Below are 57,028 nucleotides of genomic sequence, written 5' to 3'. Positions count from 1 at the left end.
GACGTCGGCTGGACCTCGGCTGGACGTCGGTACATGCGGGCATATCCGACATCCAGCCGACGTCGTGCCGAGGTTGGACCGACGTCGGGCCGACGTCGGCATGCCGATACCGAGTTGCCGACGTCACCCCGACGTCGGCCGACGTCGAGCCGACATCGGCATGTGTACTGGGCGTACATTACGACATAATGACCTCTAGGCTCTAACTGACCTCAGGTCAGTGACATCGAAAAAGCGAACTATATGTTATACAACTCGGTGAACTTAGCACATCCTGAAAGTTTGAAAGAAATCAGTCCAAAACTGTGAGTTTGACAGGGGCATAAAGAAAATTGACATTTGACCATGACCTTGTTCCGGTTTTTCTGGCCTGTGGAGTGTTGACCTGACCCAAGGTCACCCGGACCTGAAATTTTCAGATCATATGTGAAAAGGTTGCCCCATGGGCTGTGCTAAATTTGGCGGTGCTGCGTGCCGCCGTTTTTACGCTAGCTTTGAAAAACCTGAGGGGGTCGCATCGACCCCCCCCCCCTGCCAGGGCGAGGGATAAGGGCCTACATCAGCAGCTCTGAGAGTTCCCATATCGGCGCCTCTGAGGGACACGTACTAGTGACTCTGAGGGCCTCTTACCAGCCTCTGAGTGTCCTTGCCAGCCTACGAAGGGCCACTTTCCACTTTCAGGCCACTTTGCAGGGCTACAAAGTTGTTGTTCACAAAGTTTGTTCACAATTTAGGCTCTGACCACTGGCTGACAAGTCCGATCAGGCTCATTTTTGGTTAACGCTCTCCTCGATTTATGCCTTAGGTATTCTGAGGGTACCGAACTTTTACTTCGAATTTTTTTTCAGGTCAAGGCCAGGTCAGCCTAGGTCACGAGAATTTTATATCATGTAGGTATCGGTCACGTGACGCATGTTTTATGGTCCATTTTCCTCGTAGATTTCGAAAACAATGTCGTCAGTGTCATTTGAGGTCATTTTCAGCTAAGTTTACCGTAGGTCAGGTCACTTTCAAGTTTCAGGCTAGATCAAAAGGCAAATTTTGAAAATGAAATTTTTGAACAAAAAAGGTGTCTATCAGGTGCAGTTTGAGCTCAGGAACACGATGGAACTACTTATATTGCTTTACGATGTCAAAAACGTACTGAAAAATTGTTTAAAAAATATATAATTGTAAATTTTGACAATAATGCAAATAACTTGGCTATTTTTGAAAATATTGGGCTAAAACTTACTAGAGTAGTTTATCAGTGTGTGTTCTATCACATACCTACCCATATTCGGTTTTAGCGAAAAATTGAAAAGAATATTTTTTTTTTAATCAAAAAATATATTTTAGTGTAATTGTAAATGCATGTTTAAAAAGATCAAAAATTCGAAGATTCGGGATAGCAGTTTGATAGCTACGTGTATTTGTAGTCTACTCATGCAAAGAAATTGGATCTAGCCTTAAAACTGAGATCTTGAGAGCGTTTGCCGTAATTCAATATTTTGCATCAAAATCGGCCGACATGACATCACTCTGACGTCATTTTCGGCGAAACTATGGTAGCTAGAAAATTGAAATTTGAACACAAGGTGTCAAATTGATGCCGTTGAAGATACCGCAAGTGTCGTGTTGATCCGTCGAATGGTTTAGAAGATGCCGAAAAACGGGAGGGGGGCTCTGTAGAGCCCCCCAGTCATGCACCAGTCATGCGCGGGTTAAGCAGATAACAGAACAGCAGCGGTTCAGCCGGGAAGGCTGGTGGTCCGCTTTGCCCCGCTAGGCCGTCTTACCCCATGCCTTCCCCTACGTGAATAATCATTGACCTTTTCCTCGAACAAGTAAAATCAAAGCCATAAGCTATATTCAATGTGAACTTTCGGCTACAAGCCTTCGTAAAACCAGCAAGATACGCGATACAACTTTCGACATGGTTTTAGCGAAATTGTTACATTTGTGCCTCCAAAATCCCCCTACATATTGACCTAGTCACCAAATTTTTACGGGGCGAGATCTCCTATGGACCCACCTACCATGTAGGTAAATTTGGCGGTTCTAAGTGCCATAGGAGCCAATCGCGAGAGGATCGTACCAACCCCCCTCGCCGTCCGCGTTATGAAAAAGGCTGTCGCCTGGCGAGGGTTAGCACTTAGCAGGTGTGCTAAAAACTGCTGCGCCGCGTGCCCCAGTTTTTTTTTTTAGATATTCGCGAAAACCCGGAGGGGCGTTTACGCCCCGCCCCCCTCCCATCACGGCGCGGGCTAACGGAAACGCGTCACGATATTCGGCGCCACCAGCAACAGACAATCTTAGGAGACTCGCCGGCTAGGGTTTGATACGCTGAAGGGGTTTGAGACCGTTTCACGGCACTCCACCACCCGCGCTGCTACCAGGTGTTGGCGGTTTGGTTTCCACGGTAACGGCTACCTTGAACAAAATTACCAATAAGTAGCTTGCCGTTAACCCGCGCCCCAGTGGCGGTCTCAGCCAACTTCGCCCTAGTGGGGGGGGGGGGGGCATATCACATATGTTACCACCCACCTCTAACTCAAAAACTAAGAGGGCTATCTTCATGGGCGTCGCCACCACTACGGACACTACGGACAGTGTCCGTACAAGTTTTGGAAGGCCCGAAAACTTGTACGGAATGTCCGTACAAGTTTCGACGACTGCAAAAGTCTTTGCACATGTTTTGAAGTAGCTTAACGCTTATCAGTCCCCTATTTGTGGGTAAAGTTACGATCCAAGGCAGCCCCAAAGTCAATGTCAAGCAAGAGTATTTACTGCTAGCATTTAGGGTGTAAAGAAATTATCCGGACTTATATTCGTTCGTCATATCTGTTCGCACAGTTTCTTTTCTGATGTTAGAAGCGGGAATACTGGCTGTATAAGTGCCTCCTGTATCGGCTCTCAACTCAGCAAAGACCTACCTTTGCCAGATGACTCTTGCTCTGAGTAATTAGTCGAGTCACCGACGGGTTCATTTGATAACTAGTTTTCGTCAAAGGCAATGGACAGCAAGGAGCACACTCTCTCCTTTTGTGTTAGGAAGCATGTTTGTGGCATTGCGGCAATGAGCCTGAAGCTGGTCTGCCAGCAGCTCCATGGACATCAGCAGAAGCCAACTGCACATCAGCCTGAGGCGTAATAAGCTGGGACTTGATTGGTGAACTCAGCCCGGCTGCGACCGCAAAAGCCACCCTTTGCCAACGCAGATTGACTTGAATTCAAGACCGATGATAAGAGGGCCCACATCATGACCCACCGCTATCCGCCCCTTACCTTGGTTCTTCTGCTCATTATACTGAAAAAGACAACAAAATTGACGGGAAAATAGCCGGTGCACCACCTTTAGCCTCACGCCAAGACGCATCCACTGGTCGAAGGAACACAAGCAAAGCATGGTGTGGTGAAATGGACAGCTATTCGCGCTGTATTGTCCTTTGAACCGTCAAAGCGTCCTTCTGTTGGCTGCCAGTAACTTAAACGTCCCGGCCGTCGCCCGTCACCGGCGTTAAGCATGCGGCCGAGATCCAGATCTGGAGCGTATTTAGCTTTCAGCTGCTGTGCGATGTTCCAGCTGTGCATTGACCAACCCATTGACAGAAGAGTCCACCATCAGTGACGACTGACGAGTATTACCGGAGCGACATCCTGTCAGACAAATTAGTCCGTAGGAGAATGAGAAGTGACGCCGGGAGAAGCTCTTATCCTTCTGGACTAACGGACTACGGCTTGGAAATAGTTTTCATCCTAATTCCATCGAGATCTTATGGACTTTTGTCCAGCAAGAGGTTAATAAGGGGACACCCGGCACCAGGACAGAGCAACTGTATGTAGGCAGTAGGCACATGCTAATACGGCGTTGGTCCACATCAAACCCACTGTGCTTAAAAACCCAGTAGCTGGAATGTTCTAGGCATTTCTAAAAATGATCTTATGAAAGGTGGCTATATCATCATCAAAGGGAAACAACCTCAGGTTGTTTGTTTCTTAACCCGCGCCCTGCTGGGGGGGGGTGTTTGAACACCCCCCCCCCTTGTGTTTTTTCGCGAATATCTCAAAAACGGCGGCGCGGAGCGCCGCCGTTTTTGGTACACCTTATCATACATCAATTCTACACATGTTGTGAAAATTTCAGACCAAGGTCATTCAAGGTCAGGTCAGCAGGTCACTTGAAGTGACCTCACCTCATAAAAACTTTCAATGTCTGTCATAGCTACACCGAGTGACCGATCGCTTTGAAACTTTCAGCGATTGCTAAGAGCAATAGCGTGTACAAAATATGTATATCTCAGAATTTTGATATCGATGACCTAAGGTCAGGTCAATTTTGCGACCTCCCCATTAATAAGTCAATGGGAGAAAATTGAAATGCGCCTCTTTTGGATGAAAGACATTATAAACACTCCCAAACACCGAATTACAAGTGGTTTAGCAGGGACCGCGGATTCCGGGGGGCAGGGTGTGCAATTGCACACCCTGAAAATCCTGAGGGTGTGCAAACACCTATTTTTGCACACCCACAGTTCGTTGTGGGGGCCCATGCGGCCCTGGCGCTTGAGTGTCCCAAGCCGATTCTCGAGGGCCCCAGCGCGAGCCTGATGGTCCCGCACCGGTGCCTGAAGGCGTGAACAGGCTCTAGTGTTATCTCAGGGGTTATCTCAGAACCCCACCCACGCCATTTTTAGTGCTCCCACCGGCTCTTGAGGGCCCAGGCCGATGCCCGAGGGCCCCAAGTCGATGTCTAAAGGTCCCACGCCGGTGTCTGAGTACCTACATGGCTAGCTCAGGGATCCACGCCAGTTTCTGAGGGCCCTAACCGGCTCTTGAGGGCCCCTGCCCCCTGCCCTCCTTAACCTCCTCTTGGGGCCGATGCCTAAGGGTCCCGTATCAGCACCTGAAAGCCCCCACAGTTATCTCAGGGCCCCACCCCAGTTTCTGAAGGCCCTCACCGGCTCTTGAGGGGCCCTAGACCGATATCCAAGGACCTCTGGCCAATGCCCGGGGCGCAGGCCGATGCCCGAGGGCTCCAAGCCGTTACCCGAGGGCCTTACACAGCTATCTCAGGGTATAATGCCACTTTCCGAGGGCCCTAACTGGCTCTTGAAGGCCCCAGGCCGATTCCTGAGATACCTGAGATCCTGAACCTGTTTGTCAGTGAGTGAGTATGTGAGTTTGTCCAAGCTTTTTTGGTCCTGGAGTCAAAATGGGTGGACCGATCGGGACGAAAGTGGGACCGTTTGATTCGTCTCCGGCGAGGTAAACTTTTGGTGCTGGCCTCGGTTCGCTCGGTGCTTCGTGGCACATGCTATTCCGCTTCAAAGTTTCGGTGACACGAAATTTTTTGTCAAGGCTACAGGTCAACCAGAGGTCACGGGCAAAGCCATACTGGCGGGACACATCGTTAACACCTTGAACCAGTTTCCAGTGGGGTCACCGTCTGCTAGGGGTGCAGGCTGCACGTGCTGGGGGCGGAAAACCGTTTTGACGTGAGGTCCTCTGGCTCAAAGAAATTTTAAGCTATCAACCTCAAAATCGGTTCAATGGTAGTCCCAGGCAAGGCCTCCAAAATAATGCACATTTGGTTGAGCTAAACTCTGTGGTGCATGAGCTATGCACGTGCAAGCCGATTGCACCCCTTCGTACGTTGCCACGCCTGCAGGGTAAACGGCAGCTCTAACTGGTTCAAAACTTGCAGGTCATAAGAAGAATACATTTGATCACGACATTCCGGCGAGATAATATCCGAGGGGTGCAAGCTGCGCGTGCGGGGGGCGGTTAACGGTTTTGACGAGGGATCCTCTGATCCCGGGAAACGTAGATCTAGCGACACAAAAGTCGGTACACTGATAGAACTAGACACACGCTACATGATGTCATGAAAATGACTGCACTGGGGTGCCTGGGGCATGAACTATGCACGTGCAGTTAATTCATATCTTACTGTAGGTAGATATCCACACCAATCTCGCGTGCTTTCAAGCATTTTTGGGATGTTTCGGTTGGTTTCAGGTTCCTGGTTCAGTCCAAGCTCAGTCTGGGTTTCGGTGGTTTTGCCCGGTGTGTGCCCTCAGCACCGTTCCTCCAATTCTGGCCCAAGGCAACGCAAGAGCGCTGCCGGCATCTAGTTCTATGTACATGAGGTATTCCAGAGGCCGTTATGGGACCTTCAAAGACCGTGTGCGGTGCGCCGGTGACCCTTAGAATTGCCGGCGTTGGGTCTCAGGAGCTGGCGTGCGGCCTTTATGGGGCCCCAAAGCCAGCGTGTGGACCGTAGAGCAATGGGGAAGCTAAGGGGGGCCGGAGGCCAGACCCCCATAGGTCATAGGGGCCAAATCGATGGGCCCAAACATCCCGCCGGCCGTGTTTTATTTTTAAACTAATTCATGTAATCCATGATAAAAAGAAGTGTGCCAACATCAACTGTGCAAAAGGTCTCTCTGAGGCCCGTAGGGGCCCTTGAAGGTCACTGTAAGCCTTTAGGGGCCTGCTTGGTAAAATCGGAGATCGATTTGGATCACGTTGCATGCATGCATGTGCATTTACTCTGCTCATGCATCTCCTGACCGTAAGATAAGATAAGACCGCACGTCAGCGATCATGACCTGATCGCGGTAGAAGCACCGCTACCACGGATAAAGAAGAAGCCGCGGACGGTCACCACTCGGTCAGTTGGACAGACAGACTTCAACCATCTGTGTCTGGACCTGCTGATGTCAGACTGGTCTCCACTCTACACCGCGGAAAGTGTTGATCAGGCATACTCAGCGTTCCTTCACATCTGGAATGCAGCCATCGACACACACTGCCCTCTGAAACAAGTCCGTCTCAAACACCCGGAATGTCCATGGCTGACGCTCAACGAAGACCTTCAAGAGCTGCAGGCGAGACGAGACCTGGCGCGGAGACAGAGGGACTCGCTGCGCACCGAGAGCGCTCAGCGGACCTACTCTCGCCTCCGCCGTGAGTTCCGATCTCGCCTCGCCAGGGCGCGCGCTGAGTTCTTCTCGACACCAACATCGTCAACACAGATGTGGAAGACGCTGCGCTCGTTCGCCCTGAGCTCATCCAAGAACAAAGCTGACGTCGGTCTGGACGAAGCAACTGCCACATCCTTCAACAGGTACTTCGCCGGCGTCGGAAGCCGCATAGCGGAGGAGCTAGCTGCCCAGCCGGGCCCTCCGCTGCCGCCCCGACCGCCGGTGGTGACCAGTGCTGCATATCGCGTCCGGGTGGCGACTCTTACCGAGCTCGGAGACGCTCTGAGACGTATGTCGAACTCGAGTGCTGTGGGCAGTGACGGCGTGTCTCTGCAGCTCGTGAGGAAGTGTTTCCCTGTGATAGGACCACATATTTTGTATGTCATCAACAAGTCATTCGTCTCTGGGCAAGTCCCAGCTATCTGGAAACGCGCGGTTATAGTACCGATTCATAAGTCAGGAGACAGGACGCTGCCATCTAACTTCAGGCCCATCAGTGTTCTCAGTGTGATAGCAAAGCTCGCAGAGAAGGTCGTAAGTTTGCAGCTTGTCGAGTTCATGGCTGAAACTCAGTTTCTAACACCAACGCAATATGCCTACCGCCCAAAGCACTCGACTGAGGACGCTGTGGTAGACGTAGTGAGCGCCATAGCTGCCAACAGAGACAAGGGCCAAGTGACATGTCTGACATCTTGTGACCTCTCCAAGGCTTTTGACACTGTTGATCGTGAAAGACTGCTGCAAAAACTCAACTGGTACGGAATATCAGACCACTGGCTCCGAGATTATTTTAAGGACAGAACACAGGGTGTGCGGGGTAGCACCGAGCTGGCAACGGTCGATTTTGGCGTGATACAGGGTAGCACTCTGGGGCCCTGGCTCTTCAACACCCTCACGAATGACATGCCATGTCATCTGTCCGCCAACTGCAAGGTAGTATCGTATGCTGATGACACCGTCCTTATGCACAGCACGCTCCCCACCGCGGACGGTCTTGCTGAGCTTCAGCGGAACGTAGAGGCTGATCTGGGAGCGGTGGCTGCATGGTTCCGGTGCAACGGACTGAAAGTCAACCCTGACAAAACAGAGATGACACTGGTGGGAACTACCTCGTCTGTCAAAAAAGTAACCAACTTCAACATCACCTTCGACGGCATCAGGTTGGAACGCACTGAACACATGAAGTTTCTCGGCGTCTCACTTGATCAGACTCTGTCGATGGAACGACAGACAGCCCGTGTCGTGCAGCGCGGGTATGGCACCCTCGTCACGCTCAGGAAGCTGAGAGGCACGCTGCCTCCCTCCACCATGACAACGCTCATCCAAACCCTGGTCATGCCTCACGTCACCTACTGCCTGCCTGCATGGGCTCCGCCCACGCATCAGCTACAACATCGCATCGAGAAGATGCTGAACTTCGCCATCCGCATAATCACCGGTAAAAAGAAAACCGATCACGTTTCAGCCGCTCGCAGACAACTGGGCTGGTTGAAATTTGCCGAAATAATCGAGCTCAGAGACTGTGCTTTAGTGCACAGACTTGTGCACTGCACCGACACTCCACAAGCCCTGAGATCGCTTGTGTGTGCCCGAGCGGATGTGTCCGAGCGGACCACTCGTTCGGCCACCGACGGTGTCCTACACGCACCGCGATGCAGGATGGAGGTCACACACAAGACCGTGCCAGTTCGTGCTTTACGGACATGGAACCGTCTGCCCAACGAGCAGCGACAAAACATCAACCCGACCACTTTCCGAGCCAGCGTAAGAGCAGCATACGCGAGCCAGTCATAGATGCGCCATCTATCATCCGCTTTTTTTTGTCTGTGATTTTTAGCCAAGCTGTGCCATGTGCGTACTTTTATATAATTTTATACGTTTTATCACACTCGCGTGGGCATACCTATTTTTATCTCATGTTCTCTGAAATCTGCTTCAACGACTGTGTGATATACGTGTCCTTTATGTACTTTGACACTGTGGCGGTAAAAGCCAACATTGTTGGATCCCACTAAGACATGCAATAAATAAATAAATAAATAAATAAGATGCTCGCTCAGTCATCTTACGACCGTCAATTTTGAAGGTTTTCCCGCCCCGCTTCCTTAGAACCGGCTTATTCCGGAGCAGTGGCGGCGCGGACTTTTTGGAAGGGGCCCGGCGTGAGGTGGGGGGCCCAGTCGCCACATCTTGCACACCCTACGAGAATTTGAATCCGCGGTCCCTGTGGTTTAGACACACTGAGCTTGAAAATGGTGTCCGTGACCCTTGTTTATGCCCTGAGGTCATCTTAGGTCACGAATGGTATCTAACAGTTTTTCGCAAATAACTTTTGATAGAGGCATGCTAGAGCGATGAAAACGCCTTAGATGTGTTCAGCTCGACGATACGGATCGACTGATATGCAACATGACCCTTTCCGGTCAGGTCATGACCTTGACCTGAGGTCAAATTTTCAAGTTGACCTTTCAAGGTCAAGTCATAGTTCATTCGATGCGTCTTGACGAGAGGAACACGATGCCGGTAAAAGTAAGCTCGTACAAGGCTTGGGTCAAAAATTATTGCAGAAAAACTTTTCGAAAAAATCGGCTATTTTGGCAGTTTTTGCCCCCTGCAGGCAAAACCGTTGACGTTAGGTCAAATCTGAGGGAATTACTCAGAAAGAGCGTTAATAGGGCTATCGAATGCGCTTTTCCGCGGCGCTGTAGCTCTATTGGTTCCCGAGTTATGCGTTGGCTTCTTGGAAATTTTCGACATTCGGCCTGGAAATCGGCGAAATTTTGCATTCAATGACCTCTGGTGACCTGACCTTTGACCTGACCAAAAAATTGACCGAAGTGATTTCGTCATTATTTTTTACGCTCTTTCGAACGCCGCCTTCCGCGTATCGCTACGTGGCCCAGGAGCCGAGTTACAAGGGGGGTGTTCAAACACCCCCCCCCCCCAGCAGGGCGTGGAAATCCAGGACCCCCAGCAGGGCGCGGGTTAATTACAGCGGAAAGAAAGGTGTGCGGATAATTTCGTTACACTCTGTGTCATTCTATAGACTAATTCACTAATACGTCAGCCATAATAATTCTGTGACTTTTGTCATCCTGAGACTCTAACTAAACTAAATGAATGCTTAGAGCAAAAGAAAATGACAAAATCGTGACCAGCGACTTCAAATACAGCAAATGAGACTGATCATGTGCAAAAGTCAACCAAAGGCCATTCGAGGTCACATGAGGTCAACATAAGACTTACCGTTTCAAACAACCTAACTATATGTCATTCGACGCATCTTGATATGACTAATGCGTTGGCACCACCTTCTTTGCTGAAGAACTTCGCAAAAAAGCCGCAGCTCGGGGTCGCTGACCTGCCATCTACCCTAATGTAGGTATCAAAAATGTGCTTGTATTTTTCCGAAGCCCCTAGGCATTCGGGGCTATCGCAACTATTCGTCCGGGGTGGGGGAAGGAGGACGAAAAATGCCCTCCACGGGCCCGCGTGGGTTTACACCTCTGACGAGTGTTACGGCTGACAGAATGTGTCCGTACAAGTTGGGAAGCCGTGGCGACGCCCCTGGCTATCTTAACTATCGACTGCGGTAAAAAGCAGTCGATAGCTGGGGCATTCCACGATAGATCGTACCAGGCCCGTCACCCTCATCTCTCAGATTTGAATGAAAATTGGTACAAGGGGTAATCATAGGCTCCAAAAACACCTGTCAAAATATCAGACTTCTCAGATCAAAACTTTTTGAGTTACATTGCATAATATTTTCTAAACTTCAGATTGTAAGGGTGAGTTTGATGAGCTATAACTCAAAAACGAGCTAAGCAAGCAACAAACGGTAAACAGCTTTGAACTAACGATGAATCAAAGATTAATAGGGTGAATAGGTCAAAAACGCCCCCCTTAAGCGCGAAACCTTCTGACACTCAACCCAACACAGATTACTTAAACCTTTGGGCACCATCATGTAGCTCATTCTTTTTACTACGTTTTGAGACCGAGAAAAGACACCTGCGTGTGGTATTTAACCACCCAAAAAGGTTTTCGCATACCCTTGCAAAAGGGCGTTTTGCCCCATACCCTGGGTAATACGCCCACACCCATGTGCAAAGCGCCCCCACCCCATCTATCAACAGAAAATGATGAACATGGCAGAACTTGACGTCGTTCTGACGTCATTTGTGGTCAACCTATCATAGCCTTTGGAATAAAATTTTGTTGCAATGTGTAAAATGGATGCCCGGAGGAGTCCTGAAACTTTGGTGACGATATCTGCAGTCGTTTAGGATATATCAGCAAAAAAGGACAGGGAGAGGCCTTTTCGGCCCCGACCTACAGGGCGCTACCCTGCACTCTCACCACCGTGCAAAACGCCCCCCTTTCAGAAAACTGGGGGCGTCTTGCCCCATGCATCGAGTAGGCGTCTTGCCCCATCCACTCCATTTCCGGTCAACAAAATATTGACAAAAAACGCGCCACTAACGCCGCAGCATAATATATTCAACAGAATGACAATAAAACGCAGTTTTGAGTGATGTGCACAATAGCAAGGTTTGTGATATAAAGAGGGCATCAAAATATTAGGAATCTTCTGCAAAAACAACAAAAACAACATCCAAAACCAACATCAGCACCTACCCACGCTGCTCCTCAAGACTCAGAACCGGAAATAGAGACCTACGTAAACAAGCAGCTGACTGTTCTGAAAGACAGGATAAAACACCTATCCGTCGATAAGAAATACGATTTTTTTAGGGGAGGCGTTTAACCCAGGGGTGCGTTTTTCCCACAGTTACCCTACAGTATTTTTAAAATTGGAAAGAAAAGCTTAACATATTGAAAAAAGTCGTAGTATTTTTTAAATTGTCTATAATGGCCCTTGGGACCAAAATTTTGCCATTTTTATTTTTTCAAAATAAGCCTCAGGTCCTTTAAAATCGACATGCAAAAAATTAGAAAGGTGTTCTTTCTATAAGTTCCTCATTTAAATGTATACAAAATGAGTTTCCGGGGGTCGGTACGACACCAGCTCGCCGTTTCGCCTCTAATGGAGCTAGAACCTTGCGGAAAAAAACGAGCATGTGCGCCGTTACAAGATGCATCGAATAATACCACATTTTAAGGTCTCGGGTTCATTGGTGACCCCTGAGGTCATTTCAAGTGACCCAAATTACGGGTCCGGTTTTTGATAGATAACTTCGCAACAAATGGTCGCAGAGCCGCGATTTTAGCATCTTTGTGTTTGCGTAGCTCCGGCGCGTCGAATGGTATACTGTTTGTTCTGGTGAAGTCAGACCTCGGGTCAGCACACTGCCGTGTATTTGGCTCCGCGCCCCGACCGGGCGGCCCAGCCGGCAGCCAGCCCCCGGGCATCACGTGACCGCTCGAGTCCGCGGCAAAGTCAACCAGCGCGGCGCTGGACAAACAGCGCCGCTACAGAGATGGTTAACAGTCGGGTCAGGCCACGAAGCTGAGTGAATGAGATCATATTGCACATCATTCGATTCGCAATGTCTTTCAAAGTCCATTGGTAGCTTTCCCGTCTCTCTAGCTCAATTTGATCGAGAGTTATTGACGAAAAACTCTTATGACCCTAGTGACGTACGAATGACGTCACGAAAGATCAACAATGCAAAAGTGAGGCGAAAATGACTTCAACTGAACTTTCAGTAACCAGTGGGCAGTGATGTCACTAGGCAGCTTTACCACACCACCTGTTGGCTCTTTTCCGAAATCACAATTCGAGACCATTACGGTGACGCAAAATAAGTACATTTATAGAAAGAACACCTTCCTAATTTTTTTGCATACTACTTAAAAATGATCCAAAAATGTTTTTAAGTAGATAAAAATTCAAAAACATTTGGTCCCAAAGGCATAAAAATGCAAATTAAAGGAAACTTGAGGTGTTATATATCAAAAATAGTATATATTTCAAAATTTTGAAAATGCATATTATTCTTTGTTTCAATGCAAGTTTAATGCCGTATAGCATTTGGAATTTGGATTATGCGTCTTAGAGTTACAGCCCGCCAAACTTGGGGCTGCAACGCAAGATCCAAAACATGTTATACACTATAACTCAAAAACCACTCATCTGATAAGCTTGAAATTGTTACAGGAGGATTCAGAGCCCCTGATTACCCCTTAGACCAATTATCGTTAAAATCCGAGAGATGAGGGTGTCAAATTCGAAAAAAGTGGTACGATCTATCGTGGAATGCCCCAGCTCTCAATGCGTACGTTTGAAAGTATTTCGGTCATTTTTCGTCTTGGAGCAATATTGGGGTCACTGGAGGTCATCAAAGGTCAAAATTTGCCAAATATCATTATATTTTTCAGAAAACATGCTTTTATCTCAGGAACTATGATAGCTAGAAAAACGTATGGAAAAGCAATCGATAGCCTTTGAACTCTTCTTTCGATAAGGTCATCATCAAAATTGACCTCAGGTCAACGGTTTAGCCTGCAGAGGGCAAAAACTCTAAAAATAGCTGTTTTGTCGCAAAGTGTTTTTCGGCAATAACTTTTGACTAGAAAAAGCCGCGACATTTTTATTGCCAGAATCGTGTTCCTCTCGACGAGACGCATCGAATGAATTATAATGTGACCTTGAAAGGTCAACTTGAAAATTTGACATCAGGTCAAGGTCATGACCTGACCGGAAAAGGTCATGTTGCATATCATTTGATGCGTCTCAACAAAACAAACACAATGAAACCATCCCCAGCGTTCTATCTCTTTCCAATCGCGAGTTATTGGCAAAAATCTGTTTGTAGCCTCAAATGACCTCGGATGACCTTTCTAGAGGCTATCAGCAAAAATGACACCTTGGTCATCACGGGTGGTCCAAATCATTGTGATTCTGAAATATTTGGACTGTTCCTATGCGTACACACGGATCTAGAGGCATTTTCATTTTTATCCATTGACTTATAATGGTAAGGTCACGCCACTGACCTGACCTTAGGTCACGGATATAAAAAAATCCGAGATAAACAAATTGTAGGGGCCCATAACATCATGCAATCCACCAAGTTTAAAACCTTTCTGACAAACACTGCAGGCTGGACATGATTGCAAACTTTTTTAGGCCTGGTCAGTTAACTTGACCTGGTGACCTGACCTGACATGACCTGGGGTCAAAAATTTCACACATTGTCCAAAATTGATTTACAAAAAGCTATGCCAAGCGGCGCGGCGCTACGCGACGCGGTTTTTTATTTATACGCAAAAAACGCGACAGGGTGGTAACATATGCCCCCCCCCCCACACTGGGGCGAAGGTTAAACAGAGCCAAGGTTCTCACGAAACGCTATAGATACTGACCGCTAGTCGGCCCTTATACCTACGTAGTAGCGTGCCGTGCCGTGCCGTAACACAGAGCCCGGATTACACCGCCGGCGGACAGGCGATTCCCGGCAGCCCCTGCCCGGCCTGGCTTTGGCTCCCATTACGGCGGGCTAAGGCTTGGGGCTCCGGCTACTACGAGCAGCAATTGTAATATAACTAAGTACCTATAACCAGGCACGGCAGGTGACACCTGCCTGCTATGAAAATGTGCGACAATCGATCTGTCGAACAAGCCTCATAGTTGCAGGGCAGTTTTCCGCGTCTCGCGATAGGTACCTATTTGATAAAAAGGGCTAGGCGATTATAGCCTTGCGGCTAAACTGACGTGCTCCGCCCCAACCATCCCACTCCACCTCACCCCATCACCCAACCGGTAGCCCAGGTGCGGCGTCACCTTGGACTCCGATTCCCGAGCGTCGCATTCGGCCTTGTCAGTTTGATGACGTCACCCCTCTGTCAAAATGTACCAATGGCAGAGCAGAAGCCTGCATTATGAGCCTGGCAGTGCAGCAATGTGTTACCGACGAGCGAACGTATCACACCGTGCGAGAAGTGGCTTGATACAGGTCGGTGAAAGGCGCCGGACGCCCAACAGTACGGAATCGTGATCTATCTGCAAGATCCGGTGAACGCTACTGCATTTATCGCCTTGCAGTCAGACCAGACGTGTGTGCTGTGCAGTGTGCATTCCCATGCCGTTGACTCAGGGCTAGCGGCGACAGCGCCGGCGCTTTACCATAACTACCGCACGCAACAAAGCCGAGGAAATGCCCATGAGGGCTGGAGGCGCGCCGGTCAGCAATATGGACGCACAATGGCTGGGCTTATTCAGCTATCACACCGGTCTGATCGCAATCTGCTGGACACTGGTGGTGAGTAATGATTGTCGCTAATGATAACGACGCCATTGTCAAAAGCGTCGCCGAACTGGGTGGATCGGTCGCGCTGCCCCTACTTTAAAAAACCGGGGTGGGAGTTGATCCCTCACTTTTTGCGAATAAAAACTTTGTATGTTATTATGCACGCGTGACATTGTCGTCAACAAGTTGTTCACAATGTCAGATTCACAACTGCTTCAAAACTTCTGCCATGTCGATTAGTGATCGTGGAACACGAATACCTACCTATGGCAATAACTTTCAAGTAACTCCCTCGGCCATTTTTCATCCCTTAGGGCTGAAAAATGGCCCCCGAGAGGGGGAAATGCAACCTCCACTAAAGTTTTCGTAGATAACGTAAAAACGGCGGCGCGTGGCACCGCTAAAGTTAGCTTATTAACCCTCGCCCTGGCAGGGCATTTTTCATAACGCGGCCTGGCAGGGCCCACGGTTCGTCGGAAGGTCATCTCAGGCTCAAAAGAAACGGTATATACCATTCGAAAGCTGACGGTGAGCTGAATCCAAAAATGTATTTTTTATCAAAATCGATCGATGGCCTTTTTTGAAAATTGCGTTTTTGTAAAAACTTAATAATCTTTTATTCAACGGGCTGTCCCGGACATTCTTGAAAACATAAACATGTATTTTTGAGTTCCAGTGAAAGCTGAACGCCAAAAGAACAATATTTAGCGAAGCAATATTTCCAACCATTAATATGCGTCTCCCACAGCCGACAATAAGGCGCAATCACACATCTCAGTGTCACGATGGACCAAAGTCAGCCACACAGAAGCGTGAAATGATCCTTATCGACTCGCAGACCCGGCGCTCTCGGCCCGCCTGACCGGCCACGGAAAGAACGTTCGGCTCTCGTTCTACTAAACAAATGTAATATTTGCCACTTTAACTGTCCACATCGCTATTTAAGTTACTCAGGATACCTGTGAAGAAAATTCATTGTTCTGCTTGATTTACAACATGCTTTAATTTACATTTTTCTTATGCATGTTTTGTTCCATCCAGCTGCGATCAGTGCCCGCGCAGGGGAAGTGAGCGGGGTTTCACTGTCAGAGGCTGTACTGGTGACAGCTGCTCGGCCGTGCGACCGGTCAAAGGTTACCCTGCCCCGCCGGGCGCTACCCCCACTCCACCCGAGCTGAGGCCGGTGCAGCCTCTGACATTTCAGCGCGGCCAATTTTCCTTATATGGGCATGATACCAAGCTCAATTGAGCAAAGTAGACATGAACAGATGCAAATTAATGCATGATGTGAAGATGACAGAACAATGAATTTTCTTCACAGGTATCCTGAATAGCTTTAACCCGCGCCCCACTGGGGGGGGGCTATTTATAGCCCCCCCTCCCGTTTTTCTGCAATAACTTCCAAACCGCTTGACGAATCGACGCCAAACTTTCAGTACCTTCGGCTGCATCAATTTGACACCTTATGTCAAAATTTGAACTTCGTAGCTACCATAGGTCGGCCGGAAATGACGTCAGAGTGACGTCATGTTCGTCCGATTTCGACGCAAAACATTGAACCACGGCAATCGCTCCCAAGAGCTCAGTTTTTAAGCTAGATCCAATTTCTTTGCATGAAAGAACTCAGAATTGACCGCGCTATCAAACTGCTATCTCGGATTTTCAAAATTTTGAAAATTTCGAAAATTTTATATAATAATATTCAAAATTTATATTTTTATATTTTTTTCAAAAAGTTTTTGACTTTTCGAAAAAACCGGAATATATGTGACAGAACGCATGATTATGACTAACTCTAGCAAGTTTTAGCTAAATATCTTCAAAAATGGCCAAGTTATACGCATTATTGCAAAAAATTCACAATTATTAATTTTTCAAATCAATTTTTTCAGTACGTATTTGGCATCGTACACCAATATAAATGGCACCATCGTGTTCCTGAGCTCAAACTGCATCCAATAGACACCTTTTTTGTTGAAAAATTTCAACTTTAAAATTTGACCTTTTTTGACCTGAAAGTGACCTGACCTAAGCTAATTTCGACTCAAAATGACCTTGAATGACACGGACGACATCAAATTCGAAATCTATGGCCTAAATTGACCATAAAACATGTGTCACGTGACCGACGCATGATATAATATTTTCGTGACCTGTGATGACCTGACCCTGACCTGAAAATCAAAGTACAAGTTTGGTACCCTCAAGGTATCTAGAGCATCTGTTCACGAGTGTGGAAACCAAAAATGAGCCTGATCTGACTTGTAAGACGGCGGCCAGAGCCCAAAATGTGAACAAGCCAAAGTGCTAATAATTTTTACTTTGACCTGACCTGTGACGTCATCGGTGACCTCGAGGTCAATGAAATTAGGTTTCGCTCGACAGTTTTTCCGGGGCTATCAGACGCCGTTTGAATTTTGACGATCGGCCCAGTAGTTTCGGAGTTAGGAGGGGGGGCTATGAATAGCCCCCCCCTCCCCCAGTAGGGCGTGTTATACACAGACCCCAGTGGGGCGCGGGTTAATAGCGATGTGGACAGTTAAACTGACAACTTTGACATTTGTTTAGTAGAACGAGAGCCGAACGTTCTTTCCGTGGCCGGTCAGGCGGGCCGAGAGCGCCGGGTCTGCGAGTCGATAAGGGTCATTTCACGCTTCTGTGTGGCTGACTTTGGTCCATCGTGACACTGAGCTGTGTGATTGCGCCTTATTTTCGGCTGTGGGAGACGCATATTAATGTTTGGAAATATTGCTTCGCTAAATATTGTTCTTTTGGCGTTCAGCTTTCACTGAAACTCAAAAATACATGTTTATGTTTTCAAGAATGTCCGGGACAGCCCGTTGAATAAAAGATTATTAAGTTTTTAGAAAAACGCAATTTTCAAAAAAGGCCATCGATCGATTTTGATAAAAAATACATTTTTGGATTCAGCTCACCGTAAGCTTTCGGATGGTATATATCGATTCTTTTGAGCCTGAGATGACCTTCCGACGAACCGTGAGGGGGGGGGAGGTTGATGCGACCCCCCTCGCGATTGGCTCCTATGGCACCTAGAAACACCAAATTTGGTGGGTAGGTGACCTTTCTGGAGTTCCCGCCCATGTGCAAAGTCGGTTGCTTGCTCTAGGTCAATTGTTAGGGGGATTTTGGGCATAGGCGGCGGAACGGGGAGGGCACCGGGGCACCGTGCCCCCCTTTGATTTTGGCATTTTAAAGGTAGTGTGCCACCTTCAAATGATTTCCCACTTTATTTTTCATAGGATAAGAAGCTTCTGTTTTTACCTAATATCGCAAAAAAATGGGCCTAAAATAGTGCTTTTTTCGCCTAAAAGTTTATCGGTTTTTCGATATGTATGACAACTGTAGTGGGCTGACCTGCAAACAGGCGTCGGCAACAATCGCGAATGCGGCGCACATGTGACATTACAATAAGCAAAGGTCATTATAGAGTTACGACGTACGGGAATGAGTTATCAGCTGTCTAATCGTAGACAACACAATGTCGAATTTAAACTGTAAGCCTGTATTGGTATTGTTTCTTTAATTTGGCTGTCGAACATTAATTTATGGTTTGAAATATTATTTTATGTAAAATAATTGATATGAAGCAGCCGTCTCTAAAGTTATGACCCCATCTCACCACATGAAAGTGGCAGACATGACAATGATCAGCTGACGCATTTTTCTTGGCCGAAGTCGGAGCGCTCGGCCCGACGCACCACCACCGCACCACAAAGTATGAGCAAAAGCCGCGCCCAAAGCCAGGGCCCCGGTAACGTGAGGTAGCCGAGTCGGGGCAGCGTGCGCTGACCCAAGCCGGGGCCGCGGCTTTGGGCGCGGTCTACCGTATCCCCGCGGGCAGCCCCGGGCTATCACATGACACCGGGAGGACGCGCGGCCCCGGCTTGGGTCAGCGCACGCTGCCCCGACTCGGCTATCTCACGTTACCGGGGCCCTGGCTTTGGGCGCGGTCTACCGCACCACCTAACAGGCGTGTTCGAAACCGCAGGAGATGATGATGAACGGGTTTATCGAAACTTGATTGGATGAGCCTATCGGTAATAGCGATTTCAGTGTGTGCATTTATTGTTCATAGTGGTGTGAAATGTGGTTGGGGTACGACCGACAACCCGTCGCGTCGGGGCGAATTTCGCACTGGGGTACTCAAAATTTGAAGAATTTAAGACGTTTCCATGAGTTTTGAAGGTATGGATAAGTTCTAAAAATCCGGTTCTCCTTATCTGGGCCATTAACTCCATACGGTCCAGGAAAGCTGGCACACTACCTTTAACATTAGCCCTATGGGCGTTGCATGGAAGGAATGGGACCAAAAGTGAGGTCAAACGTTTTTCGCTTATAGCTTTTGATCTAATTAACATAGAGCAAAAACAGAAGCAGCAGTGAACGCAGCACGTCAAGGCGCGTCGAATGATATACTTTTTTGCCTGTTTAACTGTACCTTAAAAGTTAAGCACTACTTAAGTAAAACGTAGGGAAGAGAGGTCATATTGCGCCATGTTCTTAAATGCGCCACACCTTCCTCCTGCCCAAAATTCGATTCGAACGAATGCTCGAATGTGTGCATTTACTTCACCACCAATAACTCGCTCTTATTCTGGTCCACGGGGGCAGGTGAGGTGTCTCAGCTTTCTCGCACACCATTTTTTGTGATTTCCTCTATTAGGTACAGTCTATTTCGACCTTTGCTAGTGTCATGGTTTATCTAAGAGATAGTGATTCAACTAATAATCTTTGTTAATTGCTCGTTTAACCCGCGCCCGGCTGGGGGTCCTGGATTTCCACGCCCTGCTGGGGGGGGGGGGTGTTTGAACACCCCCCCTTGTAACTCGGCTCCTGGGCCACGTAGCGATACGCGGAAGGCGGCGTTCGAAAGAGCGTCAAAAATAATGACGAAATCACTTCGGTCAATTTTTTGGTCAGGTCAAAGGTCAGGTCACCAGAGGTCATTGAAGGCAAAATTTCGCCGATTTCCAGGTCGAATGGCGAAAATTTCCAAGAAGCCAACGCATAACTCGGGAACCAATAGAGCTACAGCGCCGCGGAAAAGCGCATTCGATAGCCCTATTAACGCCCTTTCTGAGTAATTCTCTCAGATTTGACCTAGCGTCAACGGTTTTGCCTGCAGGGGGCAAAAACTGCAAAAATAGCCGATTTTTTCGGAAACAGTTTTTCTGCAATAACTTTTGACCCAAGCCCTGTACGAGCTTACTTTTACCGGCATCGTGTTCCTCTCGTCAAGACGCATCGAATGAACTATAACTTGACCTTGAAAGGTCAACTTGAAAATTTGACCTCAGGTCAAGGTCATGACCTGACAGGAAAGGGTCATATTGCATATCAGTCGATCCGTATCGTCGAGCTGAACACATCTAAGGCGTTTTCATCGCTCTAGCATGCCTCTATCAAAAGTTATTTGCGAAAAACTGTTAGATACCATTCGTGACCTAAGATGACCTCAGGGCATAAACAAGGGTCACGGACACCATTTTCATGTTCAGTGTGTCTAAACCACTTGTAATTCGGTGTTTGGGAGTGTTTATAATGTCTTTCATCCAAAAGAGGCGCATTTCAATTTTCTCCCATTGACTTATAATGGGGAGGTCGCAAAATTGACCTGACCTTAGGTCATCGATATCAAAATTCTGAGATATACATTTTGTACATGCTATTGCTCTTAGCAATCGCTGAAAGTTTCAAAGCGATCGGTCACTCGGTGTAGCTATGACAGACATTGAAACTTTTTATGAGGTGAGGTCACTTCAAGTGACCTGGTGACCTGACCTTGAATGACCTTGGCCTGAAATTTTCACAACATGTGTAGAATTGATGTATGATAAGGTGTACCAAAAACGGCGGCGCTCCGCGCCGCCGTTTTTGAGATATTCGCGAAAAACCACAAGGGGGGGTGTTCAAACACCCCCCCCCCAGCAGGGCGCGGGTTAATGGTAGTTTTGAAAGTTTATCACCACCGTGGCTTCGCTGTCGTCGCCATATTTGAAGCTCATGAAAAATGTGTTCCATTCGTAGTTGTGCCCACCCTATTTGCGCCCTATTCTTGGGACATTCTTGGTTGGGACACATTTCATTGAACACTTTGATTATTAGAGCGCTCACCTTACCAGTACCTTAGCCTTCACAGCATACATTAATGGTTAATGGGCTGACACGTTCAAATAGGCTACTTAGTTAGGTGGCAAACCGTTGTTTTTAATAGGGCGCTTTTACATGAGAGGCATGGGCGCTTTTTGATGGGGGAGTCCGTAAATGCGCCCTTTGCAGATGTGCCGGAAAGCTTTTCTCTTGTTAATTTTTCTGGGTGTGATACAAATTGGGAGTTGTTAATTGATGCCAAAATAACTGAGGTACCTACAATTTGAGATATCATGCATCAAACATGACAGCTGGTCAACTTTAGCCGCAATAGGCCGATATCCTTAAGGTGGCGCAATATGACCTCTCTCCCCTAAGTCTTAAGAACGGTCGAAATGCTTAATGTTGCATATCATTCGAGTCGGCTCAGTCGGCTGTTCAAGAGGAACAAAATGATACCATATTTTGAAAGCTCTATCTTTATTATGTGACAAGTTATTGGCACAAACGTCATTTCACCTCAGTTGATTTCATTTGACCTGACTCTTGGATAAGTAGGAACAACAAACAAAGAAAAATCAAGTGACACAATGTTAAGTGCTGTGGTAGCAAAGCACAAAGTGATATAACGAAACGTATTTTCCGAATTGGAGTCATTTGAATATTTTCCCATAGGCCGTTCATTACCACGTAAGGACCTCTACCTGACTTAACGTTAGAAGCATAAAAAAGGAACTAGAACTAACTATTATACTAAGTATTATATTAACCCGCGCCCTGCTGGGGGGGGGTTGAACAACCCCCCCCCCTGTGGTTTTTCGCGAATATCGCGCCGCCGTTTTTGGTAGGTACACCTTATTATACATCAATTCTACACATGTTGTGAAAATTGCAGACCAAGGTCATTCAAGGTCAGGTCACCAGGTCACATGAAGTGACCTCACCTCATAGGTAACAAGTTTCAATGTCTGCTATAGCTACACCGAGTGACCGATCGCTTTGAAACGTTCAGTGATTGCTAAGAGCAATAACAGGTACAAAAAAAAAATCTCAGAATTTTGATATATCGATGACCTAAGGTCAGGTCAATTTTGCGACCTCCCCATTATAAGTTAATGGGAGAAAATTGAAATGCGCCTCTTTTGGACGAAAGACATTATGAACACTCCCAAACACTGCATTACAAGTGGTTTCGACACACTGAACATGGAAATGGTGTCCGTGACCCTTGTTTATGCCCTGAGGTCATCTTAGGTCACGAATGGTATCTAACAGTTTTTCGCAAATAACTTTTGATAGAGGCATGCTAGAGCGATGAAAACGCCTTAGGTGTGTTCAGCTCGACGATACGGATCGACTGATATGCAACATGACCCTTTCCGGTCAGGTCATGACCTTGACCTGAGGTCAAATTTTCAAGTTGACCTTCAAAGGTCAAGTTATAGTTCATTCGATGCGTCTTGACGAGAGGAACAGGATGCCGTTAAAAGTAAGCTCGTACAAGGCTTGAGTCAAAAGTTATTGCAGAAAAATTTTTCCCAAAAAAAATCGGCTGTTTTTCAGTTTTTGCCCCCTGCAGGCAAAACCGTTGACGTTAGGTCAAATCTGAGAGGATTACTCAGAAAGGGCGTTAATAGGGCTATCGAATGCGCTTTTCCGCGGCGCTGTAGTTCTATTGGTTCCCGAGTTATGCGTTGGCTTCTTGGAAATTGTCGACATTCGACCTGGAAATCGGCGAAATTTTCGAAATTTTGAAGTGAGCAGCGAACGGAGACAAGTGTAATCGCCCCTTCTCTCGAGTAAGTGCTTTTCGGCACATTCAAATTCAGCCAGTGCAAGTGGCGAGGGGATCACAGGCAGGCTTTACTTGCTCAGCGGGGGACAGCTCTGACGGTCGTCCCGGGCGGGCGTCCAGAGCCGGCGCCTAGGCCCGGAGCCGGAGCCGGAGCCGGAGCCGGAGCCGGAGCGCCCGTCACAGGCCGGCTCTGTCCCCGCCTGACCCGTCCGATCGGCCGTGCGTCGGTCACGTGTCACACCTAACGGATCACTGCAGCTCGCCTCCGGCTCTGTAACCGGTGCAGGTGCACCAGTAGCTACCGTGCGCCGGCTCGGCCCGCGCAGCTCCGCCCGGGCAGCGCGGCGGCGCTGGTCCCGGCGACGCTTCGCTCCCCGCGGGCGGGCCGCCGGACCTCCGCTCCCCGGGGTCCGGATGGGCCGCCGGCGCGGATCAACAACAATCAACAATCAACAACAATCCCCAGCGGTCATGCACAGCGCGCTGTGCATGACCGCTGCACACTGCGCGGATATGCCATTCTAGCGCTACAGGGTCGGGTGCACCCCCCTAGGGTTTTTTCACGATAGCTCCAAACACACTTGCGATAAAGAGCTGAAACTTGGCATACCTGATCTTTGATTCAAACCGCATCTTTTGACACCAACTGCATTTTCGGGACAGGTCAGGTCACTAAACTATTACGTCATAGGTGAACCTCTGCACGGTCTCCAGATGTCGCAACTTTGCAACACCCTCAGTGCCAGAGGAGCTTTCACAGGGAAATAAAACTTACAGGAGCTAGTATCCTCCAGAGGTCTCACAACTTTTATATCTCGGATTTTTCCTAAAGGCCACATGGCACATGAGGTCAGGTCGGTCACGTGAACTCACCACTAAAAGAGAAAAATGAAAATTGCAATTTTGGCGCCGGGAACGATCTTAAACTACCCCAAACACACAGAATCGTGATTTCATGCACTCTTTGCAAGGTTTGATGCGTCACTTTTTGTATTGTTGTGACGTCATTTATGACGTCCCTATAAGCATATTAGTTTTTCGTTAATAACTCTCGATCAGATTGAGCTAGCAAGTTGGGAAAGCCACCAATCGACTCGGGAAGACCTGCCGAATCGAATGATATGTAACATCAAACATGACCTCCTCCGACCAGCTTCGTGACCAGGGGGTGCTGACCTGACCGTGACCCGAGGTCAACACCTTAACTGACCTTACTCAAACAAAAAGTATATCATTCAACGCGCCTGAGCGAGGCGAACACGATGATGCCAAAATCGCGACACTGCTGCCGTTTTTTGCAAAGTTATTTACCAAAAACTGAGCCAATACCTTGGAGCACCTGACCTGACCTTAGAGATCACTGGCTGACCTAAGACCTTAACCCTCGCCGGCACAGGCCATTTTGAAGCCTTCGACGGCACAAGGGGGGGTTGGTGGGACCCCGCCCCCCTCGCGTTTGGCCCCTGATGGAGCTAGAGCTTCGCGAAAAAAAGAGCGTGTTGCCCGTCACGAGAGGAAGCCAATGATACCCAATCTTAAGGTCCTAGGTCATCGGTTGACCTTCCAGGTCAGGTCAATGACCCAAAAATCGGGAATATCGGGACCTGTTAGAAAGTCGTAAAGCGTGGCTGCTGCGGGTTTTCCGGGGTGCTGATCACGAATATCGTGTTAGTTTTGATCACAGATGATGTCGTTAAGCGTTTAGAGCAGGTCGGGTCAGGTCAGGTCAGGTCAGGTCAACCGGTAGGGGTCGTGACGGGTATTCGTAGTACCTGTCATCCGCCTCTGACAGCTTCGTAACATGCTACGAAAGCACCAAAACTACTTCGTAAATGTTCAAATGGTTGCTAAATAACTCAGCTCCAAAAACTAGAAACATGTAATCGTTCAGGGTCTTCTTAGATGACCTTCAGGTGACCTTGACACCCACCCTAATGCATGGGAGTAACATCAAATCACATGTTTGAACGTTTGAAACCACGAAAAGCTTGCAAAAACGCGGCTAATGCGAGCCGACATACGCCGAATCGCGATTTCGGCCAAACGTGGTCACGGAAAAGAGGTCACAGGTCAAGGGTCATTGGGGTCAGAGTCATGAAGTTTTCAGGGTAGGTGTAAAATTGATCAATGCGAGGGTACTGAAAGTTTCGTCGCGATCGGCCGCTTTTTACGCGAGTTATTCGCGAAAAACCTTAGGGGGGTTGCATAACCCCCCCCCCCCTGTGCCGGCGAGGGTTAAAATCGGGTTTCAATCGCTGCGTCTCGTAACAACGCACACGTTAGTTTTTCCTGGGACGCTCTAGGTCCTTCAGGGGAGAGACAGCGAGTTTGTTACCCCTCCCCCGGCCGGCGCGTATGTAGAAAACTAATGGGTCCAGCCAGGGTTAACCCTGGCCGGCACAGGGGGTTGATGCAACCCCCCCCCCCCCCCCTAATGTTTTCGCGAAGATGCGAGAGTTAGATTAGATGCGTTAACCCGAGGGTTAGATGCGTCACTTTTGCCGGGAGAGACGGCGAGTTTGTACCCCTCCCCCGGCCGGCGCGTATGTAGAAAACTAATGGGTTCAGCCAGGGTTAACCCTGGCCGGCACAGGGGGTTGATGCAACCCCCCCCCCCTAATGTTTTTCGCGAAGATGCGAGAGTTAGATTAGATGCGTTAGCCCGAGGGTTAGATGCGTCACTTTTGCAATGTTGGCCTTGCGTGACGTCAGTTGTGACGTCATCAAGGTCATATTAGTTTTTCGTCAATAACTCCCGATCAAATTGAGCTAGCCAGTCGGGAAAGCCACCAATGGACTCAGGAAGACCTGCCAAATCGAATGATATGCGACATGACCTCTTTCGACCAGCGTCGTTACCTGAGATCAACACCCTAAGTTGACCTGACCCAAACAAAAGGTACATCATTCGACGCGCCTGAGCCAGGCAAACACGATGCTGCCAAAATCGCGGCTCTGCGAACGTTTTTTTGCGAAGCTATTTACCAAAAACTGAACCGTACCTTGGGACACTTGACCGGACCTCAGAGGTCACCGGTTGACCTAGGATCTTAAAATCGGGTAGCATTCTCTGCGTCTCGTAACGGCGCACACGCTCGTTTTTTTCCGCGACGCGCTAGCTCCACCAGGGGCGAAACGGCGAGGGGGGGGGTCATACCCGCCCCCCCCCCCCTCGGCCGGCGCTGATGTAGAAAACCAATAGGTCCGGCGAGGGTTAAATCTTTGCGGTGATCATTAAGAAGTGAGCTTTTGTCATTGAATTGTGTTTTGGTGTGTTCTTCAGGCCCGGAGCTATCGTTAAGTATATATGAAGGTGGAATCCCTCCTCAATTTGTGATAGTTTTAGACTTTAGTGGATCAAAGATGCGCTGTCGATGAGTCCGGGAGACGGGTCCGGTCACGGGTTCGGTCACGGGCCCGGTCAAAAACGATTCAAAAGTTCGTGTTTAGGCTGAGTTTCCGCCATGAAATAGCAATTGTGATAGAAAACAAGAAAGAAAGAAAGAAAGAAAGATTGGGCCGAGCGAAATATTTGATCACTTTAAATATAACTTTTTGGCTCCTATTTCTGATTTATAGTATGAGGTTATTGGTTATTTTTATATTATCATTATTCATCATGAGCCTCAGGCAGAGTTTCAGCTTTTTAACCCGGCGGCCGCTGGGCCTCCGCGCCACCCGCCGGCCGCTGGGGGGGGGGGGGGGCATATAGTTGCCCCCTTTACATCTGCGACGATGTCGTCGCAACGCGAAGAGATAGAGAAGCGAAACTTTGCACACACTTTTCTGAATACCGAAGCGAGGTTGTGTCCAAATTTGGTGTCGATCGCATTTGAAATGGCGTCACAGTGACGTCAGAAGTGAAATTATAGATTTGCGACTCTCAGTTTCCTCACGATATAGGTATCCGATACATGAGACCGAACATAAAGGACCGATAATTGGTCAGGAACTAGTTGGAAGTGTACTGAGATGTCTAAGGATGACAGCAGGTGCTGTCTAGCTCATTTACAGTTGAGCTTCATCCTCAGCGACATCAGAAACGGTCCATATCGGAAAACGACAAAACTTTATGACGTCACTGTGAGTCTTAAGTGATCTTAAGTGATATAACCACCAAACTGTCTTCAAACATCGCCTAGGTATTCATTTGAAGCTATGCCAAGTTTCATGCTCGTAGCTCATTAGTTTTCGGAGATATTCCACAAAGGGGGGGGGGCAACTTTATGCCCCCAGCGGCTCGTGGGTTAAAAAGGTCCATTTTCCCGACTTTTGGGTCATTAACCTGACCTGAAAGGTCAACCAATGACCTAGGAACTAAAATTGGGTATCATCGGCTTCCTCTCATCATAAGCGGCGGAACGGGGAGGGCACCGGGGCACCGTGCCCCCTTAGCCCTATGGGTGTTGCATGGAAAGAATTGGACCAAAAGTCGGCAGTGCCCCCCCCCCCCTAATTGAAGGTGTTCCGCCGCTACTGCCTCTCATCACGGGCTACACGCTCGTTTTTTTCCGCGAAGCTCTAGCCCGATCAGGGGCCGAACGACCGGGGGGGGGGTACAACGGACCCCCCCCCCACACACACACACATGCACACACTGCAGTGTGTGCCAGGAAAGCAGCAATACGAGCGAGGGTCAATAATGATCAAGTCATCAAACATGCACAAAGGCGAGCTTTCCCAGGTGAGTTCACCAAAGCTGTGAAGTTGGAGTAAGTGCCAATAGCAGCCAATCGCCCAAAGGGTTGCGCCCTGGAATGGCGACATGGCTAAACCATGTTATAGCGGTGCAGCGCATAGCAAGGAAAATTCTACCCGATGACCGATTTATGGTGGAGGTCGTTACATGTGCCATTCCATCGCCCAACTTAGCCGTCTCCTGACTGTGCCGGTCGCCCTGCCGCTATATGTGTGGTCACGCGGCTGATATTGCGCCGTTCGTTTACTCTGCACAGATAACCCGCGACCGCCTGGGGGGGGGGGTCGGATCCGACCCCCCCCCCCCTCCGTTTTTCTTAAATAACTCATGAACCGCTTGCGCTATCGACTTGAAACTTGGCATACCTTCTCCCCCATCAATTTGACGTCTCTTGTGCAATTTTTAAGAAAAAATTTTAAAAAATTTTGAGATATATCGATTTTAGTGATGTAACTACATGGCGTTTTCAGTCAAAAAATGGTAAATGTTTAAAAATTCGCCAAAAATCGAGGTTTTAAGCAAGTTGCAAATTAAGGACATGAAAAGACGCAGCTCAACGAGTTCTTTAAAATGACTATCTTGGATTTTCCATAGAATGCGTTTTTCACCCCTAAAAATTCAAAAAACTATATTTTTTGGAAAACAGCTAATAAAATCCAAAATTTTGAGAATTTCCAAAAAACCGGAATATATCTTATAGAGCTCTATTAGAACATTAGATGTCCCAAATTTCAACTTTCTATCTTCATGGTGTGTCAAAAGTGGAAATAGCCGGTGCGCCGTCTGGCAACCCGGCAGCGCGCCGCCATAGGGAAATTCATGCTTTTTGTCGCTTTTTCGCTCCTTACGAGTCACTTGATCTAATTAGAGCTTAACTAGGAACGAGGCGGGTCACTTGGACGTATTCGGGAGCCGAATACGGTGTTTTGGAGCCAATACATGGGAAACCCTACCCGCCCAATGCGAGTTTTTAAGAGTCTGCATGCCCAAATTAACGTTGAGCGCGGCCGTTTTCGGTCGGTTTTCCGCGACCTTGTGGCGAAATCGCCTTATTTATTCAACCAGGGTGGGCTAATTCGCTTAACTAGGAATGAGGCGTTGAAGAGAATTATTCAAGGAATGGAGCTGTGCAAAAATATTTTTTGTATTGTTAAAACTGTATCCGCCCTCGAACGATAATTATTGTTGACCCATCAAAAACACATCGCCTGGAATGCGTTTGGACTTGGCTGGATCTAATATTAGCGAGTATCTGCTAATGCAGTTTCTTGGCTTACACAGTACGCACACAAGCTTACATACTTCCTGCCCTTAGTTATTCCTCACTTGAATGAAAATTTTGCTATAATAACTATTCCAAGCAGTTAACAGGTTTTAGTGCAGTGCCAAGTCGGAACCGTTCAGCGCCGCCAGTCTCCCAGGCGGCGCGTAGCGGCCGCCGCCGGCCGCCACGCCGCCGCTCTGGCAGGGTGTTTGACTTCATATCTCTGTTGCTAGAAAAGTTGTGGACCGATTTACTTGATTCTTGCATGAAAAGATTCGCCATTCAATTCTTAGCAGATAACGAAAATTTGACGTCAATTGCACGATCCGCTGCCCATATTGTGGCACTGCCATCTATTGACAAGGCTGGCGAACTAAGGCCGGGCGGCTATTTCCACTTTTGACACACCATGTGATTTTTGACCCCCAAATTGTAAAAAAAAAATAGCTCCAACATGCATAGGGCATGGTGACGTCATAAGCATTTTCGCGAATTAGAGGCACTTCTGAACATCGCATGTGAAAACAAATGGCACCACTAGATTCCTGGGACAAAGCTCGTCTAGAAAAGTGCATTTTTATGTCAAAAATAAAAAGTTGAAAAATTGACCTTTTTTCTCAGCCCTCGTTTAGTTATGTATGGTATAAACGATTTTTTATGCTTTCAATGCACACTTATCACCAGCACAGTGACTTGGGGTCACATATAACCATTATCATCGGATTTGGCGTGAAAAATAAGCCATAAAACATGTGTCGCACGCCCATGTAGCAGAAAGTGAAAACCGTGACCTTTCGCGACCTGACCTGACCTTGACCCGTACTTAGTATGACCCCTATACGCACATGGTACCTTCACTAGGCCTTTGAGGTCATTTGTGGTGAGTTTCGAGCAGCAGCTATCAATTCCGCTGTCCGTAAGCCTAATCATGCAAAACCCCTGAATTTGACCTTTGACCTGACCTTGACCCGAAAGTTGACCTCAATCTTAAAATCTTAAGAGTGCTTTGGGAAGGTCTCGTAGAGACCTTTCGAACGCCGCCTCGCGGGGCTCGATACGACCATTGGTTCTCGAGATAACAGGGGGGGGGGGGGTCGGATCCGACCCCCCAGGCTGTCGTGGGTACGGAAATAGCTCAGGCGGTGCCGGGATAAGATGGCACAGGCACAGCGCCCGAGAGGCCAGAGGGTGACTTATTACGGAGCGAGCGAAGCGAACGGAGTCTTACGTAGAATAACGGAAATTTCTGAGTATGAGCGGCCGGCCGGCCGGCCGTGGTCACGATTTTGCGACGCTTATATCTCAGCACCCACTTGACCGATTTACGTGCGGTAATTTTTGTAGGTTAGCTACTAGCTTCATTCCTTCTACCAAGTATTGGACTATTCCCGATGCATGTGGGTGACCCCTTATGCACGTGCCACCGCACGAGCAAAACGAAGATGAGTCAGTTTTTTAAAAATTGCAATACCTATCTCGGTAACTACTTGGCCGATTGCGCTGAAACTTGGCATGTCAGTAGGCACCCACTAGGCACTCATGCATATCCATGTGCCAGAGTTGGGGTGCTGCTGCACGTGCGCACGTGCAGGGGTCGATTCCAGATTTCGAGAACGGCTTGACCGATTGCGCTCAAATTTGGTACGCGGTTAGGGACCGGTTAGTAGGGCGCCATGCAAAAGTCAGTTGGGATCCATTTAGCACGTGCGCACGTGCAGGGTGCCGCTTCCAGATCTCGAGAACGGCTGGACCGATTGTGCTCAAATTTGGCACATCGCTAGAGACCGGTTAGTAGGGTGCCGTGCACATGTCAGTTGGAGGTACAGTCACCAGCAGTTGCTACCCATCACCCTCGGACGGCGGGGGAGCAAGCTACCACCGCCCCTGCGAGACTAGCGCCGCCATGCGCCAAGAAGTGGAAACACCACGTGACTGAGGCCACGTGAGGGCAGGGTCACGTGATGGAGGGGCGGAGCATAGTAGCTTTTGCGCCCGACACTAACTGAAATGCGGCGCTGTGATTGGGCGCCTTAGCATGAATGAAGCCCCGGCGCCAGAATCAGCCGTTCGCCTTATATGGAAAGTGAGCCTTTGCGTTTCACTGTTCTGTATTGGTTTGAGAGCCACGGCACCATACGAATTGTGAGCCCCTTTGAACGGGTCACCGCCCGAGGCACTGAGGCGACGGCTGTGCCGGGCAAAGTCTAGCCTGGTGGGAGAGGTGGGCCAGGGAAAGTGCGATCGAGCAGCCACTGGGACGTGGATTGGTATTATCCAACCGCGACAAACGATGTCAGCAGCCTCTTCTCGTGTCTATGAAACGAAAAGCTAGACAGACAACGTGGGCAGTGTCCAGTCAAAAGCTACTAAACGATCACGCTAACAGTTTTGAAGATAACGAAAAATATTCAAGATCAAAAAGGCGTAAAATAAACAGTGCTACCAAACTCTTATTTCCAAACAAAAACTGATTTTGACCATCAAAACTATAGAAGTATAACGCCCCCAAAATACCAACAACTTTCAAAATTAAAACTGAAATATATGTTATAGAACTATCTGCTCTAGATATGCCAAACTTAAACTCGATAGCTCCATTTTTAGCAAAGTTATGGCAAAAAACTACTGAAAATTTTTTCCGTAAAATTTTCAAATTCAAATTTCAGCCGTCACAGAACACACAGAGCAAGTCAAAGACCACCAATGGATTTCCTGTGATGAGCTGCATCATCGAAAAGATACCCCTTTTATGCAAAATATCAACTTTGAAATCTGACCTTCTTTGACCTGACCTTGACCTGACCTCCACCAGAATGTAATCTAAACTGGCCCCAATGGCCGTCTAGCCCACACCATTGAATTTTAAATGTAAAATTAGCCATAAAACATGTATCACACGACCCTATAGCATAGTTGGGTTCATATTGTGACCCTTAGTGACTTGACCTCTGTGAACTGACCTGGCATCAATGACCTCTTAAGGCAACATATGTTTTAGACAACCAACGCTACATCGATGTTTTTCGATAACATGCTTTTTGTTTGATGTGTTAACCTTCGCCCGTATTGGTGTTTTTCCAGCCGCGAAGGTATAAGGGGGGGGGGTCCGTTGGACCCCTCCCCTTGCCGTTTCGCCCCTGATCGAGCTAGAGCTTCGCGGAAAAAAACGAGCGTGTTGCCCGTGACGAGAGGAAGCCGATGATACCCAATTTTAAGGTCCTAGGTCATTGGTTGACCTTGCAGGTCAGGTCAATGACCCCAAAGGCGGGAAAATCGGACCCTGTTAGAACGTCGTAAAGTGTGGCTGCTATGGGGGTTTTCGGGGTGCTGATCACGAATATCATGTTAGTTTTGCTCACAGATGATGTCTTCATGTATTTAGGCCAGGTCGGGTCAGGTCAGGTCAGGTCAACCAATAAGGGTATTCGTAGTAGGTGGCAACCGCCTCTGACAGCTTCGTAACATGTTACGAAGGCACCAAAACTACTTCGTAAATGTTCATATGGTTGCTAAATTCGAATTCAGCTTCAAAAACTGGCCTAGAAACATGTAAAACTCGAAAAAGTGAACCGAGGTCATCAAAGGTCAATGACCTGACCTGACCTTCAGGTGACCTTGACACCCACCCTAATGCATGGGAGCAACATCATATCACATGTTTGAACGCTTGAAACCACGAAAAGACTGCAAACGCGCGGCTAATGCGAGCCGACATACGCCGAATCGCGATTCCAGCCAAACATGGTCTCGAAAAGTAGGTCACAGGTCAAAGGTCATTTGGGTCAGGGTCATGAAATTTTCAGGGTAGGTGTGAAATTGATGAACGCGAGGGTACTGAAAGTTTCGTTGCGATCGGCCGCTATTTACGCGAGTTATTCGCGAAAAACCATGGGGGGGGGGGGTCCGTTCGACCCCCCCCCCCCCTATACGGGCGAGGGTTAACTGACTGTAACGCATTCCTTAGACTAAATCGGTGAAAAAATGCGACCTTTGACCTGACTTGTGGTTGTGGCGTCATGGGTTGCACCTAGGTCAACGAAACCTGGTAACAAGGTAGTTCAGTGGTGGGGCTATCGAACGCTCTTTGAATGTTCAAAATCGGTCGGTAACTTTCCGAGATCTCAAGTGGAAGGTGAAACGGCTGCACCACCCGATCAGGTGGTAGGGTCCGCCTATTAATAGCCCAAGGGGGCGCGGATTATTTATTCACTCATACAGTGTCATTTATTTTGAGAACACCTTTCTCACGCCATGACAGGCTCCTCTCGTAATAGAACGAGATGAGGAGAGTGTTTTCACGCCTCCTTATGCACGGCTCTAAGTGTCATTGAGCTATCAACTGTCAGCGGTTTTCGGACAATGAAGTTCTTTCTTAGTCCTTACTGAATCCAATTTTATTTCAAACGATTGTCACTGTGCTAGTTTTCTTCTTATACGTTTTTGAAAAAGCGCTGAAGTCTTTGATAGACGAAACCGGTCCGCTTATTCTTTTTCTAATTGTTTTTTGAATATATTCGTAGACTACCGACTCTTTACTACAAAATTTGAGAATGTTTGGTATTACTTTGACCCGAACGATGTGCAGCTGAATTTTCCCTCTTGAATGATTATGGACAGCTCGCGAAATTAACTTCAACCTAAACTACGACAAGCAGAAGAAAATCCGATACAAGCCTACCTCAATCCTCTCACCTTATTCAACCGTTGAAACGTTAAGCATTAATTCAGTCCGAGTCGCTATGTCGACCACCCGCGCCGTGCTGGGGGGAGGGGCGTTTTTACGCCCTTCCCCCTCAGGTTTTTCGCGAATATCTCAAAAACGGCGACGCGACGCGTAGCGTCATTCAAGGTCAGGTCACCAGGTAACGTCAAGTGACCTTACCTCAGAAAAAAAAAATCGAAAGCTCGCTGTAGCTACACCGACTGAGCGATCACTTTAAAACTCTCAGTAATTGCATAGGGTAACAGTATGTATAAAATGGATGCCTCGGATTTTTTATGTCTGTGGCCTAAGGTCAGGTCAATTTTGCGACTGCTCCATTAGGCATTAAGTCAATGGGAGAAAATTGAAATGCGCCTCTTTTGAACGAATTTCGTTCTACACCCTCTCAAACATCAGTCCATAGTTAAACATGACACACTGAATCGGAAAATTGCACCTGTGACCCCTGTGTGTGCCCCTGATGTCATTTTAGGACATAAAAGGCCTTCAACAGTTTTTTTTTTTACTTTTGACAGAGACGTGCTAGAGCGGTGAAAACACCGTTGATCTGAGGTCAAATTTGAGGTCAATCAGAGCGGTGCCCTCTGGGTGCTAATCCGTTGATCTGAGGTCAAATTTGAGAACATGGCGGCGAAAGAGCGTTAAAAGAGCTATCGAATGCGCTTTTCCGGGGCGCTGTAGCTCTATTGGTTCCCGAGTTAGCCGTCGGGTGTTCAAAATCGTTGAAATCAACAAAATTTGACCTTTGATGAACCCTGGTGACCTTACCTTTGCCCTGACCTTAAAATGACCGATTGTTTTCCTCCTTATTTTTGACGCTCTTTCGATTGCCGCTTACCGCGTGTCGCTACGTGGCCCAGGAGCTGAGTCAGACGGAGGGGCGTGAAACGCCCCCCCCCCCCCCAGCACTCGACGGAAAATTCATGCCACCAACACGGCGCGGGTTAATTGTTAGGTATGTTACTGTTAGCTAGCTCCTGTTGTAAGCTGTGGAGTCGTGGACCTGATCTTGAAGGAATTGGGGCTAACATTTTCATAGCAAACGTAAAAAATGTTTAGTAGGTTGTGCAAAAAATAGCATCTCTTTTATTAAACATTTGCAAAACCTTCAACATCATCCCCAGACCCCATTAGTGCCGAGCTCCCAACGACGACCATAAAAGCGTCCCCATCCTGTCATAGGCGGTGGAACGGGGAGGGCACCGGGGCACTGTGCCCCCTTTGATTTTGGCATTTTAACATTAGCCCTATGAGCGTTGCATGGAAATAATAGGACCAAAAGTCGGCAGTGCTTGAAGGTGTTCCGCCGCTACTTCATCCCGTCAACGTGGGTTTATCATAAGGATGCTAAGATTTAGGGGAAAGTGGGGTAAGACGGACACCTTAACTTTGGAGCCATTTTTCGGCCGGTTAGAAACATCATAGAAACGGGAAACTGAGTGAAAACCTCTTTTAGACATTTTACTTCCATTTGCCAGAAGATGAGACTTAGACCTGATTCAACAAATAAACTGCAGCTATTTTTGCAAAACCTTGCAAAAACCCGTCTTACCCCACCCCATGGGGTAAGACGGTCACATGGGTAGGGCAAGACGGCCAGCTTCTTTCACCGACCAGTACAGCTCGCAACAAATGCCCGAAATTAGCTGCATTGATACAGTCGCTCGTTGGTCTCAAGTGCCTCGGAAATGGCAGTATACAAGATTTGTGCAGAAGGCGTATGCTCGTATATAGGCCCTAGATCAGAAGTCATGTAGAACCGTTTTTCACATTCATCATTCGAGAATAAACTGTGCCGAAGGAATATTGCTAACATGTCTGTGAGTATCGGAATCGAAGATATTCTTATAAGAAATGCTTCTTTTTTTCCTACAGCAACAAAAATATTTTCACCATTACAGACCCATTGGATTCATAGTTGCCCGTCTTACCCCTAACTCAATGTAAGAAGTTCAGCACAATTTTTCTCTGTGGACAATTTGATGCAGACAAAGCAAATCCGCGGTAAATGAACACTGGTGGCATATGAGTGTACCACAAGTGATTGCGAGTTTTTAGCTGTATAGTGCTGCACACAAAAACTTGCACAATACATTATGGATGTTTTCAATGAAATTAGTGTTTTAAAGAAATCAAAATAAAAGATTATCGACTGAACACAAAATCACCAAACTTCAATGGTGGTGTGTAGTGGGAAAGACAATTCTGGTCCTAATTTTTCTCGCTCGTAGCGCTATTGGTTTGGTCTGCAGAAGGGGTGCCCGTCTTACCTACCCTGACCGTCTTACCCCACTTTCCCCTAATTTCCAATCCGATGCTGTAATGATGGAAAGCAAATTTACATTTTATATGCGAAACAAGTTGACACAACTAAATATTTCCTCTCTCGCTCCCTCTCACTGATTTCCCCATTGCCCTCTTTCTCATTTTACCCTCTCTGGTTTTCCTTTTCTCTCTTTTCTCTCCTCCCGCCCTTATCCCTTCCCTCCAGTCTTTCTTAGCTCTCTCTCTCTCTCCCTCTCTCTCTCTCTCCCTCTCTCTCTCTCTCCCTCTCTCTCTCTCTCTCTCTCTCTCTCTTCTCTCTCCTCTCTCTCTCGCTCTCTCGCGCTCTCTCTCTCGCTCTCTCGCTCTCTCTCGCTCTCTCGTTCTCTCTCTCGCTCTCTCTCTCTCGCTCTCTCTCTCTCGCTCTTTCTCTCTCTTTCTCTCTCTTTCTCTCTCTCCCTCTCTCTTTCTCTCTTTCTCTCTCTCCCTCTCTCCCTCTTTCTCTCTCTTTCTCTCTCTCCTCTCTTTCTCTTTCTCTCTCTCCTCTCTCTCTTTCCTCACAATATTCTCGACTGTCACAGCGTTGTAGGGCTTGTTTCCAGACAGGTCCAGATGCTCCCCACTCCGGAGGCCCCAGCCCACACGGCCCAACCGCTCTAACACCCTCCGGCGGATGACCTCTGACCTCGGCGACCTGACCCCAGCCGACCGATCGCGTCCCTCTCCACGCCTCCGCCCCGCTTCCCCCACTACAGCTGCGTAGTAATTGTAGCGTGTGCAAAGGTCACGTGACATTATTTACTTCTGCGGCTTGTTCGGCTGACAAGAGATGGCACTAGTGGTCTGTGGATCAGAGGCGGGGCTAGGTTCTACGACTTCTTGGGGCACACTTTAGGGCAGAAAAGAGGTTTTTTGGCTCCTCATCCCAAAATGCTTCGAATATACAAAAACAAGTTAGATATTCGAAAATCGGAGGACCAAACGGATCGTTTGACGTATCTTGCGCGACTGAGAATTGATCGGTCATCAAACTACTGAACAAAAACGAGGTGATTAGTAGCAAGTGCTGGTGACTGTACCCCCTCGCAATTTCGCACGTGCAAGGCCCACCCTCTCGCTCGCTCCGTTAGTCGCCTCAAAAGGCGCTATACTGGTAGATAGTGGACGCTCTTACAGTCTGTGGCTATGAAATGTAGGTATCGCCGTATTGACAATACCCCTTTCTGTATTAGTCTAGTGCAGCCTATAGACCAACGGCATCGGTAGTGACACCGTAGTCGTACATACATACGGTTTCATCACCGATGGTTTATAAACAGGAGGAAACAACAGCCTTACACCCGAAAATAACAGCTCATTGTCAATAATATATGCAGATAAATGCTATGCTTAACACGTTAAAACATTACAATGGCCGCGCTTCTTTTTCACAGGTCATGTCCATGTTCTCCTTCTTCACCTACCTCGAGTACATGATAGCTGTGGAGGGCGGCGGCGCCCTTGTCGTCTTCGGTATGGCCTTTCTGCTGAGCCTGGCTGACGGGGCGGTGTCGGGTGCGCTGCTGCTGGGGCTCAGTGACGGCACGGCGCGCGCCCGACTCAGCGTCTGGCTGCTGTGGAACGTCGTCTACTCGCTGGTCGTACTGCTGCTGATCTGTGCCGACCTCAGCGCCGTGGTGGTCGTAGCCGGTATCGGTGTGCTGAGCGGACTGCGCACTCCAATGGCGATCGGCTTCCGACTGCTGTGCATCTGGACCGGCTGGATGTATCAGAACAGTCTGCAGGTGTCGGCGCCGCCGCCGGCCAGGCATCACTGACCGGACCTATAGTGCGTTTGGTTTCACGTCTCATAGTTCCTGACTGGCGTTCAGTGGGTACATATGCATTTAGGCACATCATGGTAGATTCATTAGTTTCTAGGCTGTAGATTCGCGTTACGTTGGAAAATTCCGTTACCTAGGTATATGTGAAGATAAATCAAAATCTACTATTATTAAAGGAAATAGTTCACTTTTAACATGGAGTTTTGAATTGGAATAGTAGTATTGTATCTTGAGCTAAGACGAGCACAAATCAGAAGGTTTTACGGCTTAACGATCACCCTGGGTAAGGATATTCCACTCGTTCCGAAAAGAGTGTCCTAAACAGGATATTGGTGTCCTAATGAAGAAATACCCAGAACGTAGCCACCTCACTCAGACTCATGCTGCTCATGCTGCTTACAGCCAATGGGTTTGAACGACGCAATATGATTGGTCAACGCGTAATAAGCTTCCTCGTCTAATAACATTTTTACAGAATAAAATTTTTCCTATATTAAAATATAGGAAATAATCTTTTTTATGTAAAACGGTGTTATTTTCTTTGCTGATCATTTTGAGCATAAAATCATAAATCAATTGCAACAAAAAACTAATTTCGGGAAAGTGAACTATTCCCTTTAAGCATCTATAGATCAAGTAGATGACGTGCCAAATCTGTTTGTTGCCTTGGCTTAAAGCAAAAATGTTGCTAATAATAATCATTTGTTATATAACAAGTTAGATATGCAATGACATCCACTGGCGGATCCAGGGGAAATCCGTGGCGTCCGAAATCGGCAAAAATTGTGGTTTTTCGACAATAAAACGAAAACTAAACAACTTTTTAGAAAAGTTTGTCTTAAACTGCACAGCAGTGCGAGAGGAATCAAAATCATATTAGTTTTTGGAATTTGGAGATTTTTTTTTGGGGTATGCTTCCACCCCCCACGCAGTGTCCAAGACCGCCTTTCTGGGCCCACCAGTGGTGATATCGAAGAGCATCCTCTTCGATGTCATTGCTTGGCTAACTAGTTACATAACTGCATGAAGTTGCTTCATTTAAATGTTGATTCCCTTCATTCGTTTCGTATGTGATGCTTGACGTTTGATTTAGTAAACGTCTCATTAACCATCGGTCAATTTTTTGTATTTTGTATTGTGTGGGCTTGATCATCGGCATACATAAACTAAAACACACACACACTTGTGTTTGAGTGGGTGTCTGACAAAGTGTCTGACGTTTAAGTTTTATGTTGACGTTCAGACATCAAAGCTTTTCAGTTTTCGCTGAAAGGAACACACCTATTATAATGGAAAACAATTCATTTATAAATATTAATCACTCGATTCAATCGCTCAAATGATTCAAAGGTAGAAGAACCGTATCACCGTCCTTCCAAACCCGTGATTTATCAATATTACTAATGCAAAAGGACCTTTATGTGATATACGGTATCAAATCACGGTATAACATTTTTATACGACGCTGTTGTTTCCAAGTTCATCAACTACTAAGTTATCTCCGAGACTTCACGGGTGGTCTTGATGACATATTAGGTGAATATAATTTTACCAAGAAGATAGTGATTAGATAGGAACCACAGCCGAAACAGCTCTTTTGACGTTAAATGGTTTTTAGAATCATCGAGCATATTTAGCTCACCGTTTGGCCAGAAACTGTCCGTTAGAAAGATAGTCCTGACTGCAGGAGCCTGGCGTGCGGTTGACGCAGTCACAACATCCGTCATTTACTTCTTCACCTAATGAGGAAGTAGAGAGTCCAACGGATCACCTGTTGCTGGGTGTTCACCGCAGCCCGCTGTAACTGGCGGACCACAAAAACCCTCCGAGTAGCCTGTGTCTGTAACTGGCGGACCACAAAAACCCTCCGAGTAGCCTGCGTGGTACCGGTCGCCGGTCGGACAGAGCCGGCGACAGCGGACAGCCCGTGAGCGCTGCGCTGGACGCTGATGGATGGACCCGCAGGAGCGGACGGCGCCGTCCCGCCATTGTCACCCTGATTTAGGGCCGGCCGGCGGGCGATAAAGCCGGAGTGATGGACGGAGGAGGGCGGTGGTCGCGATGACGGATGCCGCTGACGAGCCGTGGACGGTGAGCGCGCACAGCGGACGCACAGTCTCTGGACGGCCGCGCACCGGCCCGGCCCGCCATGGTGTTCCGCACGTCTGTGCTGTCCGCTCTGACGGCAGTGTTGGTCCTCGCTGGCGCCACGAAATCCGAGCTGCACGGGCATCGGAAGCCGATGTCTGCGGTCTCCGGCTGGTCTCTGCGCCGTCCGCCAGCGCAGCCCACGGGGCTGTGGGAAGCAGTCGGCTTGGCGGACAGAACCAAACGACTGGTCACCCCTGCGCCCCCTCAGCGCCTGGGGTCGCTCGGCCAAGACCGAGCTGCGGAGGGCAGGGGGCCGAGGCCGCCCGACAGCCGACGACGGCGCAGCTGCCTCACCTGTCGGCCAGAACAGCCGCCGGAACTAGCTGGAGCCGGCCGCTGGATGAGCGCAGATGTCCCAGTGAGTGTGCATGATCTAGTGCACCATACCTATGGCTGGCCTTCTCATGGTGGGGCGCTTGCGGCACCGGGACCATCCACGCAATTGGTTGACCCCACGCAGCGACCTGGACAGCTCACAGAAACACCAGGTCTGTACTCAGTCACACAGGCGCACTGGAACCTCACCGCCAGCTCGAGAGAGAAGCTCAAAGAACCCGTGTCACGATCAGGCCGGCTGTGGCCGCTGACTGGCGGCACCGCGGACCCACGCGGCGTGACCTGGGACCGAGAGGGCAGTCAACCGGAAACGTACCCGCAGTACACACGAGGATCGAAAATTCGGCAGATGTCCAGAAGACGCCCAAGGAAAGTCTGGAGGCTCCACTGGCCGACGAGGAAGGTGGTGCCTCGGCGCGGGGTGTCGGGAGCCGATCGGGGCCGGCGCGGGCCCAGACCACCCGGCTGGGGCTGGCTGCCGCGCGTCGGCTGGCGCCCGCTCGGTATCGGCGCTCGTCTGGTGAGCGCCACCCGCGCGGCGCAGGCGGTCCGGCGGCGAACGGGCGCGCTCAGCCGGCCGGCGGCCCCGTCAGCGCGGCCGCTGACGGCTGTCATGGCCAGCCGGGCGCGCGCGCCGCGCCGCCTGCCGCTCGGCGGCCGGCCGTGGTACGGCGCCCGGGCCGACGGGGCAGCGGCGCCGCCGGCGCGGCTGCACCCGGCCCTGGACGTGGCCAGCCTGCTCGGTAAGCTCACGGCGGCTGCGGACGGCCACCAGTCGGCGGCCCGCCGCGCGCGCTCCGAGCTCAGCTCGACAGGCCTCCACAGGGGAAAGCAGCGCGTCCTCCACAAGGTGAGGCCGCCTATTAGTAAAGTAATCTTGAGGCCGCCCAAATATATGACACTGTCAGAAACACGACAGTACACCCTCGAGCGTGTAGAATGATAACAAATACGATCACAATGAAGGTTGCATGCAGTAAGCAGAACATTATGTGGGTAGATGCGGTGGCAGTGTGACATGGGGGCCCGATGACTCACAAACGGGCCTGGCATTCCGCCAGGACTCAGATGTTCACTGTGGCGCGACGCCCTGGAACTGAAGTTGTGAACTAAGCAGTGTCTTCATATAAATTGAATGCATATATTTCCATTATTACTATTCACACAAAATCCATTGCGAGACATTATTAGGCTGCGAATCACAGCTGGATCAAATGCATAAACAAACCATATTAAAGTATGACTTCTAAACTCACTTTTAAAATGTAGACTGCGGTGATCACACTGCCACCGGGAAATTGTGACAAAGCGTGATGCTATTATCAGGGTGAGCAGTTGATGTAATGGCGCAGATAGCCAGGGCGTATTTTAAGGGATTTTCAATTTCACTGGGTCGGCAATCACAATTAGGGGCGGCATTTTGCACTCATAGGGGCGGCACTTGGCATCTGAGGGGGCGGCATACCTACTGATATTTAATGACCAAAAAAGACGTTCGACGGTTCTTTTATAACTCTTTCTAAGTAATGATTTCAGATTCAACCTAAGCTCAGCGGTATTTCCGGGATATAGTTTTTCTCTCATCATAATGCAATAAATGAAATATAATTTGATTTTACAAAAAATAATTTTAAAATTTTACCTGAGGTCAAGTTCATGACCTCACCAGAAATAGAACATGTTGCATACCAGTCGATCCGTATCGTCAAGCTTAAAACATTCACGCGTTTTATGGCTCTATCTAGAACAGTGGTCGGCAGGTCGCACGAGTGGTGCCCACTTTATGGGCGCTGGACGGGGCCATTACCCCCACTTGTCATACCTCATTGCTTACACAGCAAGGGTCGCTGATATTCGGCCATATCCTTAGACGTCTCTATTTTTCTGCATAGGTATAAATAAAATTCAACACATTTAAACTCTCTTTTTATGGAGAGGGAGAGCGGGTGGAGTAAGGATGAACTCATACATTTTTTATTTATTAGTTACTCGCGTAATGAACAGCGTATTGCACAGATAAGTTCATCCCTCCCCCCCTTCCCAGTTAATGAATGTTATACCTACCTACTCAAACATTTTGGTGACCCCGGTGACATTGTCATTGAGTTTTTGAAATTTGAATGACCTTCATTCGGTAACTTTCTCTCCGGCTCGGCCGGCGGACAAAACGCAAGCGGAGACAATGCGGGGAGTCCGGTGCTCTATACCAACTGAGCTACGGAACAGGCAAATGCTCACCATAGATATACCGACTGAACGATCCCTTTATAACTTCAGCGATTGATAAGACAAACAGTGTGTCACTGTAAGTACAGGTCTCGCGGGTTTTAGCGGTAGGTCGCTCGGCGAGCGGGAGGGCAACCAGTTCCGCCTCTGTATCGGTGACCATTTGCTCCGCCCAGTTACTCGCGAGCGCGTACTACGGCACATAGTAAAGTGGGGAGGGAAGAGTTATAGTGGCAGCCTGCGTAGAGGCTAAAACCGGTTTCTATCGTCTGGGCCGGCGACACGGCATGCGGTCAGGGGACGGGGAAAGGTCAGAGGTCACTCACAATGTGCAGTACCGCATCCCGTCCTCTCTGCGTGCTGACCAGCGCACGACCTCGGCCGTTGGCCAATCGGCATTGAAGGGTCAAGGTCACCCGTAGCTAGCGGGCGGGGTAAGCCGGCATCGTGCCGATTCATAGGCAGTCGTCAAAAGTTTTAGTCGAGGTCGGGAGACGACTGTAATGTTATATCTTGGGAACAGTTCTGTCATTTAACCCGCGCCCCCTTAGGGTCTCCCGAGCGTCGGTCCCATTGGGGGGGGGGAGCATTTTGCCCCCCCCCCCCCTAAGATCTCGAGAACCACGCAAAATAACAACAAGCAGCAAACGGTGTTGGATGGCCCCAACGAGGAAATACCTTTTGGCTCAATTTCATTGACCTCGGTCAAACCGATGACGTCACAGGTCAGGTCAAATGTCGAATTTTCACCGTTTACAGGCAATTTCAAGAAATGTGTTGTAAAATCGAGTAAAATGCATGCCATACATCGATAAGGAATCGATGAATGACAATTTTCGATGGGGCATTGTTCGTCAAACACATATTGTGCTATTTGGGGTCACTGATACCAAGTCAGGTCACAAAGGTCAGGTCACTGAAGGTCACAATATGAAGATAACTATTATGCGATGCATGTTTTCTGGTCCATTTTACATGACAAATGCGATTATGTGGGTCAGGCAACCTTTGGGGCCAGTTTAGGTTATGTTCTGGTGAAGGTCAGGTAAAGGTCAGGTCAAATAAGGTCAAATTTCTAATTTGATATTTTTGCATGAAATGAGTATCGATTCGATGCAGCTCGTCACGGGGAGTCTAATGGTCGTCTTTGTTTTGCGTTACGTGATCTAGAATTGTTAAAAAATTGAGTTAAAAAATTGACGTCATCAATTTTGAACAGCTTTTTCGCTATAACCAGGCCAAAAAGAGGTATCGATCTACAATTTGTTATGTAGCTCGAAGAGAGCAGGGACTATCATATATATTCCGTTTTTTAACTCGAAAACTTTTTTTTGTTATTTCATACCATTTTTTTTTAATTTGGGGGGTCAAAAGCTCAAAAGTTTGAAAATCACAGATTGCAGTTTTGTAGCACCGTCTTTTTTTCTACACGATCAGATAGAGAGATTCGAAATTGCTTGTTAACCCGCGCCCGGCTGGGGGTCCTGGATTTCCACGCCCTGCTGGGGGGGGGGTGTTTGAACACCCCCCCTTGTAACTCGGCTCCTGGGCCACGTAGCGATACGCGGAAGGCGGCGTTCGAAAGAGCGTCAAAAATAATGACGAAATCACTTCGGTCATTTTTTTGGTCAGGTCAAAGGTCAGGTCACCAGAGGTCATGGAAGGCAAAATTTCGCCGATTTCCAGGTCGAATGTCGAAAATTTCCAAGAAGCCAACGCATAACTCGGGAACCAATAGAGCTACAGCGCCGCGGAAAAGCGCATTCGATAGCCCTATTAACGCCCTTTCTGAGTAATTCTCTCAGATTTGACCTAACTTCAACGGTTTTGCCTGCAGGGGGCAAAAACTGCAAAAATAGCCGATTTTTTCGGAAACAGTTTTTCTGCAATAACTTTTGACCCAAGCCCTGTACGAGCTTACTTTTACCGTCATCGTGTTCCTCTCGTTAAGACGCATCGAATGAACTATAACTTGACCTTGAAAGGTCAACTTGAAAATTTGACCTCAGGTCAAGGTCATGACCTGACCGGAAAGGGTCATGTTGCATATCAGTCGATCCGTATCGTCGAGCTGAACACATCTAAGGCGTTTTCATCGCTCTAGCATGCCTCTATCAAAAGTTATTTGCGAAAAACTGTTAGATACCATTCGTGACCTAAGATGACCTCAGGGCATAAACAAGGGTCACGGACGCCATTTTCATGTTCAGTGTGTCTAAACCACTTGTAATTCGGTGTTTAGGAGTGTTTATAATGTCTTTCGTCCAAAAGAGGCGCATTTCAATTTTCTCCCATTGACTTATAATGGGGAGGTCGCAAAATTGACCTGACCTTAGGTCATCGATATCAAAATTCTGAGATATACATTTTGTACATGCTATTGCTCTTAGCAATCGCTGAAAGTTTCAAAGCGATCGGTCACTCGGTGTAGCTATGACAGACATTGAAACTTTTTATGAGGTGAGGTCACTTCAAGTGACCTGGTGACCTGACCTTGAATGACCTTGGTCTGAAATTTTCACAACATGTGTAGAATTGATGTATGATAAGGTGTACCAAAAACGGCGGCGCTCCGCGCCGCCGTTTTTGAGATATTCGCGAAAAACCACAAGGGGGGGTGTTCAAACACCCCCCCCCCAGCTGGGCGCGGGTTAACTGTAGCTTTTGTGAGCGTTTCAATATTTAATGTTTTTTGCTCATTTTTGCTCGAACATGACCTCAGTTCGACCTCAATAACTCCTGACCTAAGGTAACCTAAGACTTGAAGTTTTGTGTGAAGGTGTCAAATTGATGCCCGGGAAGCTATTGAAAATTTGGCGGGGCTGCGCGTCGCCGTTTTCCTGCTATTCAGGAAAATACACATACACAGAGCACAGAGCGAGAGAGCGAGAGAGCGAGAGAGCGAGAGAGAGAGAGAGAGAGTGAGAGAGAGAGAGAGAGAGAGAGAGAGAGAGTGAGAGAGAGAGCGAGAGCGAGAGCGAGAAAGAGAGAGAGAGAGAGAGAGAGAGAGAGAGAGAGAGAGATAGAGAGAGAGAGAGAGAGAAATTAGCCTTTTTAGAAAACGGTCGGTATATATAGGTATTAAGCGACAATGCACGGATTTAAAATGAACGTTCATCCTTCTCACAGCTAGCCTGTTCAACGTGTTTCCAGTTCCATCGCTAGTGACCTCGCCTTTAGGCCATGTGACCGGAAACCGGCCTAGCTAAACAGCAGATATTCTATGGGCGCGGTCCGCGGAAACCTTGAAAATTGGCTGTGCCGCATTGTCATTCCTAGTGGTTTTAAACCTGGCTAGATTGGCTCCATGCGCTCCGCAGATCGGCAAATTTGTAGTTAAGCAGCCCTGAAGGCACTGGCCGAGTTGCTCCGCTGGTCCCGGCCAAATAAGACACAAGGGACCAAACACAATTTCACATGTTGCGGACGTTTCTAATCTTAAGTCTAGAAACGAACGGTTAATGAGACCTGACACGCCGAATTCTGGGCTATAATGGGCTCTATGTAGAAACTGGTCACAGACCAAAGATCATTTTGGTCAGGGTCATGAAATTTTCAGGGTAGGTGTAAACTTTCAATTGCAGATGGCCTGAACTTATCCGACTCCTGACCGCATGGGTATTTATTTACTTATGGTGAGAAAAATAACTCACGGCACTGAAAGCTTCGCTGCTATCCGCCACTTTAAACGCAAGTTATTCAGGAAAACCAAGGAGAGGGGTTCATTTTATCACCCCTAATAAGAAGAAGGGTTTCCATTAAAAGAAAACGGTAACATCGATAAAAAACATCTCCTGTATATTTCTCAATTTAATGTGGTGAGTTTTCCGTAATGTTAATAAATGCTTATTAGGTAAACAATATTGTAAGTTGACATGGCACGTCATTTCCATTCTATTTTATCCCGTTCGTTCTAGCCCCTCTCGCCTGCCGCCCCCCCCCCCCACACCACCACCACTACCACCACACCGGCTAAGTTGGCTGAGGCGAGGCTGGCGGAGGCGAGCGCCTCCCCTCCCTTCATGCCAAACAGCGCCTGGCTGTCGTGACCTCTGGCCTCACCGCCCGAAGGCTCGTCCGCTGTCCAAGGACGCCCTGCGCGGGCCGCAGTGATAGCCTCTGCCGCGTCCCGCCTCTATCCACCGTTCACCACGCGCTGGATTCATTCATGCCTCTGTGTTTCAGCGTCCTACCCGTTGGGTGGCACCACTGTAGTCATAGGCGACTGCAGGGAAGCCGCGGTCAGAATGCCCCAAACGGCGAATTTTGATGTTTTCTTTTAATTTCTCCGAAACTAGCCGGCATACGATCAAACCTTTTTCCATGATCATGGAAGGGAGCTATACGAATAAATAGGTCACATCTTCAAGCCTACAAAGCTGAAGACCAAAAAGATATAGCCGGAAAGGCAAAACCTACGCTTAAAACCCGCGGGACCTGTACATACATAAAATGTAAGTCTCGAAATTGCGATGTCTTTGACCAAAGGTAAGGACAATTTTGCGACCCTTCCATTAGGTATAAGGAAATGGGAGAAAGTCGGGGCATGTGCCTCTTTTTATAGGTAGACAAATGTCAAAGTTAACGAATTTAAACATCAGAAAACAATTAAAAATGACACACTTAATCGCAAAAATGCCAACCACGACCCCTCGTTATGTCCTTGAGGTCATGTCAGGTCATGGATTGGTAGGCCTCCAGCAGGTTTTTTTCAATAACTTCTGATAGAGACATGCGATATGCCTGAGCGATGAAAACACCTTAGATGATTTCAGTTTGACGATACAAATCGACTGATATGCAACATGACCTTTACCAGCGCGAGTTATTGGCGAAAAACAGGAGGGGTGGGCGAAATCCGCCCCCCCCCCTTCCACTGCGCGTGTTAAACAAGTTGTGCTCTGGAGGTTAAGTCGTTGATGTTAGGTCAAGTCTGAGGACTTTATAGGGACGGTGAAGAGCTATCGAATGCGCTTTTTCGCGGTGCTGTAGTTCTATTCTTCCCCGAGTTATGCGCCAGTTTGTCAATAAATGTTGAAACAGACAACATTTCACCCACATTTCACCTTTGATGACCTCTGGTCACCTGATATTTGACATTTGACTTAACCTAACCAAAGTACGGTTAACCAACTAACCCAAGTAGTTTTGACACTCCTTCGAATGCCGCTTACCGCGTGTCGCTACGTGGCCCAAGTAGCCAAGTTATAGGGGTCGGGAGGGGGGGTTCAAACAACCTCAGCCCGGCGCCGGTTAAGGGAAGGCACTATCATTTTGGGGGCGCTGCAGATATGCTAAGGGACGGCAGCATCATTTTGAGGCGCGCCACCAATTTTTTTAGGGCACTTAAACCACTTTGAGGGACACCACCGACACTATGAAGTGTGAGGAGCGCAATTATCTCTTTGAGCGTTGAGGGGTGGCACCATTACATTGAAGGGCGCCATGTGAGCAGTTGACAATGAGGAGCGCCTCCGATACTTAAAGAAGAGACGCCAACATTACTCGGGGGGGGGGGGGGCAGCATCACTTTTATTTTGAGGACGCCACCCACATTGTAAGGGGCGGCACTGTAACTTTAAGGAACGCCGCGGATACTTTAAGGGGCGGCTTCATCATATGGAGGGGCGCTACAGATGGTTAATGGGTGGCAATAGGTATGATATTTAGGGACTCCGATACTTCGAAGGGCGCCACCGTTTGTTTGAGGGTGACATCATCACTTTGAGGGCACCACCGATACTGTTCGGGGCGCCACCGACACTATAAAGGGGCGCCACCGACACTGCCAGGAGCACTTTGACCGGCGTTACTATCACATTTAAGGGCGCCATGAGCACATTGGGGGGCGGCACCATGACGTGGAGGGGCGTTACGGAAGGTTTGAGGGGCGGCAACATCATTGAGGAGCGCCTCCGACACTTCGAGGGACACCAGCATTTCTTTGAGAGGCGGCACCTTGACTTTTGAGGAGAAACCACCGACACTGTAAGGGGCGGCACCATCACTTTGAGGGGCGCCACGGATGGTTTGAGAAGCGGCACCATTATGTATATGGAGGGGCGCTACAGAAAGTTAGAGGGCGGCAACATTGTATTGATGACTGATGAGTTCCTCCAAAACTTTGAAGGGCGCCACTGACACCTTAAGGGGCGGCACCAGCACTTTTAGGGGCGGCAGCATCATTTTGAGGGGCGCCACCGACTCGTTGACAGGAGACACCATCACATTTAGGGGCGCCACTGGCACTTTGAGGGAGGCACCATCACATTGAGGGGCGCCACCGATACTGAAAGGGGCGGCATCATCTTCTTGAGGGGCGGCATCATCTGCTTGAGGGGCAGCTCCATCACAATGAGGGGCTATGTGGATACCTAGAGGGGCGGCACCATTACATTGGTGGGTTCCTCTGACACTTCGAAGAGCGTCACTGACACTATAAGGGGCGGCACTAACACTTAAGGGGCGGCAGCATCATTTTGAGAGGCGCCATCGACTCGTTAGCGGGCAGCACCATCACATTCAGGGGCGGCATCATCTGCTTGAGGGGCGGCTCCATCACAATGAGGGGCTATGTGGATATCTAGAGGGGCGGCACCATCATATTGGTGGGTTCCTCCGACACTTCGAAGGGCGTCACTGACACTATTAGGGGCGGCAGCATCATTTTGAGGGGCGCCACCGACTTGTTGGCGGGCAGCACCATCACATTCAGGGGCGCCACCGGCACTTTGAGGGCGGCACCATCACATTGAGGGGCGCCACCGATACTGAAAGGGGCGGCATCATCTTCTTGAGGGGCGGTATCATCACATTGAGGGGCTCCACAGATGCTTAGAAGGGCGGCACCATTACATTGAGTGGGGCTACTAACAGATTTAGGGGCGGCACTGTCACATTGAGTTGCGGGATGATCACTTTCTATAGACGGCTGGTTCACTTTAAGAGGCGGCATTATCATTTTGGAGGGCAGCAGCCTCACTATGAATGACGGCACCTAGCCTGCATGTGCGTGCTGCATCCTAGAGGGGGCGGCAACTGGGTCGGCAAACGGCTGTCACTGGGTCGGCATTCTCCGTGACTGGGTCGGCAATTGCCGACCCAGTTAACATGTTAAAATACGCCCTGCAGATAGCCCGATGAAGGACTGCTCCGGTTGTTTTTCAATAGAAAAACACAATTCTAACAAATAGTGTTTGTCTAATGAAGAAACAACCTGCGGTTATGACACGCCGACTTAGCACCGGCCGTTTTAAGGCCGGTACCGAGCACACCCTGTCATTGTAACATGTGTGTGAAATGTCACCAGGTCGGTACCGGGTATAACCTGCCGGGGGACACCACTGACGGCTACCCGTCGGCTTCCACGGCCGCCATGAAGGAGCAGTGTCTGTGCGAGGATTTCAGTCGGCCAGGCACCGCGCTGGGCGTCCTCTCGCTGGCCGCTCTGCTGGTGTACGCGCTGACAAGCACATCCAACAACTACCAGGCGGTGGCCAACGCGACGGCCACGGGACGCGCCCGGGCGGACGGCGCCCATTACCACGGTACGCTGGAGGGACGGCGCTGAACTGGGCCGGAGGGAAGGTGAACGGTATTCACTTTGGTCTGGGGTGATAGATAAGCTGTTCGGGGCTTTATCGAGCCTTTGATGCATGTCCATAAGAAGCATCAATAATGGTAAAAGGACTAGGTAGGACTAGGAGATACTGTTCCGATTGGTCTTATCTGATTTTTAATCATTTTAGGCATTTCTCACAAGACACTGTACTGATAACGTGATTAAATTTCTTTCAGAATTGGCCAGTTTCTTACTGGATCAGACGCCGAACGACGAGACGAGAAGAACGAATATTCTCAAGATATCCAGCAATTTAACTGAAGTTTTTGAAAGCTTGATCGCTCCGCCAGTTAACTGGAAGATGCATCCTGCTGAGAGCCACCGTGTACGCCGGCACCTGGCACCATCCGTCAGTCCGGTGTCAACGTCTGGAGCTCGGAGGAGCACCTCGTCTCACCTCAGACCTCAGAGGAGACCATGCGCCGGCAAACAAACCTGTCTCAGCTCCCCGCTCCAGTCCCCCGAGTCTAAGGAGCGCACTTCACTGAACTCGACTGGTCAGCTCACGTTGCCCTTGATGTCGAGGCACAGAACCACACATCAAGGAAGTGTCAGTGTGTTATCGAAGAGATCGCGTCGGCGTGAGGCAGCTGAGGCTAAAAACAACCCCAGTGGATGGCAGGTGGCACGCAGGGCTCCAAGACGCCGTGGAGCGTTTGAGTCTCGCGGCCGGCCGGTTCAACGACACCGCAGAGTGGACGGTCAAACACCGCTAGCCAGACACTCACCCGGCCACAAGTCGTGGAAGGCACGCTTTAAAACGATCATGGCCAAACTGGGACGCAGCATCCGCGGCAGCCGCCGGCCGAAGGGTTACAACCACCACGAGTGCGACTGCCCGGAGCGCACCGGGCTCAAGGAGCTGCTCGGCTTCCTGCCGATCGCAGTGGTGCTCGGCTACACCACCACTGTCTCGGCCTCCGCAGCGGCGGGCGGCACCACCTCCGGCGGCGGCAGCACCACCTCCGTCACCGTCAGCGGCGGAAACACCGTCACCAGCACCAACACCAACACGCCATCGCTCACCAACACCGATAACGACGTCATCACGGTCTCTGCTCAGGCCAACCCGCTCAACACGCTGACCAACACGGCGTCCAACCAGGACAACGACATCATCACCAACACGGCCCGCCACCTGGGCGCGGCCGCGGACTTCAGCACGCCGCCGACACTCTGGTCTCTCCTAGTGCCGCCTCGCGTCGCACACAAACGGACATCTGGAAAAGTGCGGCTGCCTTCCAGGACAGGTTCCAGCCCTCTCCCAGAGATTCAGGAAGCACTGCAGGAGAGGGTGGCGACTACGGGCGAGCTGATCTCTGGCCGTCCAGTGCCACGCTCCCTTCCAGCAGTGCCAGGAAGAGCCGTGAGCGGCACGATGAGACGACCACCCAATCGAGAAGCTGACCACGGGTGGCGCCGTCCCGACCTCGGTCACCCAAGCCGGCCGCAGCGAGACCACAGGCCTACGCATCGGCAGCTTCCTGTCAGGTGAGAACCCTCATCCGATTCATCGGGTCATGCGCTTTATCCGGTCATTCACTCCGCTCCTCCGGTCATAGCGATTGTGTTTGTATAATTTCAGAGTGTTCCGCTGAACTCGTCTGACACCAACTGCATACTCGTAAGCTCACTTATCGGTCAACAAGGTTACAGGTAAACTTGAGACATTGAATCGGAAAATTGTATCCGTGACTCCCCCTTATGTCCCTGAGGTCATCTCAGGCCACGAAAGGTCCCCAGCAGTTTTTTTTTTCTTCTAATAACTTTTGATAGAGACATGCTGGAACGATGGAAACACTTAGATGCGCTCAGGTCGACGATACGGATCGACTGACATGCAACATGACCTTTCCCGTCAGGTCATGACCTTGACCTGAGATCCATTTTTCAAGTTGACCTTGAAAGGTCTAATAAAAGCTCACACGATGCGTCTCGACGAGAGGAAAACGACGCTGGCAAAATAAGTATCGTACCTTTCTTGATTTAAAGTTATTGTTGAAAAACACTTTTCGTAAAAACTGCTATTTTTAGTTTTTGTCCTCCGGAGGCTAGACTATTGACCTTAACCCGCGCCCCTCTGGGGTCTGCGTATAACACGCCCTACTGAGGGGGAGGCTTCATCCCCCCTCAGTTGGGCTTCATAGCCCCCCCCCCCTCCTAACTCCGAAACTACTGGGCCGATTGTCAAAATTCAAACGGCGTCTGATAGCCCCGGAAATACTGTCGATCGTAACCTAATTTTATTGACCTCGAGGTCACCCATGACGTCACAGGTTAGGTCAAAGTAAAAATTATCGATGGTTGGCTTATTCACATTTTGGGCTCTGGTCGTCGGCTTAGGTACAAGTGAGATAAGGCTCATTTTTGTTTACGCACTTATGAATAGATGCTTTAGATACCCTGAGGGTACAAGACTTGTACTTTGATTTCTAGGTCAGGGTCAGGTCAGCCTATAGGTCACGAGAATTGTATATCATGTATCAGTCACGTGACGCATGTTTTATGGTCCATTTTACTCGTGGTTTTCGAAACCAATGTCGTCTGTATCATTTGAGGTCATTTTCAGCTAAATTTACCGGAGGTCAAGTCACTTTCAGGTCAAAAAGGTCAAATTTCAAAGTTGAAATGTTTCAACAAAAAATGTGCCTATTAGATGCAGTTTGAGCTCAGAACACGATGATGCTATTTATGTTGGTGTGCGACGTCAAATACGTACTGAAGAATTGATTTTTATAATAGTGAAATTTATGCTATAATGCGTAGGTATAACTTGGCTATTTCTGAAGATATCCTAGAACTTGTTAGAGTATATCATGGGCAGGTGTTCTATCATATTATTCCGGTTTTTTCGAAAAGTAAAAAAAAAATGGAAAAAAGATGAAAATATAAATTTTGAAATTTAATGTTAATAAGTTTCAAAATGTTCAAAATTTTGAACATCTGAGATAGCAGTTTGATAGCACTGCGTATTTGAAGTCCTTTCATGCAAGGAAATTGGATCTAGTTATCATTGAGATATGATAGCCTTTGCTCATATTAAGTTCCGAATGGTAAATGAAATGCAAAATGCTTTGAAAAAATACATATTTATTTTTTTAGAAAGGGGGTATTTTTTCAAAGAATTTTGCATTTCATTTTCCATTCGGAACTTAATATGAGCAAAGGCTATTATATCTCAATGATAACTATTTTCCTTCTAACAATGCTCAGCACAGCACTCCACCAAATATGTTCGAAATTGGATCTAGTTCAAAAACTGAGCTCTTGAGAGCAATTGCCGTAGTTCAATGTTTTGCGTCGAGATCGGTCGAACATGACGTCACTCTGACGTCATTTCCGGCCGATCTATGGTAGCTACGAAGTTCGTAGTTTGACACAAGGTGTCAAATTGATGCAGCCGAAGGTACTGAAATTTTCGCGTCGACATGTCTAGTGGTTTAGAAGTTATTGCAGAAAAACGAGAGGGGGGTTATGAGTAGCCCCCTCCCCCCCAGTGCACAGTGGGGATTTTTCCAATCTAGCACGTATTTATTCGTAGAGGGCAAACCATAGGTAGAATTGTAGCCAGATTGTGCACAGATGTTGGCTGGTGTGTCCTGGTGAGAATTTTACCTGTAAATGTGCATAATCAACATAGTATAGGGGGTTCAATTGGACCCCCCGCTCAGCCGTTTGGCCCCTGATCAAGCTAGAGCTTCGCGGAAAAGTCAAGCGTGCTGCCTATGACGAAATTAGGCCGAATATATCCAATTTCAAAGTCCAAGGTCATAAGCTGACTTTCCAAGTCAGTTTAATGACCCAACTAAAGTTGGGAAATCGAGACCTCTTGAAACTTCGCAAAGTTAGGGTGTTACGAGGTATTTTGGGGTGCTGATCACGCATTTCATGTTAGTTTTGATCACAGACGATGTCTTTATGCATTTAGGCCAGGTCGGGTCAGGTCAGGTTAGATCAATTAGTAGGCGTCCTGCCGGCCATCCATAGAAGTGTCACCTACTACTGATAGCTTCGTAACATGGAACGAAGGCACTAGAACTACTTCGTAAATATTCAAATGGCTGCTAAAATCGAAATCAGCACCAAAAACTACCCTAGAAACAAGTAAAACTCGAAAAAGTGAACCAAGGTCATCAAAAGGTCAATGACCTTGACTTGACCTTCACGTGACCTTGACACCCACCATTATGCATGGCACCAACATCATTTCACATATTTGAACGTTTAAAACCACAAAAAGACTGGAAACCGCGGATAATGTGAGCTGGCATACGCCGAATCGTGATTCCGGCCAAACATGGTCTCGAGAAATATGCCACAGGTCAAAGGTCAGTTGGGTCAGAGTCATGAAATTTTTAGGTTAGATGTAAAATTGATGATCTCGAGGGTACCGAAAGTTTCGGCGCGATCGGCCGCTTTTTGCGCGAGTAATTTGCGGAAAACCATGGGGTTTTATCCGACCCCTTCCCCCTCCCCCTCCCCGCAAGTGCGATGGTTAATAAGGTTACGGTATGTATAATTTACGCTTGTCATCCTATTCCTAATGAATGTGTCTCAGAAAATATGCATCATATAAATCACGAAGTAAAATTATTCGCCTATGTCCGGAACATACCTATATCGTGCTGTTTGCCCTAGCGCTCCTCGAGTGGGGTGTTAAGATACTCTAATGTGAATATTCCGTGTTCAGGCAAGTTTCGGCAGCCAAACTAGGCGTTGTCTTGTGCAGAAGAAAGTGGCGAATTCCATAGGATATATTTCGGAGTGGAAAAGTGTGGAGAACATTGTTGATTTCCTACATTTATTTAGAATACCATTCCTTCAATATGGTGTCTGTAAGAGTTTTTTTGTAAAGGGCATTTTTGTGACCTTAGTAAGGTTGTGGCATACTTTTTGTTTGCCATTCCATTCCTAATAAAGGTGCCTTTCAGACGATATGCAACTTTAAGACCTCGCAAGATTAAAACCAACAGGACAGGACAATGAAATTGAGCTATACTTTCGGGCCTTGCTGAGCCCATTGAGTAATCACGCATGAGTGTGAACTTTGGGCGCATTTTTCCTAGTTTTGCTGTGGACATACAGATAAAACAATGCCATATATGAAAAATTCAGACATTTCTTAGCCCTACTGACACAAAAAATAAACAAAAATCCAAAAAATATTTTTTGAATTAATAGGCGCTAGATCGGAAAAATCCCCACTGTGCAGTGGGGCGCGGGTTAAGTCAAATATGACACATTTCAGTAAGAGAGTTAAAAGAGTTATCGAATGCGTCCACGACGCTCGTCGCTCTAGTAGGTACTTATAACTATTCTATTTTTCTACCTATTGGTTCCCGAGCTATGCGCCGGTTTGTCAAAAAAAAAAAAAATGAAACATGCGAAATCTTATCTCTGGTGACCTCTGGTGACCTGACCTTTGACCAGACCTTAAAAATGACCGAGGTACTTTCGTCATGATCTTTGCGCTCTTTTGAATGCCGCTTACTGTGCATCGCCACGTGGCCCGGGAGCCGAGTTATTAGACAGGGGGTGTTCAGACACCCCCGCCCAGCCCCGCACGGTTGGCGCCGAGCACCGGCCCGGCGCGGGCTATGTATACAGTGTCGTCCGCACATTGATCGATAACATGCGTTATCAGTACACCTATCTGCAAGAATCTGGGGTGTCCTATGTGCTTACTTCTTACGTTCAGAGCTGGGCAAGACTAATCAATTGATGTACAGCACCAGTAAAACGCCTTTTGGGCGAAGAACGAGCGAGCGAGATAGTGAGCCCTGCACGTGCGGAAGGGCGAGAGAGTACTTCCAACGGGCTTGTGCAAAGCACCCTTCTAACCGGTCGCTAGCGGTGTGCCAAATTTTAACGCAATCGGCCCAGCCGTTCCTGAGATCTGGAAGCGGCATTCTGTATGTGCGCACGTGCAAACGGGGTCCAAACTGACTTTTGCACAGCACCCTACTAACCGGTCCCCAACCGTGTACCAAATTTGAGCGCAATCGGCCCAGCCGTTCTCGAGATCTGTAAGCGCCCCCTGCACGTGCGCACGTGCAGTAGCACCCTAACGGCAACACATGAGGGCTGTTCACGGGCCCTGTGTGCGGTCGGACCGCACACAGCCTCGAAGCTCCGCCCACTGCGTCCCTACGTCAGCCTTTCGTCACCGCACACAGCGATCGCTGTGGCCGGTCGGGACTGGCCACAGCGGACCGTCCACCGCACGCAGCCGTGACGTCAGAACCGCCTACCCATCCCCTACCCCCACGCCTGCTGGACGCACCGCACACACCGCACGCAGCAGTGTGCGGTGCCCGTGAACACCCCTATGGAAATGCATTGCCTGGTGGGTGCCTACCTGTATGCCAAGTTTCAGCGAAATCACCCCAGTAATTACCGAGTTACTGAGATGGGAACAAATTTGGCACCTCTTCTTTTTGCATTTTGCACGTGCAGTGAGGCCTGGGGGTCACTCACATAGATCAATAGTGTCCGACCATTGGTAGAAAGGATGCAGCTACCCTACAAAAATTACCGCAAGACAATCACCCAAGCGGCTGCTGAGATATGAGCCTCTCAAAATCACTTCTTTTGTAAAACAGCTTGAATACCCTTGACTTTTCACGTGGCACGTGCCAAGACGGTCACTGAGATGTATCAAAAGTAGGTAGTCAATTACGGGGATGAAGGGATGGGGCTGCCCAGCAAAAAAGACCGCAGGTCAATCGGTCCAGCGGTTGCTGTGATAGCCTCTCAAAAGCGTTACAGGCCGGGCCGGGCCGGGCCGCTCATACTGAGATTTTTCCCTTACATATATTGAAAAGACTTCGCTTCGC

At 48.5% G+C, this 57,028-nt stretch overlaps 1 protein-coding gene across 1 annotated transcript; it reads left to right on the top strand.

The window, feature by feature from the left end:
• The first annotated feature begins 14,808 nt into the window (after window positions 1-14,808).
• LOC122371978 lies at window positions 14,809-39,036 on the top strand. Its single transcript, XM_043348791.1, has 2 exons — window positions 14,809-15,193; window positions 37,469-39,036. The coding sequence occupies exons 1-2, from the start codon at window positions 15,089-15,091 to the stop codon at window positions 37,850-37,852; spliced, it is 489 nt and encodes a 162-aa protein (XP_043204726.1). The 5' UTR covers window positions 14,809-15,088; the 3' UTR covers window positions 37,853-39,036.
• Window positions 39,037-57,028: the final 17,992 nt, after the last annotated feature.

The sequence above is a fragment of the Amphibalanus amphitrite genome, unplaced genomic scaffold, assembly GCF_019059575.1.
Source record: "Amphibalanus amphitrite isolate SeventyFive unplaced genomic scaffold, NRLGWU_Aamphi_draft 001302F_arrow, whole genome shotgun sequence".
Classification (NCBI taxonomy): Eukaryota; Metazoa; Arthropoda; class Thecostraca; order Balanomorpha; family Balanidae; genus Amphibalanus; species Amphibalanus amphitrite.
The sequence above is the reverse complement of the archived record's forward strand: the minus strand, read 5'-3'. Positions and strand labels throughout refer to the sequence as shown.

Coding starts and splice junctions, on each gene's coding strand:
- LOC122371978 (XM_043348791.1), top strand. CDS start 15,089: ATGCCCATGAGGGCTGGAGGCGCGCCGGTCAGCAATATGGACGCACAA. Junction 15,194..37,468: donor CAATCTGCTGGACACTGGTG/GTGAGTAATGAT, acceptor TCTTTTTCACAG/GTCATGTCCATGTTCTCCTT.